Source organism: Tachyglossus aculeatus, chromosome X2 (genome assembly GCF_015852505.1).
Source record: "Tachyglossus aculeatus isolate mTacAcu1 chromosome X2, mTacAcu1.pri, whole genome shotgun sequence".
In the NCBI taxonomy this organism is placed as follows: Eukaryota; Metazoa; Chordata; class Mammalia; order Monotremata; family Tachyglossidae; genus Tachyglossus; species Tachyglossus aculeatus.
The window spans coordinates 23,982,789-24,054,877 of record NC_052100.1 but is presented as its reverse complement, the minus strand read 5'-3'; the positions used below and the strand labels follow the sequence as shown (position 1 = coordinate 24,054,877).

At 42.7% G+C, this 72,089-nt stretch overlaps 1 protein-coding gene across 2 annotated transcripts; it reads left to right on the top strand.

Annotated features, from left to right (window-relative positions):
• Positions 1-17,970: 17,970 nt before the first annotated feature.
• On the top strand, positions 17,971-48,262 carry SLC35B3 (solute carrier family 35 member B3). 2 transcript variants are annotated; one of them, XM_038771444.1, is made up of 10 exons: positions 17,971-18,075; positions 21,174-21,455; positions 24,265-24,386; positions 31,585-31,739; positions 32,253-32,360; positions 36,989-37,086; positions 42,074-42,166; positions 42,592-42,703; positions 46,420-46,489; positions 47,558-48,262. In XM_038771444.1, exons 2-10 carry the CDS (start codon positions 21,255-21,257, stop codon positions 47,706-47,708), a joined length of 1,110 nt encoding a protein of 369 aa, XP_038627372.1. In that variant the 5' UTR covers positions 17,971-18,075; positions 21,174-21,254; the 3' UTR covers positions 47,709-48,262. The 2 variants fall into 2 exon arrangements, with proteins under 2 accessions (XP_038627372.1, XP_038627371.1); XM_038771443.1 differs by lacking the exons at positions 17,971-18,075; positions 46,420-46,489 and having other exon boundaries at positions 21,183-21,455; positions 47,558-47,673.
• Positions 48,263-72,089: the final 23,827 nt, after the last annotated feature.

Sequence of the window (72,089 nt, the reverse complement as noted above, 5' to 3'; positions counted from 1 at the left end):
ATTGATTCTTAATGCTGAGAAGCAGCATGGCTCAGTGGAAAGAGCACGGGCTTGAGAGTCAGAGGTCATGGGTTCTAATCCTGACTCCACCACCTGTCAGCTGTGTGACTTTGGGCAAATCACTTAACTTCTCTGTGCCTCAGTTCCTTCATCTGTAAAAAGGGGATGAAGACTGTGAGCCCCATGTGGGACAACCTGATTACCTTGTATCCCCCCCAGCACTTAGAACAGTGCTTGGCACATAGTAAGCACTTAACAAATGCCATTATTATTATTATTATTAATGAGCTTTTCAGAGCAGTCAAATTTACTAAGCATTTTTCAGAGTCCGGATCTACTACTAGTATCAAATGTTTTTGACAGCATTACAAAAATGGTACGGAGGTCTTGCTGCCTTCTCCTGAATAGTGCAATAATAATAAGAAAAAGCCTGGTAATGGGGAAGTTGGAAAAAAAAAACAGAGGGGCAGTCCTTCAAGCTTGAAGAGATGCCACACAGGGTTTGTGCCTGGGCACACAAGCGCTGGAATACTTCAGGGAGCATTCTCTGGGTGGCAGGTTCAGTGAACGGCAACTTTCTGGAACTCCTGACAGTCTTACAAGGAGCTTAACAGCTCCAGCTTGTAGGAGAAGCCTCTAAATAGCCCCGAAACTAGTGATAGAGTATGCCACAAATAGTCATTTGGTCCCGGAGGTTCAAAAGCACGAGTTCCATCTGATGGCACTTTTTCATTCGCTGTCCTTTCGGTGCACAGAGTTTATTAACAAACCAGCTGTCGGCACCTTTCTGCACTTGGGAAACGAGTAGCCCAGCAGGAGAGGCGATCCGTACCAGGGATGAATCCTTTCATCCCAGGCTTCCATCTTCTTTAATGGAATGTGTTTCAGAGAGGTTACCCGACTTAATAGGGCCCATTCTGTACTATGGAGGTAAGTTGGCCTCTCATCTGACTCAGGCAACTCCACATCTCTCTGCAATCAAGCACGTGGTGAGAAAAGGCCACAGTTGGTTTCACGAGGCAAAGGGTGAAGAGCCTCCCCCTCTCATTCCATCATTCTTGCCCGCCAAATGCCAAGTCCCAAAAGGTACAGAGATGCTGGACCTGGCAAAGAGAGAGAGAGCACTGTTCCAAACTGAAACGAGCTTGGCGATGCCTCTGGTTTTGGCGGCATTTGAGAATGTGCCCATGTCTCCCAGCCAACGGCAATGATGCTGGTTAATGATTTGTGGAGACTCCAATCCAGAGTATCCTTAATGGGGAGCGATGCTGTTTGGGCACAGCTCTGGAGGCTCTTGGTGCTTTCATCCCTAATAGCTCTCCGGACACTTTGCGTGTCATCACCAAGAGCTCCATCCTGTGGGTAGCAAACGTCTCCCCAGAACCAGGTGTCCTGCGCCGGGCTTGCCTCCTGCAGATTACTCTGGGAGGTACAGATGGTGTCTAGCGTTCAAGCCTGGAAAGGGGCCAGCTCTGGTGTGTAACCACTCTGCTCTCCCTGTTGCCACTGCCTTGGTTGAAGCGGCAACTCTTCTGTCCTCAATTCCTCCATTTTAGCTCATCATATGAAAATGAACGGTAAGACAGGAGGATATGCCCTCCCAGCCGAGTGGCTATCTTCGTTCCACATTGCCTATCTCTCCATGGAGAATACAGCTTGCTCTTGATGTACAAAGGCTGGATTAGTCCCTCAAGTGTTATTTGTGTTTCTCTCAGGCTACTAGCCTGGCTGGCACTGCTAAATATTCCAATTGATAGGATCCCGCTGCCGCGACTTCCATACATGGCATGTTTCCATATGACTGAGGTCTAGGAAGAATACACTGATGTATTTGGTACGGGTGGGCAAAACGACCAGAAATTGACTACTAACTAACTTTATCACTCCAGATAAAGTAGACCCTTGGATTCAATTCCGAGTAAATGGATTTAAGCATCTTGATAAATCCTAACTAATCCAGAGTGTGTTGGCCGAGAAGCAGCTAGGCTTACTGGAAAGAGCATGGGCTTGGGTGTCGGAGGTCATGGGTTCTACTCCCGACTCAGCCACTTGTCAGCTGTGTATATATGTATATATGTTTGTACATATTTATTACTCTATTTATTTATTTATTTTACTTGTACATATCTATTCTATTTATTTTATTTTGTTAATATGTTTGGTTTTGTTCTCTGTCTCCCCCTTCTAGACTGTGAGCCCACTGTTGGGTAGGGACTGTCTCTATATGTTGCCAACTTGTATTTCCCAAGCGCTTAGTACAGTGCTCTGCACACAGTAAGCACTCAATAAATACGATTGATTGATTGATTGATTGATTGATTGATTGTGACTTTGGGCAAGTCACTTAACTTCTCTGGGCCTCAGTTCCCTCATCTGTAAAATGGGGATTAAGACTGTGAGCCTCACTTGGGACAACCTGATTACCTGATATCTACCCCAGTGCTTAGAACAGTGTTTGGCACATAGTAAGTGCTTAACTAATACCATTATTGCTATTATTATTATTATTATTATTAATTCAAAATATTTAGAGGAAAACAACTGGTTTAGTGGTCAATGGAGAAAAAGATTGTCCATCCTTGCCTAAATTCAAACAGCGGAGTTTGCAATTTATGGACTTGATTGTACCTTCAAAATGAACAATAATCCAGAGACTATTCCCATAGAAAGGTAGTAAATTTTTATGATACAGGATAATCAGCATGGCTACCAAAGACATAATATATGTGCTTCAAAGAAAAAAACCCACAATTACCATGAAAATAGCTGAATAACAGATTTCCTTTAGGAAAAGGGGCTTTTCTTTTTAGAGAGTTGCTTAAACAACAAAGAGACCACTGAGCCTCATTCTCTCCATGTGGAAGAGGCGGAGGGTAGGAAACAGAGTCCACTGTTCCGTTAAATTCCACTGCTGTCAGGTGCTACCCTGCAGAGCTCAGAAAGACAAAAGTGGGATCCAAATACAATAGGGAATTGAGTCAGGGTCAATTGCATCATTAAGCGCTTACTATGTGCCAAACACTGTACTAAGCTTGGTGGTGGATGCAGTGTTAGCAGATCAAACACAGTCCTGTCCTAGCTGGGGCTCACCGTCTAGGAGGGAGAGATACCAAGTATGTGATCCCCTTTTTCCAGATGAAAAAACTGAGGCACAGAGAAGTTAAGTGACTTTCCTAAGGTCACACAGCTGGTAAGATTAAAGCCCAGGTCCCCTGACTCCCAGGTCCATGCTCTTTCCACTAGGCCACACTGCTCCTCTAAAATGTTGTTTTTGTTAAGCGTTCATCATTTGCCAATTATTGAATTAAGCATTGGGGAAGATGAAATATAAGCATATTGGACACAGTCCCTGTCCAACATGGGGCTCATGGACGATTCACCCTTAACCCTTCACCCTTCACCCTTAACTGTCTTTCAACTCTCACACTGAGTCCATTGCCAAATCCTGCCAACTGTTTTTCCATATTTTCTGGATTTGTCCCCTTCTTCTCCGTCAAAATTGCCACTCCACTGAACCAGACACATGTCACATTCTGGCTGGACTGTATCAGTCACTGAATTGGTCTCCTTCTCCCCCGCCCAGTCCCTACTTCACTCTGCAGCCCAGACCATTTTTCTGAATCATTTTTCAGCATGTCTTCCCACACTTCAAACATTTTCAGTGTTTTTTCTACTCCTCTCCTTATCAAGCAGAAACTCGTGGCTGTTGTCTTTAAGTCATTCATTAATTATCCACACTCTTCACCTATTACAACCCAGCTCACAATCTTCATTCCTTCCATGCTAAGCCATCTTCTCCCAGTCCTCATCTCCTCGAAAACATCACCCAATCTTTCTGACCCCATCTTCAAAGGAAAAGTTAGTTGATTTGCTTTCGATTTCTTTGGATCCCTGTAGACTGTAAGCTCCTTGTGGGCAGGGAAAGTATCAATGGGCTCTGTTATGCTGTACTCTCCCAAGAGTTTAATTCAGTGCTCTCGAAACAGTAAGCACTGAATAAATATGCTGATTGCCTGATTGATACTTGGGCTTAGTAGAAGCAAACCATTTTCTTAAATGCCTTTGCAAATTTTCAGAATGCACCGTTATTTGCTGCACTAAGCCTTTCAATTTTGCTCATTTTGTAATAAATAGAGTATACTGCCTTCAACTGCAATAGTGATTAACCTTATTCCCAGGAGATAGAGTGAACTGAAAAATCAGCAGTGTTATGGAATTTTTGACCCTACTAATTACCTAGTTCAGCAAAGGAAATGTCTGAAGTGCAAAAAATGCTTCCAATACATGTATTTAAGCCAAGTGAAGTGGTAGGGTGATGAGGAAAGCTCAAAAAGTTTGGTTTAATTTATTCGAATAACAGAATTGTGGTGATTTAATTTCCTCTCTTCGATAAGATCTGAAAGTTCCTGGTTTTCTAGTCCCTAAATAAGAAGCAATAATCAAAACGTCTTCCCTCTGGCCATGTCTGCATGGGTAAAATGCATTTTTGAGGGAATTGTCCCATTTGGGTCCAGAAACCACTTTGGCTCAGACAAACCTTTGGTGCAGAAACTCGTGACCGTTGACTTTCAAGCACTCAGCTCTCTTCCCATCCTACTTATCTTCTCCCTCCACTCCCTCTACAATTGAACTGGCAAACTTCATTCCTCTAATGTCAATCTGCTCACTGGGCCTCCCTCTCACATCTCTTGGTCACGACATTCCTCCTGCCTGGCCAGTTGACTCGCTGTGCCCCCATCTCATCTATCTTGCTGTTGACCCCTTCCCCACATCTTCCCCTCAGCCTGGAAATCCCTCCCCCCTCCAGATACACCAAACCACCGCTCTCTCTACTGTCAAAGTATTATAGAGAAGCAGTGTGGCCTAGTGGATGGAGCATGGGCCTGGCAGTCAGAAGGTTATAGGTTCTAACCCCTGGTCTGCCACTTGTCTGCTGTGTGACCTTGGACAAGTCACTTCGCTTCTCTGAGCCTTGGTTCCCTCATCTGTAAAATGTGGATTGAGACTGTGAGCCCCTCGTGGGACGGGAACTGTATTCAACCTGATTTGCTTGTATCCACCCCAGCGCTAGGTACAGTGCCTGGCACATAGTAAGCACTTAACAAATACTGCAATTATTAATATTATTATTGTTAAGTTCACAACTCCAAGAGGCCTTCCCTGATTAAACCCTCTTTTCCCCAGCTTGCTCTTCCTTCTGCATTGTCTATGCACTTGGATTTTGACCTTCAGACATTTGATATTTGCCTCTCCACCCCACCAACCCCACAGCACTTATGTACATATCTTTAAATTATACATTATAAATTATTTATTCATATCAAAGCCTGTCTTCCCCTCTAGACTGTAAGCTCATTGTGGACAGGGAACGTGTCTGCTAATTCTGTTGCATTGTACTCTCCCAAGTGCTTAGCACAGTGCTCTCCTAGGCCCCACTGCTGGTTATGCCCACTGTTGAGGATGGGGGTCTGGAGTAGAGACAATTGCCTCACAGAGATTCCCCTTTCTACCCCTTCCTCCACCTCCTCCTTTGCAGAAAACAAACTAGCATCTTCAAACCTTAATTTCTGAGGTGTTAATGTACATATTAAATTTGATGTGTAGGTAGCATGGCCTAAAGGAAAGGGCACAGGATTGGGAGTCAAGAGACCCGAGTTTGTGTCCTAGTGGTGGGACCGCTGTGTGTCCTTGGGTAACACTCTTAACCTCCCTAGGCCTCAGTTTCTAGACTCTGTAGCACGAGAATAAGATAGATTGTGAGTCCAATGTGGAGCAGAGACCATGTCCAATTTCATAACCTCATATCCACTCCAGTGTTTAGCACGTAGTAAGTGCTTAATAAATGTCAAAATTATTATTACTGTTATAACTGTAAATTCCTAACTAAAGCCAAGATAGATTCTGCGTGATGTTTTTCCAGCCTATTGTCTCCATAAGAGGGGAGAACTAGATTTGGTTGACGAGAATTGGCCATCATAAAGCCAAGCAGATTTCTGCAGCATATCTTTGTGCAAAAACTACCTATCATTTATACGTCAATGTAATGCCAGAAAAAACAAAATCTGCTAGAGCACAACTCTCTGAAACAGTGAAAATAAGTGAAAATGTTTTCAATTGGATTTAGACTATTAAATTATCCTGATACAAATCAACAAAACATCATATAAGAATGGATGTATACAAATCTATTTTTAGTGGTTCTGAAGTCTACTGGTATCAGGCTGTACTGCAGTCATATATTTATTCTAATTTAAATGTAATAGAAAACCAAATTTCAGGCCCTGCATGTTTTATTAAAATATAATTTGCTCATCATTCCATAATAGTAGGCTTTAAATCTTGGCATCTCTAAAAACAACTTCAAGTGTAAAATACTGTACAATTAATAGCTTTCCATCATATTATATTGATTTCAAAGTCCAAAAGGAACAGCTGAGCTAAATTTTAACTAGTGAACGAGTCAAGTAGCCAAATTTGCAATAGATTCACTCACTTGCAAGAACAACTTTCTGCATTGCTCAGAAACCAAATGCTTCTCTTCAAAGAGGTCTCCAAAGATACTTGGGTTGGGAAAATTAATATTTCAATTCTAAATATTTTACAATAAAATGAAGGATGCTATCAGTCATCTCTACCCTTTCAGTTGCTCAAGTGGATTTGTGCTGAAGAAACTTCTTCATTGATTCAAATTTCGATTTGAGTAGGTTGAGACAGTTGGATTTATTTTTGGAAGGGATGAGTCAGAGTCTTTAGAAAAAATCAAGATACCATTACCCTTAAATGAAATGTTGTTTGCAAGAATTCTGCTGAAATGTAATTGTGCCATGAAATGGCTACTTTTCACCCACGTATTTTTTAGCTCCAAGCACACCAACCATTCGCATATTGGAAACTCAATAAACAGCCCTGTATTCTGCAAATAAAAAGCTGTTAACAGGCCTGAACTAGTTTGGGTCCTTAGGTTGGGAGGTACTGGGAGGCAAGTTTCACGTTCATATCTGTAGCCCACTATCTCTCTGCCCATGGAATTCTACCTTGAGAAGAGTGGCAAGAGGCAAGTGTCAGTAAAGTGAACGCCTTCTTAGAGCTTGGCATTAGAACATTTAATAATAATAATGATGGTGTTTGTTAAGCACTTACTATACGCCAAGCACTGTTTTAAGCGCTGGGAGAGATACGAGGTAATCAGGTTGTCCCACGTGGGCCTCACAGTCTTAATCCCCAATTTAAAGATGAGGTAACTGAGGCACAGAGAAGTTGAGTGACTTGCCCAAAGTCACACAGCTGATAAGTGGTGAAGCCGCGATTAGAACCATGACCCCTGACTCCCAAGCCTGGGCTCTTTCCACTAAGCCACGATTTAGAAAGCTTGGGTGTGACCCTCTGCCCTTTTGGATCTGGTTCTGACTGGAATGGGTTCAGACAGAATGAAATCTCACTGAGGGTTCCCCTGGATGTTCGCTTGAATGTGATAGCTCTCTCCAAAGAGTACCAGAATAGCTCTCCATTAGAGAAGCAGCGTAGCTCAGTGGAAAGAGCCTGGGCTTTGGAGTCAGAGGTCATGGGTTCAAATCCAGGCTCCGCCAATTGTCAGCTGTGTGACGTTGGGCAAGTCACTTAACTTCTCTGTGCCTCAGTTCCCTCATCTGTAAAATGGGGATTGACTGTGAGCCCCCTGTGCTACAACCTGATCACCTTGTAACCTCCCCAGTGCTTAGAACAGTGATTTGCACAGTGATTTGCACATAGCAAGCACTTAATAAATGACATCATTATTATTATTATTATGTGCATAGGCTCCCTTTCTGGACCTCCAGAACGTCCTTATTCTTGGCTCTCTTTTTCTTAACTTTTAGCCCTTGTGTTCGTATGTGCAGTCAGTTATTTATTCTGATCCCTTTAGTTGTAGATACTTTTATGTTTGACTCCTTCATTAGGGCATAAGCTCCTTGTGGGCAGGGATCGTGTCTATCAACTCTGTGGAACTGTACTCTCCCAAGTGCTTAGTGCAGTGCTCTGCCCACAGTGAACACTCAATAAATACCACTGATTGATTGACCAGTGTGAATCTACCTCTCTGCTCCTCTCTTTGCAGGCTCCTTTGCTAGCTCTTTTCCTGCCTTTTGTCTCTTAACTGTGGGTGTCTCCCAGGGTGGTATTTTGGCCCCTCAATCATGTTGCTATACACTGTCACAGGCCGTTCATCTACTCACATGCCTTCAGCTACTACCTCAGGGCAATGATCCCCAAATCTACCTCTCTAGCTCTAACCTCTCACTTGCCCTGGAGTCTTTTTGTTTGTTTTTTTCTTTTTTGGTGGGGGGAGAGGTTTAGGGGGTATTTGTTAAATACCAGGCACTGTACTAAGCACTGGGCTAGATACAAGCTAATCAGGTTAGACATAGCCATTGTACCAAAGTGGGCTTAAAGTCTTAATCCCCATTTTACAGATGAGGCAACTAAGGCACAGAGAAGTGACTTGCCCAAGGTCACACAGCAGACAAATGGTGGAGTCAGGATTTGAACCCGGGTGCTTTTGACTCCGTGGCCTGTGTTCTATCCCCTGGGCCATGCTGAGTCTCCAGGGCAATTCCAAGGGTTAACTCTGTCCTCCTACTTTCCTCCACACCACTCCACTCAACATATGCATTCATTCATTCATTCATTCAATCGTATTTATTGAGCACTTACTGTGTGCAGAGCACTGTACTAAGCGCTTGGGAAGTACAAGTTGGCAACATATAGAGATGGTCCCTACCCAACAGTGGGCTCACAGTCTAGAAGGGGGAGACAGAGAACAAAACAAAACATATTAATAAAATAAAATAAATAGAATAAACATGTACAAATAAAATAAATAGAGTAAAATACGTACAAACATATATGCATATATACAGGTGCTGTGGGGAGGGGAAGGAGGGGATGGGAAGGGGGAGGAGGGGGAGAGGAAGGAGGGGGCTCAGTCTGGGAAGGCCTCCTGGAGGAGGTGAACTCTCAGTAGGGCTTTGAAGGGAGGAAGAGAGCTAGCTTGGCGGATCATCATCAATCGTATTTATTGAGCGCTTACTATGTGCAGAGCACTGTACTAAGCGCTTGGGAAGTACAAATTGGCAACATATAGAGACAGTCCCTACCCAACATTGGGCTCACAGTCTGAAAGGGGGAGACAGAGAACAAAACCAAATATACTAACAAAATAAAATAAATAGAATAGGTATGTACAAGTAAAATGAATAAATAAATAAATAAATAGAGTAATAAATATGTACAAACATATATACATATATACAGGTGCTGTGGGGAAGGGAAGGAGGTAAGATGGGGGGATGGAGAGGGGGACGAGGGGGAGAGGAAGGAAGGGGCTCAGTCTGGGAAGGCCTGTGCGGATGTGCGGAGGGAGGGCATTCCGGGCCAGGGGGATGGCATGGGCCGGGGGTCGATGGCGGGACAGGCGAGAACGAGGCACAGTGAGGAGGCTAACGGCAGAGGAGCGGAGGGTGCAGGCTGGGCTGTAGAAGGAGAGCAGGGAGGTGAGGTAGGAGGGGGCGAGGTGATGGACAGCCTTGAAGCCGAGAGTGAGAAGTTTTTGCCTGATGTATGCGCGCGCACACACACACACACACACACATACACACACATGTGCAAATGCACACATGCACACATACACACGTACACATCACACATACACGCACTCCAGCTAGCTTCCCCAGATATCTGAGTCTCTCTCTCGGTGTAAATTTGTGGAGGGCAATCTGAAAACTCGCCTGCCTCTTTCCTTTGCAATGGATAGGAGTGTAAGACTTCTATGAAGAAGAAAAAATAAGGAAGACCTGGATTTCTACCCTGATTTTCCTTTTCTAAATAAACCATCCATATACCACTGGACCACGGCAATCAACAGAGCACTTCGACGAGTATTTGGGGAAGGATCGTGCCTACCTACTCTTCTGTATCATCATCAGTCAAAGGTATGTATTGGGCACTTAGTGTGTGTAGAGCACTGTAGTAAGTGTTTAGGAAAGTACAATACAACAGAGTTGGTAGAAGTGATCCCAGCTCACAAGGAGCTTACAGCCTACAATCTCCCAAGTGTTTCTTTAGAGTGGTCTGCACACAGTAAGCACTCAGTAAATACCACTGATTGATTGAGTACGACGAAAGTAAGAGAAGCCGTCCCCACCCTTGAGAAATGTATTATCTGAAGGCAAATCAGTGGCACAAATTATTTACAAACAGTGGGAGCAAGAGAAAAAAATATGGTTACAACCCGGGTCCAGCAGGTCTATGGAAAACTTAAGGATTAAAAACAGAATAAATGAGTAAATAAAGCAAGTGCATAAATCATGTGTTAAGAGTGGCTGCTGGGATGGCTGGATTGGAGGAAATTCATCAGGGAATGGGTCCTGGAAGAGGCTGTGGTCTTGCATTCCAAGCAGGAAGGTGTTAGTGCTGGGAGGTGGCTGGGAGAGGGGGATCAACCAGGAGAGCCAAAAGCAGATATGGGAAGAATGGGAGCTTTAGTGGAGTGAAGGGGGTGGTGCATGGGAGATAATGTCTGCTGTGTGACCGTGGGTAAAGTGATTCGCTTCTCTGTGCTTCAGTTACCTCATCTGTAGAAGGGGGGTTAAGATTGGGAGTCCCATATGGGACATGATCTAATAATAATAGTATGTGTCAAGCACCGTTTTAAGCTCAGGGGGAGCTACAAGATAATCAGGTTGGACACAGTCCGAGAAGCTTGTATCTATCCTTGTGCTTAGTGGAGAGCCTGACACACGGGAAACATTGAACAGGTACCGTAAAGAAAGAACCCAGAACTCAAAATGGTGCCCGATGCCCGAGGGCAGATGCTCCTGCCATGGCCGCGGTATTGGGCTCTCCTCCCTTCAAAGCCCTACTGAGAGCTCACCTCCTCCAGGAGGCCTTCCCAGACTGAGCCTCCTCCTTCCTCTCCCCATCCCCCCGCCTTACCTCCTTCCCCTCCCCACAGCACCTGCATATATGTTTGTACGTATTTATTACTCTATTTATACATATTTATTCTATTTATTTTATTTTGTTAATATGTCTTGTTTTGTTGTCTGTCTCCCCCTTCTAGACTGTGAGCCCACTGTTGGGTAGGGACCATCACTATATGTTGCCAACTTGTACTTCCCAAGCGCTTAGTACAGTGCTCTGCACACAGTAAGCACTCAATAAATGCGATTGAATGAATGAAGGAATGAATAGCCAATATGGAAGAGGGAGAGACTGTAAAGAGTCTTGAAGACAGGGGTCTGGAGTCTCTTCTGTCCGCTGCTGAGGGAAATGGGCAACCTTTGGCTCTGCAAAGAGAGAAACACCTTGAATAGTTCCTTTACAGGGATTGAGAAGCAGACACTTGGCAAATATTCCCTAATAAATGCATTTTCATTTTGGACCCGTAAGATAAATTATCCACCTGCTGTGATTTCAACTAAACCATATTCACAGACTATCTGCCATTTGCTCTTGCCATTGTGTTCAGTCTGAATATCCTGTTTCTACCCCAGCCCTTAGAACAGAGCTTGTCATTCAATAAGTACTTAAGAAACACTCTGATTATTATTATTACTTACCACTCAAGCATGAAAAGTATTTTTATTTACCAAAGGGGCCCAAATTCAGTCAGACCTGCTCTTTGGAGTCGGAAATTAATAGCTGTTTGGAGCCAGAATATAATACTTGCAGATTATATAGTATATGCTACACTGCTTTGTGCATAGTAAGTGCTCAATAAATACGATTTATTGAATGAATGAATTAATGCCTATGCCATAACTAAGAGAAGAGCCATACTAACACCAGAAAATATAGTATCTGCTGGTATAATGATAATAACATTAATGGAATTTACTAAGAGCTTACTACATGCCAAACATACGTGAAGCCTCTTATAATAATAAAATCATTGACATGGTTGAGCAGGGGAATAGCATAATTAGTTAATTCATTTTCTATGTATAATCGCAGAAATTATATTGGGAAAAAATAGGGAATTAAAAAATTTCAATATAACCCCCCTGTGGTAATTCCATATCTTTTGCAGTAATGTAATTATAATTTCTTAGGAGCTGAAGGTTCTCATGAAGCTCAATTCCTTGGCTGCTTTTTAATTTTAAACTTTAGTAAGTGTGCAGCTGGAATTGTTAGGAAACCAAACTTATTCTCTAGCTCCGATTTGCTCGTGTCTTCTCAAATGAATGCAATTTAGTTGGGGGATGAATTGAGAAGTGTCCTACAGGGGACAGTCTTGACAACAGTAATATTTGAAGCGATCATGATATATTGGAGAAATGGTCCTACAAAATCAGGATGAAATTCAGAAGTGACGAAAACCAAATAACTCAACTACAGAAAGCGGAAAGACTGGCTAGACATTTATAGTCAACCACAAGTCAAAGTGTCAGCAATTTAGTGTTCTTTAAATAGAAGGAAAAAATCCACTTGATACTGAAATGTTTTCACTGTCCTTAGGTTATGGCATTCTAGAGTACTGGGTCCAATTTTGAAAAGGGATGTGGAGAACTGGGAGGGGATCCAGAGAAGAGCAAAAGAAGCCATTAAAGTAATGGAAAATAGTTCTCATAACATTTTATAGGTCCTGGGAAAGACCACAATCAGAACAAACTAATGCTCAACACAGTGGCGATCCCAAGTTACCAAGAGACAGTACAAACAGAACAACAAGATGTGTGAGCAGCCCTTTGGCGTCAGCTCCAGGGTACAAGCTTGAATCATAAGTCTAACAGGACTTGTTAGATTAGGAAAAGGCCCCCAGCCATCACTGTAGGAGCTGGAATAAAATAGGAACCAAGCGTTAAAAAGTTCAGTGTTCTGCACAGAGTGAACCACACTTAATACGACTGACAGGAGAGTATAATGATAATAACATTAATGGAATTTACTAAGCGCTTACTACATGCCAAACATTGTTCTAAGCACAGGGGTAGGTACAGTTCCATAAAAATCAATCGTACTTGTCGAGCGCTTACTGAGGGCAGAGCACTATACTAGGCACTTGGGAAAGTATAATACAACAATAACAGACATATTCTCCGCCCACAACGAGCTTACAGTCCAGACGGAAGACAGACATCAATATAAATAAATGAAATTGTAGCTATGTACCTAAGTGCTATGGGGCTGTGAGGGGGGAAGAGCAAAGGGAGTAAGTCAGGGCAACGCAGAAGGGCGTGGGAGATGAGGAAAGGTGAGGCTTCTATCAACCAATCAGTCAGTCGAATTTATGTCACCCTGACTGTGTTTGGAGCATAATAATGATCATAATAATGGTATTTAAGTGCTTGCTATATGCAGGTCCCCAAACTAAGCACTGAGCTCATTGTGGGGAGGGAATGTGTCTGTTTATTGTTGTATTGTACCATCCCATGTGATCAGTAGGGTGCCGTGCCCACATTAAGTGCTCAATAAATATGATGGAATGAAAGATACAAGCGATTCAACACAGTCCCTCTCCCACATTGTTATGGGCAGGGAATGTGTCTATCGTTATATTGTAGTCTCCCAAGCGCTTAGTACAGCGCTTTGCACATAGTAAGTGCTCAATAAGTATGATGGAATGAATGAATGAACATGGAGCTCAGAGTCCGGATGTGGGAGAGACGTCGGTGGCAAGATAGATGAGAAAAAGATACAGTGAGAAGGTTGGCATTAGGGGGGCAAAGTGTTTGGGAAATGGAGGGATAGGGTCGGGCACCTGGGGAAGCCTGGTTGAAAATGATCTGTGGGTCAGAGTGGACCACAGGCCAGACACGCCAGACTTGTGCCAAGTGATGAAGCCTGGAAGAGGAAAGCCACTTCTGCCCAAAATATATATTAAAGCTAAGTTAAAAAGGATCGCGAGGGGAACAATTCTCCTTAGTTAATGTCTGGGATTCCTCAGTGGAATACTCTTGAACTACTCTGGCCAGAGCCAGGTCATTCCAATCACTGTGGAATAATAATAATGATGGTATTTGTTAAACGCTCGCTATGGTCATGGGTTTGAATCCTGCCTCCGCCTCTTGCCTGTTGTGTGACCTTGGGCAAGTCACTTCACTTCTCTGGGCCTCAGTGACCTCATCTGGAAAATGGGGATGGAGACTGTGAGCCCCACGTGGGGCAGGGACTGGGTCCAACCCACTTTTCTTGTAACTACCCCAGCGCTTCGTACCCTGCCCGGCACAGACGAAGCGGTTAACAAATGTCATCATCCTCATCCTTGTCCCCTGTGGGGCTCCACGTGAGAAGCAGCAGGGCTCAGTGGAAAGAGTCAGAAGTCATGAGTTCTAATCCCTCCTCTGCCACTTAGCTGTTTGGCCTTGGGCAAGTCACTTCACTTCTCCATGCCTCAGTGACCTCATCTGTAAAATGGGGATTAAGACTGTGAGCCCCCCATGGACAACCTGATCACGGGCTTTGGAGTCATTCATTCATTCATTCAACCGTATTTATTGAGCGCTTACTGTGTGCAGAGCACTGTACTAAGCGCTTGGGAAGTACAAGTTGGCAACATATAGAGACAGTCCCTACCCAACAGTGGGCTCACAGTCTAGAAGGGGGAGACAGAGAACAAAACCAAACATACTAACAAAATAAAATAAATAGAATAAACATGTACATGTAAAATAAATAAATATAGTAATAAATACGTACACGCATATATATATATATACAGGTGCTGTGGGGAGGGGAAGGAGGTAAGGCGGCGGGCGCTGTGTCAGCTGTGATTGTAATTGTAATTGTCAGCTGTGTGACTTGGGGCAAGTCACTTCACTTCTCTGTGCCTCAGGTACCTCATCTGTAAAATGGGGATTAAGACTGTGAGCCCCTTTTGGGACAACCTGATCACCTTGTAACCTCCTCAGCGCTTAGAACAGTGGTTTGCACATAGTAAGTGCTTAATAAATACCATCCTTATTATATTTACTATTCTATTTATTTTGTTAATGATGTGCATCTAGCTTGATTTCTATTTATTTTGATGACGACACCTGTCCACATGTTTTGTTTTGTTGTCTGTCTCCCCCTTCTAGACCGTGAGCCCGTTGTTGGGTAGGGACCATCTCAACATGTTGCCAACATGCACTTCCCAAGTGCTTAGTACAGTGCTCTGCACACAGTAAGCGCTCGATAAATACGATTGAATGAATAAATGAATCCATCGGTTATGAAGAGGGAGGGCGTTCCAAGGCAGAGGTGGATGCGGGCGAGAGGTCAACGGCGAGATAAAGGAGGTCAAGGTAAGTTACGCTTGGAAAAAAAATCCTTGTCGGGAGTCCCGCTTTTCTAGACGTCGAGCGGAATAATAACCGTGCTCCTAAATGGTTAATTCTGGCTGCGGCCCCTTCCTTTTTCTTCGGTTTCGGATTAAGGTTTCTGTTCTTAGGCCTCGTACTTGGAAAAATAACACCGGTGGAGGTGGGTTTGCGGGGGAGAGCGGCGAAAGGGAAGTTATCGCTTCAAAATATTCCCCCGGCCTCCGATCCCCAGTACGGATAATAATAATAATGGTGGTATTTGTTAAGCGCTTACTATGTGCCAAGCACTGTTCTAAGCACTGGGGTAGATACAAAGTAATCAGGTTGTCCCACATGGGGCTCACAGTCTTAATCTCCATTTTACAGATGAGGGAACTGAGGCACAGAGAAGTTAAGTGACTTGCCCAAGGTCACACAGCAGAGCCAGAATTTGAACCCATGACCTCTGACTCCAAAGCCTGTGCTCTTTCCACTGAGCCACTTTGCTGGATGGGAACAAACCGTTGCTTCCCTAGTCTGGGATGCGCCCAGATCCGGAGAGCCGGCCAGTGGCGCTGGGGTGGGGACCCACAGACATATGATAATGATGGCATTTGTTAAGCGCTTATTATGTGTGCAGCACTGTTCATTCATTCATTGTCATATTTGAGCGCTTACTGTGTGCAGAGCACTAAGCGCTTGGGAAGCAGCATGGCTCAGTAGAAAGAGCCCGGGCTTGGGAGTCTGAAGTCATGGGTTCAAATCCCGGCTTCACCAACTGTCAGCTGTGTGACTTTGGGCAAGTCACTTCGCTTCTCTGGGCCTTAGTTATATCATCTGTAAAATGGGGATTAAAACTGTGAGCCCCACGTGGGACAACCTGATCACCTTGTAACCTCCCCAGCGATTAGAATAGTGCTTAGAACAGCTCTTAGAACAGTGCTAAACTAAGCTAACAGTGAACAGAGTCAGAGGTCATGGGTTCAAATCCCGGCCCCACCGTTTGTCAGCTTTGTGACTTTGGGCGAGTCACAACTACTCTGTGCCTCAGTGACCTCATCTGTAAAACGGGGGTCAAGACTGTGAGCCCCCCGTGGGACAACCTGATCACCTTGTAACCTCCCCAGCGCTTAGAACAGTGCTTTACACATAGTAAGCGCTTAAAAATGTCATCATTATTATCACCTTGTAACCTCCCCAGCTCTTAGAACAGTGATTTGCACATAGTAAGTGCTTAACAAATGTGTAACCTCCACAGAGCTTGGGTAGGGACTGTCTCCCAATTTGTACTTCCCAAGCGCTTAGTACAGTGCTCTGCACACAGTAAGCGCTCAATAAATACGATTGATGATGATGATGAACAGTGCTTTGCACAAAGCGCTTAATAATAATAATAATGGCATTTGTTAAGCGCTTACTATGTGCAAAGCACTGTTCTAAGCGCTGGGGGAGATACAATGTGATCAAGTTGTCCCACGTGGGGCTCACAGTCTTAATCCCCATTTTTACAGATGAGGTAACTGAGGCTCAGAGAAGTGAAGTGACTTGCCCAAGGTCACACAGCAGACTTGTGGTGGAGCCGGGATTTGAACCCATGACCCCTGACTCCAAAGCCCGCGCTCTTTCCACTGAGCCACGCTGCTTCTCAATAATGATGAGATTTATTAAGCGCTTACTATGTGCAAAGCACTGTTCTAAGAGCTGGGGGATACGAGGTGATGAGGTTGTCCCACGTGGGGCTCACAGTCTTCATCCCCATTTTACAGATGAGGGAACTGAGGCCCAGAGAAGTGAAGTGACTTGCCCAAAGTCACACAGCTGACAAGTCGCAGAGCCGGGACTTGAACCCATGACCTCTGACTCCAAAGCCCGTGCTCTTTCCCACTGAGCCATGCTGCTTCTACAATGCCAATAAATGCCATTATTGTTATTATCACTATTATTATCTGACAGCTGAGGGAACTGAGGCCCATCATCATCAATCGTATTTCTTGAGCGCTTACTGTGTGCAGAGCACTGTACTAAGCGCTTGGGAAGTGCAAGTTGGCAACATATAGAGACAGTCCCTAGGGAAGTGTATTATTCGTACAGATTTGTTACTCTATTGTACTTGTACATATTTACTCTTCTATTTATTTTATTTTGTTAATAGGTTTTGTTTTGTTGTCTGTCTCCCCCTTCTAGACTGTGAGCCCGCGGTTGGGTAGGGACCGTCTCTAGATGTTGCCAAGTTGGGCTTCCCAAGCGCTTAGTACAGTGCTTGGCACGTAGTAAGTGCTCAATAAATATGAATGAATGAATGCTGTGGCAGTCGCGACAAGTCGCCCGGCTGGGGAGCAGGTCGGCGGGGCAGGTAGGTGCGCTCCGAGCGCATCGAGCGCCTCAGGGGCGCGAGGTGGGGGGGCGGGGATATGACGTCACACGCGGAAGCGGCGGGAAAGGGTGAGACCCCATAGGCCCCGGCTGTGCGGAGGGGGGGCGGGGATTCTCTGACGTAAGCAGAAGGAAGCGCCGCGGCGGCACCGGAGCGGACCCCATTGGCCCGGACAGTTCGGGGGGGCGGGGATCCCGTGACGTAGAAAGACGCGATTGGCCGGGGGCGGCGGAGCTGAGCGCCCATAGGCCCTGGCTTGCGGGAGGGGGCGGGGCGTTCCTCCAGTTATCAAAGCCGGTAGTGGAGGGCGGGATCTCCGCTTGGGGGACTAGTGACCGACTGATTGATTCGCCAGCTCTCCGCCGCGGACACCTCGTCTTCCCCCCGATCCCGCTGCCCTTCATCGGACGGCGAGCGATCGTCGTCATCACCATCACCGGGGTATTTGCTAAGCGCTTACCGTGTGCCAGGCACTGTACTGAACGCTGGATACGAGCTAGGCGAGGTGGACACGGTCCCTGCCCCTCCTGGGGCTCACCGTCTTCCTCCCCATTTTGCAGACGAGGGAACTGCAGGGTGGAGCAGTGGAAGTGACTTGCCCAACGTCACACATCATCATCATCATCAATCGTATTTATTGAGCGCTTTCTGTGTGCAGAGCACTGTACTAAGCGCTTGGGAAGTACAAGTTGGCAACATATAGAGACAGTCCCTACCTATCAGTGGGCTCACAGTCTAAAAGGGGGAGACAGAGAACAAAACCAAACATACTAACAAAATAAAATAAATAGAATAGATATGTACAAGTAAAATAGAGTAACAAATACGTACAAACATATATACATATATGCAGGTGCTGTGGGGAAGGGAAGGAGGTAAGATGGGGGTGGAGAGGGGGACGAGGGGGGGAGGAAGGAAGGGGCTCAGTCTGGGAAGGCCTCCTGGAGTAGGTGACCTCTCAGTAAGGCCTTAAAATAAATAGCATAGATATGTACAAGTCAAATACACAGCAGACATGTGGCAGAGTGGGGATTCGAACCCATGACCTCTGACTCCCAAACCCGGGCTCTTTCCACTGAGCCAGCGGACAAGTGGTGGAGTCGGGATTAGAACCCACGACCTTCTGACTCCCTTCTGCTGATCATCAGAAGAGTGTTTGTTCATTTGTTCATTCATTCAGTCGCATTTGGGGAGCATTTACTTTGTGCGGAGCACTGGGCTAAACTCTTGGGAGAGTACATTATGACAGTAGTCACATTCCCTGCCCATAACGAGTTTACAGCCCAGAGGGGGAGGCAGACGTTAATCGAAATAAACAGGCGCTTACTGGATGCCAAGCACGGTACTAAGCGCTGAGGAGGATAATACTAATAATGTTGGTATTTGTTAAGCGCTTACTATGTGTCAAGCACTGTTCGCAGCGCTGGTGGGGGGATACAAGGATACAAGGTAATCAGGTTGTCCCACGTGGGGCTCACAGTCTCAATCCCCATTTTCCAGATGAGGGAACTGAGGCACAGAGAAGTGAAGTGACTTGCCTAAAGTTACACAGCTGACAAGTGGCGGAGCTGGGATTAGAACCCATGACCTCTGACTCCCAAGCCCGGGCTCTTTCTACTGAGCCACGCTGCTTCGGTCCGAGCTCCTTGTGGGCAGGGAATATGTCCGTCAGTTGTCGTATTGTATTCCCCCCAGCACTTAGTGCAGCGCTTTGCACTCAGTAAACGTTCAATAAATGCGATGAGTGAATCAGAATAAACTCAGTTGCAATCCCACACAGTGCTCGCAATAATAATCATGATGATGATGGTATTTGTTAAGTGCTTACCACTGTTCTAAGCGCTGGGGTAAATACAAGGTAGGTTGTCCCACGTGGGGCTCACAGTCTTCATCCCCCTTTTACAGGTGAGGGAACTGAGGCACAGAGAAGTTAAGTGACTTGCCCAAAGTCACGCAGCTGACAAGTGACGGATCCGGGATTGGAATCACAACCTCTGACTCCCAAGCCTGGGCTCTGTCCACTTAACCACACTGCTTCTCAAGCAAGGCGGGGGAGAGAACAGGTGTCTCATTCCCATTTTACAGAGGAAAAAACTGGGGCACAGAGAAGTTTAGAGACTTGTCCAAGGCCCCTTGATTATCAATCTGATATTGATTGAGCGTTTCCTATGTGCAGGGCACTGTACTAAGCAGGTGGGAGAGTGGAGAGCAACAGAGTTGGCAGACACGTTCCCTGCCCACAGATGTGCTTACAGTCCAGGGGGGGTTTAGACTCCAGGTCTCCTGACCCAGAGTTTGAGTTAGGTTGCACTAGGGCTTACTGTTTGCTGATCAACTCTGTCACCACATCATATGCATGGAGGTGGCTTTCAGCCCAACTTCCCTGGAATGGGACGGGACTCAAGTCTGGAACCCCAGATGGAATCTGAGCCACCCCATACCCCGAGAGATGGGAAGTCCAACGTGCTTCTTGGTGTCCAAAGGGGCTTGTACTCCCATTTACCAAAATGGAAACTTTCAGTTAACTACCACTTTCGGGTTAGTAGCCATAGTATTTAGCACTTAGTGTGTCCAGCACACTAAACTAAACGCAGGAGCTGGAGAGTGACCAAGGCTCTTGGCTCAAGTTTATGTTACTCATCCCTGTCTGGGATTCTTTTAATTATTTCTTTCTTAGCAGAGCAAAATTGAAATGTATATGTGTCGTAATAATGAAAAATCAAAAGGCGGGGATGGAGACCGGAGGCTTCCATGAGGGCTGCCTCCAGTGTGGTTAGACCAGCAAACAATCCATTCTCGTTTGCCTTCAGATGCCCCTGCAGCTCAATGTGCACGTTTTACACTCACCTAGGGACACTGTCTCTGATTTCCAAGAGACAGCTTGGTCAAAGGGTGGTATTTTAAGAGCTTCTGTTCGTAGTGGATGGTTTTGTTTTTGAAATAAAACTGCAGCCTAAATGCAGCCAATCCCGTATTCTCAACCTTAAATGAATTGAGGGGGAATTATTCTATTCTGATTAAATGTGCGTTAAGTTTCGTTAGAGTATATAGATGCACCAATATGTATATTTGATTGGTCATTCGATTTTGTTTATGCCGATTTCAACCCTTGTCAGTGTTTCTGTGACTTTAGCGATTCAGCAGCTACCATTACGATTACTGCCAAAGTGTTTTTAGACAGCAGACAGACAACTCTAGATGAAGCTTCTCTCCCAAGTGCTTAGTGCAGTGCTCTGTACGTAAGAAGTGCAAATAAATGAGATCGATCGATTTGTTATCCAAACAAAAAATCAAATTGTTTTAATCAGATTTAGAAGCCCCATAGGAGCCACTTAATATGGAGGGCGATGCTTAATTCTTCAGTGAATTCTCAGAATGGGAGCATTTTATATGGGAACAAAGTCTGCACAGGGTGTTTCTGCATGACTTGCACAGGTTGTTTTTTAATGATTTGAAAAATATCTTGGGGACTCTGAAGGCCTTCACCACTGATTAACAAAGAGTTTTACTACTGTCTCTCCGTTGTTTGTCTCCTGCAGGATTTTGGTGGCCATCCGGAGAAAGGGCTCAGCGAAAGGGAAATTAACAAAGTAGATTCTGAATGCAGCGAGCTAAGAGCCATGGATCTGAAATTCAACAGCTCCAGGAAATACATTTCCATCAGCGTCCCTTCCAAGTCCCATTCTATGTCACCACACATCAAAGCCATAGATGATGTTGTAGTCCTGGGGATGAACCTCAGCAAATTTAACACGGCCACTCAGTTTTTCATATGTGTTGCAGGAGTTTTTTTGTTTTACCTAATCTATGGCTATTTACAGGTAAAAGAGATCTGAGATGTGTTTTTACCCTCTGTTTTCTAGTAGCACTCTTTCCCATGGGAAAATTTTTAGTTATTAGATTTTATATTGAAAGGATTCCATAGAGGTTGGTAGACTCCAGGTTTGAAGCAGATATGGATAACCGTGGATTTGGATCACGTGGGTAATTCTTGGTTGGCCATATTTTTGCATATCCTGCCTGCTATTCTGAGAGCTTGGGCTATCCAGAGGTAATCTTATGATAAGGAAGGATTGTGCCTTTCATGAAAGATTGCTATAGAAGAGGCCACTGTTTATTAACGATAAAACAAGTAGAAAAATGCAGTACCTCCTATTCTCCTTCATTACTTTTTTGCCAAAGGGGAAGAGGCTTGAGATGTACGAAATGATGAATCTTTGTCTTTGGTTGGAAGCGCACAACCTAGTTTGGGAGAATTCAGCCCTAAAAATCAGAAGATAAAAGGAAATAGTTGGGGCTGCCTCTAAATTGTAATATCCTAATTTTTAGCGATTCCCTGTCTTGTACAGAGAATTGAGTATGATCGATTCAGACACAAACATTTGAAAAAGTCATTAAATGATATCACAGCTAAAACTTAGGGTGTCTGAAACATGTTCAAGATATCTTTTGTTGTGAACATTTGAACAGCATAAAAAAGGGGCCGTGATTATTTTAATTAAAATTAATGGAGAAAAGTGTAAAAAGCTTACCTTAATAGCTTTATTGGATTCCTCTGGCCTCTGATGTCGCTCTCAGGATGCAAAGAAATTAAAAGTGATTTGATGAACTTACTAAGTAAATTAAAATGCATGAACTTGGTAGTTTTGTACACAAATCACTTGATCAGCTTGTTAAAACTATTGGTTTATGAAGGTAATGGCAATTATGCAAAGAAAGATGCTTACTCAGAGAATCCTAACTATAGCTTTTAGAGGAACTTTATTAGTTGCATTTCTGGTGCATTTTTCTCCTTGAAAGACCCCGGTCATTTGGTGGACTTTTGCACAAATAGAAATTAATGCCAACTTCGGGGTTAAAGTACAGTTCTTTCATAAAGCATGTAGTCAGCATGCGTTTTGGATGGAACACTGGTGAGGAATTAAGTAGGGTTTTTTTCCCACGTCACGCATCTCCCCAGCTATACCTAGCAGAAAGAACACGAGCTTGAGGGTCAGGACTTCTGTGACCTTGGGCGAGTTACTTCTTAACTCTCTCAGTTGCCTCATCTGTAAAATGGGGAAAAAAATGCCTGTTCTCCCTCCCTCTTAGATTGTGAGCCTCATGTGGAACAGGTACTATCTGAACTGATTATCTCGTATCTACCCTCGCGCGGAATACTGCGCTTGGCATATAGTAAGAGCTTAACAAATACCACAATTATTAGTATCACCGTTATTACGCGATGTTGGAGGAAGTGGTGTGGCATGCACGAGGAGCACGAGGTTCTCCTAGGGACGCCACTCGCGACGAGTCTAGAAGAACTGGCTCAGGTCATAGCGCATGGTTTCAGTGCCCTTTTTGAAGAGACCACTAGATTCCGATGGGATGTCAGACCGTCTTCCGAAGGTGCCCACCTTTTGGGGGGAAACCTGGTGCAGTTTGGAAAGAAGTGGTTGTGACCAAGGGCGTGGTGTTGTCCAAAGCAGGAATGTCCTGAATGTGAGTTTTCCCTGATGTAGCATACTCTCCCCTCCCTCCCCGCAATTAGAGTAGCACTGGCAGTATAATCGGTTTAGGTACAAGAAGTTGAAGTACGACGGCTGAATTTGCAATTCAACCTGACTTTTAATTTTATGAAAATAGCCCTGAAGAACAACTGTAGAAGGGCTAGAGTGTGTATAGCTTGGTCGAGGTATCTAGCGGTTTCACTTGATATCTGTTAAAGAACAGTGAACGGAGCTGTCATTCGAGGACAATACTTTATTCGTGGTAAATAAGGTAAATATTACAAATCTGTGAGTGTTCACTAATTGAGTTTGTCCGTACAGATTAATATGAATGAAGTCTGAGTTTATAATCTTCCATTCTAACAACATATGTTGTCTAATCAGCATATGAACAGCTGTATTTGCTTGTGTGCACCTCTTTGAACAACAGTAATCTCACCCCACTATGGCCCAGTTGTCGGCTAGGTTGACTTGGGTGTGTTTTTTCCCTTTAAGGGTTTCACCCCACCACTGATGCCCATTTCTAGATAATATCCATGGTGTTTGTTAAGCGCTTACTGTGTGCCAGGCACTCTACTAAGCACTGAGATAGATATAAGCTAATTAGATTGGACACAGCCTAAGTGCAAGGGAGAAAAGGCATTGAATCCCCATACCCCTGGTATTTCACTTGGTATTAGCTCCCTGGAAGGTGATTCTGCTGGTACCCGCAATTGTCAACCTGTGTTTCAACTGGCTGGCCTGTGCCCTCCTCAGCCGGTCTGCACTAAGTCGAAGCCTGGCGTAGTAGAAAGAGCAAGGGCTTGGGAGTCAGAAAGTCATGGGAGCTAATCCCAGCTCTGCCACTTGCCTGCCGTGTGACCTTGGGCAAGTCACTTTACTTCTCTGGGCCTCAGTTACCTCGTCTGTAAAATGGGAATTGAGACAGCGAGTCCCCTGTGGGACAGGGACTGTGTCCAATATGATTGCTCGTATCCACCCCAGAGCTTAGTACGGTGCCTGGCACATAGTAAGCGCTTAACAATTATCATTATTACTGTTTGGGGATGCTACTTTTCACATTATTTTATTTGAAAAAGAATAGCCGTTTAGTCATATCTGTGGTTGTTTCAGCTGAATAATTTAATATGTCTCTTGACAGGAACTGATATTTTCAGTGGAGGGTTTTAAGCCCTTTGGCTGGTATCTTACTTTAGTGCAGTTTGGGTTTTACTCCATATTTGGACTGATAGAACTTCAGCTTGTTCAAGACAAGAGAAGAAGGTATGGATTTTGTCTTCGTTAAGTTCAGTTATCAGTAAGACTTTGGTTTTGTTAGATTTTGTCTTTCAGGCAATTTATTTATGAAGTTCAAATTATTGATTGATCAAAACATTTTAAGAAAGACCTACCGCGACATTTCAAATACATTATTGACAAGGAGGAGCCCCTCAGTTGGACAGCAGAAGCAGTTTAACATTTAATCTAGCTTTTTTCTTTACTTGATGTCTATGGAGAGTGAGAGATGGAATATTAGCGTCAATATTCAGACTATGCTTAAATTGTCGTGCATCTGTAGTAATTGTATTTTACTGGATGCCAGTCATTAATTTCATGATTATCAGCAAATGGAATTGCATACTCACAGAATCAGTCAGGAACGTTTATTGAGCACCTGTTTGCCGAGCACTGAAATAAGTACTTGGTAGAAATACGACTTGGTATCTGCCTTCAATAACCTTCCATAGTAGTGGGGAGACGGACTAAAATAATAAATAATATAAAGGGTGAAGAGGGGAACGTGAATTTATGTCCATAAATAGAGAATGAAAGATATGCGAGTTGAAGGCAAAGGGTAAAGAGCGATCAGAGGTTAAGCGGTTAAAGATGGCAGTCAGGGAGGGAAGAAGGGTGATGGTAGTGTTTTTAGAAGATGAGAGCGTTGGGCTGAAAGGCAAAGGTTTAGCAGGTAAGCTGTGAAATAATAATGATGGCATTTATTAAGCGCTTACTATGTGCAAAGCCCTGTTCTAAGCGCTGGTGAAAGCAGGAGATGGTCTCATCTTGAAGGACAGAGGGATGGAGGTGGGAGGATGTTGGCAAAGCAGCAGGACCTAATGGCCTGGGAGCCAGAGGATCTGGGTTCTAATCCCAGCTCTGCCACTTACCTTCTGGGGGACCTTGGACAAGTCACTTAACTCCTCTGGGTCTCCGTTTCTTCAACTGTAAAAGGGAGCCTCAGTATCTGTTCTCCTTTTGCTGGTTTTGAGCAGGGGCATGTCTCCAACTCTGTTAAATTGTACTCTCCCAAATGCTTGGTGCAGTGCTCTGCACACACTAGGCGCTCAATAAATACCATTGATTGGTTCCTCCTTAGCCTGTGAGCCCCATGTAGGACAGTCACTGTGTCCATCCTGGTAATCTTACATCTACCCCAGTGCTTAGTACAGTTCTTGACACATAGTAAGCACAACAAATACTGATGATGATTATCACTGTGTTTCAATTTTGCCAAAGTTTTTAGCAGAGTCATTGGGGGCAAGAGAAGTGAAGGTAGAGGTCACTAGTGATGTCAGGAGAGAGTTAAAGGCCTTGGAGCAACAGCCGTGGAAATCAGTGAGGGAGAAGAAGTAAATGTTGTCATCTGGAGACAGTGAAGACTTACAGCAAGTAAGGCTGAATTTAGAGTGGACAAAATCCTCCCGGTCTCTAGGTTTCCTCAATAGGCCTCCGTGGACCAAGGAGAGGAAGCATCCTGTGGAAACGATCTCGGGGTTAATGGTACAGGGTCGACAGAGGGACAGGGCAACAAGGGAGTTAAGCTTAGCAGAGAAGGCCATGGTAGCAGGAATTTGTCAAGAAGGGAGGTTTTGAGTGGGTTGGGAGTGAGGGGAGTGTTGGCCAAGTGGGACTCGATGGCCTGGGATTGGTGGAGGGGGCTCCAGAGAATGGTGGCCCTGTTATGGAGAGAAGGAGGACAGTCTTTCTGGAAGAGAGGAAAAGTTAGGAGGTCATGGTGAGATATGGGGATTTTGGAGTTCGTTAGGTTAGAAGTGGTACAGTGACGAGTGAAGATGAGACCCAGCATGAGTCCAAGTTGTGGAGTGCTCGCGGTAGGGTTAAAAGCACGATCACTGTCTGCTGATAATTTATAATCCTATCAGTACTGGTGGGATTTGAATATAGTTATTTAGCATTTGTTCATCTGACATGATTTTAGTCTTTTTATTCTTGTAGATAGACAAAGAATTTTCAGAATATGACTACTGTATAACATTGTCCTCCGCAGCAGGTATAAGGCGCAGTATAGGAGATAAAAAGGATTTGATCACCTAAAATTAAGAAACTCAACCGTGATTTGTACTTGAGGAAAGTATACTGTGAATTCTTGTGTTATTATTCTGTTCCACCACTCAAGTAGTCTCTGGGGTAGCTACAATACAACCAGATCAGACATGGTCCTTGCCCCACATGGGGTTCATAGACTTAGAGTAAGGGAGGGCAGGCATTTAATCTCCATTTTCCAGATGAGGAAAACGAGGTCTATATAACGCAAGTGACTTTCCCAAGTTCTTACAGCCAGCAAGTGGGAAAGCTGAGATTAGAACTCGGGTCACCTCACTCTCAGGCCTGGGTTTTTTCTGCTGGGCCACACTTCTTCGCACCCTACCTTTATTTCTGCCCTGGTTCACATTGCTCACTATCACTGCTTAAAAAAAAAAGATATTTTTTTTTCCTCCTCAAAAATTCTCAGGTGTGTGGAGGAGTTATGCGGTGGACGCAATCATGTGACTAAGTCTGGTAGCTTATATTTGGTATCAAGCGGATCAGTACCCAGATTGTAGCTTCTGTGATAGTACTCAAGTATGACTTGTGTGAATAAAAGGTATGTTCACAATTATCTGTTCCCCAGTGGAATAACTGGTGTCTGGTAATAGAGTGAGCCAAACAGGTAGCAAAATTAAAATCAGAATTACTGCTCTGTATCATTAGGAAGAGAAAATGAAGCTAGTCTCACTTGATAATAGGGATAGATTCCTAGCTGTCAGACAGCAAGCTAAACATTCTTCATAAGAAGCAGCATGGGCCTAGGAATAGGAGGACCTGAGTTTTAATCCTGGGGGCTCTTGAGCAAGTCACTTCACTTCTCTCCGCCTCAGTTTCCTCATCTGTAAAATGGGGATTCAATATCTCTTCTCTTTCCTACTTAGATGTGAGCCCCGTGTGGGACAGAGACTATTTCTGACCTGATTATCCTGATCTACCGCAGTTCTTAGTATAGTGTTTTGACACAGATCTTAACAAATGTAAGTTATTATCATTATTATTACTGTCATTGTTAGTAATCGTAATGGTAACTTGCATTGACCTGTTCAAGCAAACATAATTGACAGATGAAAGATCTAAGGTCTAGATTTAAACTTCTGAGTGACTCAAGATGAATTTCCCAGTAGATTTCATCTGTTTAAAAGATGAATGGTGAGTGATAGGTCCTTCATGCTACCTCTGCATTAGTACCTCTGAAGTGTCAATCACAAGGGCTAGCCGCATGACCCCCTCCCCCACAAACAAACATTTTATTTCAAAACAAAGGTATTTGTTCCTGTGACTTGAGCTCAGCTGAGGGAATTTCAGAAGTTCATTGGGGATGGGAATTCATTAGCAGAGCAAATAAGATCTGAACTGTATCCTTTCAATATCAATAGTGATATTTAAGTGCTTACTATGTGCCAGGCACTGTACTAAGTGCTGGGGTGGATACAAGCCATTCGGGTTGGACACAGTCCTTGTCCCACATAGGGCTCACAGTCTTAATCCCCATTTTATAGATGAGGGAACGGAGGCACAGGGGAGTGAAGTGGCTTGTCCAAGGTCACACAGCAAGCGTTTGGCAGTCAGGATTAGTACTTAGGTCCTCTGACCCCCAGGCCGGTGCTCTTTCCATTAGGCCATGCACATAGTAAGCGCTTAACCCATACAGTTATTAACAGCAAAGAACCCATTATTTGTGGGGGTTGCCTTGCTCTAAGGAGTGGAGATACAAGCAACCCGTCTCCCCTGAGCCAGCTTCAAACCTTGGGCCACTTGAGGGGAAAAATGCGCTCCACCCTCCCAACCCTGTTCTGTTTAACACCGCCATGTAATAATAATAATAATAACTGTGGTATATGAAGCATTTACTACGTGGTTAGCACTGTACTAAGCACTGGGGAAATGCAAGGTAATTAGATGAGACATAACCTCTTTCCCAAATGGGCCTTACAGTCTAAGTGTATGCAATATTTCTTCCATAAGATATCATTGTATGGCATGCCGGGAGCATGCAAGTATGACGTAATGATGTCAGGCAAAAGCTCTTGGAAACTCTGAAAATGGGGACCTTCGATCCACCCCCATTGCTTCGGTGCTCTTGGGTTCCCCATCTCCACTTCTGATCCGCTCTGGGAACTTTTCAGTTTTAACCATTCCCATGTACCGGCCCCCTCTGGCATTGCACTTGTAAGGGCGTGCTTACCCCGGCACCCTCTGAAACTGGCCCCAAACCCCCTTTTAGGATATACCACCATCAAAACCAAGCAGTTGCTCAACTCTTAGTAAATAAGAAAGGAATTAACTGATTTTGTATAGACTGTCCCTTACTTTGCTTGAAATTCAATCTCTTCCTTAAAAAATGTTTTGCTGACAAGTGTGGCCAGATTTTCCTAATTCAACCTTCAGTTCTAGAGTTAAAATGAAAAAGTGCCTTTTTATGGAAAATATCTGACATGAAGTGATCAAATTTGCCCTAAAATTTAGTTATTCTGTGATAGAGAAATGTCATCTTCCATTTTCCTGTAATTGTGAATTCCTAGATGGAAATTTGAGTCAGGAATCCAACATAATTAGATTATGCAAATAAAAATACTGAGCTGGTCATGTTTTTAAAGAAAAAGCACAGAGATATTCAAAGTGATTTGTTTAACCTTCTGTACACCCATTAAATGGATGTTTGCTTGCTAAAATAGGTCATGGTACAGAAGAAAATTCCCTGAAAGTATCTATCCTTAGGCATACAAATTGGAAAGAAGAATGGAAGGAAGACTTGTTCAAAGTACAGAGGCCAGACCTAGCTCTGCACTGGGAGCTGAGCTAGGTTTCTAATAGCTATGTAGAAATTCATATACTCTGTGGCTTAGAAATTCATATGGAGCAAGGATGGAGTTCAGTCTGTGCTGGTTGTTAATGAAATCAATCAGTGACATTTATTGAGCACTTACTTTGGTTATTGCACTGTACTGAGCTCCTAAGAGAGTTGGTAGGTGTGGTCCCTGCTCACAAGGAGCTTACAGTCTAACTGGTGGGAGACACATGGAAATAAATTTTAGGTAGGGGAAGCAACTGAGTATAAGGCTATATTAAGTGCTGGGGGTGGGACTAAGTGCAGGGGAGAGACAGTAGGAAGGAGAAATAAGGTTAAGAGGGAATGAGAGCCTAGTCTGGGATGAGTTTCATTGGGGATTTGAAGATGGAGAGAGTGCTAGTTGGTTGGATATGAAAGGATAGAAGAGAGGAGAGCATCAGGGACAGTAAGTAGGTTGGTGAGTGAAGTATTCCAGCTGGGTCATAGCGGGAGAGGAGCCAAGGGAAATAAGGAGGCAGAGAGCTGCCTAGGTGGCTTGAATCTGATGGCGAGGAGTTCCCACTTGATGTGACAGTGGATGGAGAACCATTGGAGGTCCTTTGTGGTATGACCAGGGCAATGACCTTAGAAAGATGATTCTGCCAGCAGGGTGAAATACGGGCTGGGGGTCTCCGAGGAAGCTGACGGAGTAGTCGAGATGGACCATGACAGGTGTTTGAACCAGTGTGGTAGCAGTTCGAACAGAGAGGAAGAAGCCAGTCATTGGAGACGTCATGAGGTAGTCGACATGATTTAGGGACCGACTGCGTGGGTTGAAAGAGAGAGATGGGTCAAGGATCAAAGGAGAAAGATGAGTGTAAGTTAATGCCAGGGCTACAGATCTGAGACAAGAAGGAGTCAGAGAAGCAGTTTCCGGCCCAGGTGCGAATCGTCAGCAACCCCAGTACCACTGCTTCTAGGGTGGCCTGCCGGCCGACTGGTCCATCACGAGCTGGGAGCCATTCGTGGGCCGAGGTGTCAAAACAGTTGCTTCTGTCTTTGAGTTCCCATGTCCACATAATTCCCTCTGACAGGATAGTCACCCAGCAGAAGGTTGGCAAAATAGAGAAGCAGTGTTGCCTATGGCTAGTGCCTGGGAGTCAGAAGGACCACTTATGTACATACCTGTAATTTTTTATATTACCCCCCAGACTAAGCTCATTGTGGGCAGGGAATGTGTCTGTTTAGTGTTGTATTGTACTCTCCCAAGCATTACAGTGCTTTGCACACAGTGAGCACTCGGTAAATATGATTGAATGAATGATTGACCTGTGTTCTAGTCCTGGCTCTGCCACTTGTATTCTGTGTGACCTTGGGCAAGTCACTTCACTTTTCTGTGCCTCAGTTACCTCATCTGTAAAATGGGGATTAAGACTGTGAGCCCCATGCGGGACAGGGACTGTATCCAACCTGATTATCTTCTATCTACCCCAGCACTTACAACAGTGCCTGGCACATAGTGAGTGCTTAACAAATGCCATTTTTAAAAAAATGGTAATTGGCCTGCAAGCTGAAATAATTGGTATCCCCTTCCCCACCCAGCCCCCCAGGGGAATATCTCAAACTCGCTTATGCTCTCAAATCTGTTGGTCTATAATATTTCATTGGATATAAAATCAAACAAAATCTACCCAGAGTGAAGAGCCAAATTCATTTTTATCAATTTTTCATTAGAATTTTGGGGCAAGAATTTGGAGGGGTCTGGATATTGGAAGGTGTTGATAGGTCTGAAAGCCACCATTTTGATTCTTCTCCGCCCCAATTAGAAATTCTTCAGTCATATAAGGAGGCTGGGAATCCTACTCAAAAAGCTATAGGGACCATTATCCTCACTGACCCAATGGAGTTTATCACCTCTGTTTTTGTCCTGGAATACTCAGATCAACCAGACACCAGTGTTAGATATGTACTATTTTTACAACAGCCTTGGTGTTGGGAAGTTTCCCATTTATACATACTTTTTAAACGAATTGTGAAAGCTAAGTTGTGATTTTTTTGTACATCCTTTTATGTAATTACTAGATCATAAACGGGTTTAAAAATACAATAAGAAATCAACCCATCGATGGTATGTACTGAACAGTTAGTGTGTGCAGAGCACTGTACTAAGTGCTTGGGAGAGTACAACAGAATAGGATGATCACATTCCCTGCCCACAGGGAGCATACAGTCTAGAGGAGTTCACATTCTAGAGGAAATAATCTGGAAATTATTAAAAACCCTAAACAAAAATTCTAGGAAACTACTATTCCACTTAACTTTGTGTATGCCATCTTTATGAATTTGATTCTAATGGATTCTAATTATGATTGTGTTTTATAGAATACCAGGAAAAACCTACGTGATTATAGCTTTCCTAACTGTGGGTACTATGGGGTTATCAAATACATCTCTAGGATATCTGAATTACCCCACCCAAGTCATCTTCAAATGCTGTAAATTAATTCCTGTAATGATAGGAGGAGTTTTCATACAAGGTATAATTTATTCTTTTGAATATTCTTTGGGACTGGGTGGTATTTCCTAATAGAAATTTTTTTAGCATCTGAAAAAATGTTGATTCTTTTTTAATGTAAAGTATTCATTGTGTATATTCAAAATAATGTTCACAAACATAATGACAAAAATAATAAAAGGATGGGAGAAATCCAACAATCTATCTTGATGCCCTGGAAGAATTCATGTGGTTCCAAGGCTATCCTATTTGACCCTCCAAAATAAATTCCTGCCCTCCTGAGACTTAGCATTTTTTTTCCCTACTCACCCCATCCACATCCCAGGTTTTGGTTTTTTTTTGAATTGCAGTTTTTTGATTGGCTGACTGATAGTTAACTTGTTTCATAAAAGAAGCTTATTTTTGTAATATGTTCCCTTGACCTCCTGCTCTTGATAAATTTCCCCCTCCCATTCCTCCAACTGCTGTCCTCCAAAACTTCAGGAGAATTAAAAGTTCTAAAATTCTGATTTCTTTGCATTCTTGTTTGTCACAGGAAAACGTTATAATGTAGCCGATGTTTTGGCTGCAATGTGCATGAGTCTGGGCTTAATCTGGTTCACCCTAGCTGACAGTACAGTCGCACCGAAGTTCAATCTAACAGGTAAAGAAACTCTTAGTATTTCTTGATTCCTAAACATTTTATGGCCAAAAGAGTGAGTTTTGGATAATGGGGATCTGAAAGTGTCACACCCAGAGTAATTTATCATGTTAAAAAAATTCATAGCTTAAAACTATTGAAGTGCTCTTAAAAAGGTATAGGTTTTAATGTAATATCACGCTGCAATTGTTTTGGGAAGCCCCCTTTCATTTTAACAATAGCTTACTGTATTATTTTGTCCAGTTACTAATTGTAAAAGCCTGAATTTAATTTGTGGGGAGTTATACAGATTTGTGTATATGATTCCAGTATCAGTTACCCTTCACTCACATGACTTAATCAAAATACTTGAAATGTGCAGTTTGTCAAGGGCAAATCTATTTATATGGTTGTTTTGCCTAAGGAAGGGAAGCTGTGCTATGAGGTTAAACAGAACACGTATTCTTTGCCATCTAATATAAATATGGCAATAAAACCTGAATGTGTTTAAAGCTTTCACTGCATGAGCAGTTTTGCCTATATTGAACTATGTAGAATTTTGCAGATTAGATTTAAAGCTCATTGAAAGGAGGAAGACACAGGGGAATATTTCTGGGTATGTAGAAGGGAAAAACACAATGAAACATAGCTTGCTCAAGGATCCTGCCCTAATAATATGCTGACAACAAAAAAGTCCCTTTGGATTAGTTTTTGTGTTCATTATATATGTGCGATGTGATTTGCCGGAAATTATTGAAATGTAAAATTAAATTTGTATGATCATTGCTTTAATGCTCCCTTTACTAGTGATGTTCACGTGGCATGTTTCAGAGAGGAGCAGCATGGCCTTGAGGAAAGAGCCGGGACCTGGGAGTTAGAAGAACTGGGTTCTAATCCTGGCTCTGACACTTGCCTGCTACGTAACCTTGGGCGAGTCACTAAACCACTCTGTGCCTCCATTTCCTCATCTCTAAAATGGGGGTTCAATGCCTGTTCTCCGTCAGTCAATCGTATTTATTAAGCACTTCATTCAGTCGTATTTGTTGAGTGCTTAACTGTGTGCAGAGCACTGTACTAAGCACTTGGAAGAGAACAGTGTAACAGAGTTGGTAGGTATGTTCAGGTGCTTAGCACAGTGCTTTGTACACAATAAGCGCTTAATAAATAGGATTGAATGAATACGTACCCTGCCCGCTGCATCCTTCCTACTTAGATTGGAACTGTGTCCAACCTGATTATCTTGTATCTACTTCAGTCATCATCAGTCGTGTTTATTGAGCGCTTACTGTGTGTAGAGCACTGTACTAAGCGCTTGGGAAGTACAAATTGGCAAAATATAGAGACAGTCCCTACCCAACAGTGGGCCCAGTCCTTAGTACAATGCTTGCCACCATATTAGGCCTCAAAGAAATACTCCTATGGATTAGTAAAAAATAAAAACTGTGAAATATAATTCATGACATATGAAATGCATTTGGTGGGGGGCTTTGGAAATCCCTTTGTATCTACATCTATTATATCTTCTACATCTACATCTACATCTATTATAGCATCATATCTATTATAAAGCTTTGAATTTTTTTATGATATTAAAGAGCTTACTATTTGCCAAGCACTCTGCCTAGCGCTGAGGGAGATACAATATAACCAGGTTGGGCACCATCTGTGTCCCATATGGGACTCACAGTCTAATGGGGAGGGAGAACAGGTATTTAATTCCCATTTTATCAGTGAGGAAGCTGAGACACAGTGAAGTGACTTGGCCAAGTGACTCTGACTCCAAGATCTGTGCTCTTCCCACTATGTCGCTCTCCTCTTTACCTCAGATATAGAATAAGTAGACAGAAATGAATTTATGTCGCATGATGATTTCTTCTGGCTGGATCTCAGGGGAACAGACAAGCTGGACCTCACAACTAACAGGACGCTCTACTTACAGCCTGACTTCCTTCCCTCTGCCCAGAGAAAAAGTGGCAGAGAAGCCAGCCTGACCTCCCAGAATGCTTTAAGCAAACCTGGTGGAGTGAGTCTTTCCTTCTAATTGCCCTGTAACTTTGCTGCCTAACAAACCTAAATAAGCTCAAATTTGATGGACACCAATGAACTTAAACACATAAAAACCTTTTATAAAGTGTATTTTATCCAGTTTGATTCATATGCAGTTTGGTTAAAGCGTATCCCACACAGGCACACAAACTCCCACTTCTTGACAATGTGGAATTTTGCTTAACTAGACAGGGCTCCTATAGTTCCAAGGCCCTCTTCCTCTCTAAAGGAAGGCAAGTTTTGAGCCAAAATAATAATTATAGTAGGACACTTTTGCCATAGTGACTGATGAATATGGAGACTCCAACAAGATAAGATGAAAATCAAGTCAACACACAAATACATTCCTGCAGGGAAATAGTTTTTTTTCTCTTTTTTTGTGGTATTTGTTAAGCACCTACTCTGTGTCAAGCACTGTTCTAAGAGCTGAGAGTAGATGCAGGCTAATCAGATCTTAATCATATACCCAAACAGAGAAAGGCAGAAAAGACATATACGTTATGCTATCCATTTTAAGTATTGTTGATCCTAAAGATTTACAATATATTTTTCCTAATTTTGAAAAGTCAGAGACTTTGAAAAGCCAATCTCCCCATTTTCCATGACTCAGAGCATAGTTGCATATCACTTGAAGTTTTTCCTGAACGCAGGTTCAGGGTTGCCATAAAAGGTTGTGAGAATTCACAGAAGATGTAACCGTAACCATTTCTGCTATAAAGGTGTTTCCTTCTAGGATTGGGTTAGATTGTAATGAAAGAAGAGGGGAACAGAGTTGGCATTATGCAGTTGTGAATTGATTTTATCTCAGTTGGCCACCGATACGTATGTCATTTCTAGCAGTTGATAGATAATGATATAGGTCCCTCATTAGCATTGCTAAGGGAACTCTTTCCACTGCCCTGCTCTGATAATGGGAGATTTTCTAGCAGTTACCAAAGGAACCCCACATGAGGATTTTAATAATAATAATAATTGTGGTAGTTAAGCACTTGCTATGTGGCAGGCACTATGCTAAGCTCTGGGATAAATGCAAGATAATTTGGTTGGACACAGTCCCTGTCCTACATAGAGCTCACAGTCTTAATCCCCATTTTGCAGGTGAGGGAACTGAGGCACAGAGAGATGAAGTGACTTGCTCAGGGTCACACAGCAGATGAGTGGCGGAGCCGGGATTGGAACCCAGGCCCTTCCAACTCCCAGGCCCATGCTTTTTTCATTAGGCCATGCTGCTTCCTAAAGATCCCAGGTCATGACAGGTCTTGATGATGTTGACAGTGGTATTTGTTAAGTGCTTACTATGTGCCAAGCACTGTTCTAAGTGCTGGGGTAGATACAAGGTAATCAGGTTGTCCCACATGGGACTCATATCTTAATACCCATTTTACAGATGCGGTAACTGAGGCACAGAGAAGTTAAGTGACTTGCCCAAGGTCACACAGCAGACAAGCGGCGGAGCCGGGATTAGAACCCACAGCCTCTGACTCCCAAGCCCATGCTTTTTCCACTAAGCCACGCTGCTTCTCCTTTATTAAAGCATCTACCTGGCCTCATACACCCCTTCTATGCAAGCTTATATGCTTAGAGAAGCAGCATATCACTTAATCAGTGGTATCAATCAGCATATTGAGTATCATTCAATCAATTGTACTAAGTGCTTGGGAGAGAACAGTACAACAGACTTGGCAGATAAGTTCCCTGCCCACAATGAGCTTACAGTCTAGAGGGGTATGTGTATGTCAGGGATGGCAATTTATCAATATCCAGTATCAATTCTAATACCCTTTGGTGCTACTCTCAGAGCTGCCGGGAGAGAACTTTACTCTTACTCAGTTTGTCTTTTTTTTAATGTTCTGTGACTATTATATATGCAGTTCACTCAGATATATGTATGTAAATATATATTTGCAACTCAGATAAATATTAATTGCACATTTATAACACTTGATGAGCATTGGAAAGCATTTACTAAGCACTTGGGAAAGTAGGTTCTGAGCCCCCCAAAGGGACACAAACCATCTCTAATGCCCACCTGTGAATTCTCTCCCAGTGCTTAGTACAGTGACTTGCTCACAGTAAGCATTTAATAAATTACTATTTCAGAAGCAAGATACTCATTCTCTGCCCTCCCTCTGGATGCTTACAAGATATTAGTAATGTAGTGATTCTTGGCTTAATTTCAGTGTAATTAGAAAAGGGTTTCATGGGTTTTACAGAATAAGGAGTATTCTTGCCAATTGGAAGGAAGTCTTCCTGCACCATAAAATTGAAGGACCGATACTGAAACTTGGAAAAAAATATGTAGGAGAGGGCAAATGTGCTTATGTTGTTCAATGTATTGGAAAATGTTACTATTGGCAAAATTATTTCTGTTTGAATTTCTGATTTTCTTATATATTAAGCATAATGGATGTGGCCGAGAGGCTGTTCATAGTAAAATGGATAACTAAGGAACAGACTGCAGTCTATATTAACGTTCTTGGCAAATTAGGAACTAGGTGTGATTTTTAAATTTGATTTTAGCTTTCAGATGTGTTTATGTAAAACTTTGAATTGCCATAGTCTTTGGTGTATAAATAAGAATTGTTTTTCTTTTATTTTCCTTGAAGGTGTGGTCTTAATCTCCCTTGCCCTCTGTGCAGATGCAGTTATAGGAAATGTTCAAGAAAAAGCTATGAAATTGCACAATGGGTCCAATTCAGAAATGGTAAATACTAGCTCTTTCTCTATTATTGTCTCTTCATATTTGAGGAGCCCATAACTCATTTTTCCCTGGAAAAACCACTCTTGTAGAAATGAGTCCTAATGTTATATATAATCACAATTGGGAAGAGCATGAGACTGGAAGTCAAGAAATCTGGGCTTGAATTCTAGCTCTGTGTTTTCCACTTCACCTCTATGTTTCTCAGTTTCCTCATCTGTAAAATAAAGATAAGATCCCCGATTTCCCTGCTTCTTAGATTAGGAACCCCTGCCTAGGATAGGAACTGTGACTGATCCGTTGATTTTTTTTTTTTCTCCTGCAGCACTTTGCCCAGTGCCTAGCACCTAGTAAGAATTCAATAAATACTATAATTATTGTTAAAGAACTCTTAAACAGAATTCTGTGAATATGAATGGACCTGTCAAACCATTCCTTTATTCTACAATGAAGAAAAGCAGCATGGCCTAAAGGGTAGAGCTTGGCCTCGGAGTCAGAAGGACTAGGGTTCTAATGCCGGCTCCGCCAATTGTATGCAATGGGACCTTGGGCAAGTCACTTGACTCTTCTGTGCCTCAGTTACCGTATCTATAATATGGGAACAAACACTATGAGCCCCATGTGAGACATGGACTGTATCCAACCTTGTATCAAATCCAGGGCTTAGAACAATGCCTGGTACATAGTAAGCACCTAACAAATACCATCAAAAAACAAAATTCCTGTTAGTGAGACTTTCTGTCAGTGAAGCCTGTCATTTCTGAATTTGACAGCCATTTTATATATTGAGTATCTGAGGGAGGTTGAAGACTGGAAATCAAAGCATAAACCTGAATTAAGCATTGAAAACAGTCAAAGAGTGGGAAAATGACCTGTGAATCATCCTCTATCAAAAAGAAATCTTGAGTTTTTTGTGGCTCCTAGGTATTTCAGATATTTTTATCTCATCTTCTGCAGAAGTCTAAGAAAAACATTCCTCATTTTATCTAAAACTTCAAGAACAAAAATCTGATAAACTGTCCACTTATGTTGTATATTTTTTAATCTTCTAAAATTAGATAGGTGTCTCTTCTGAATGATCAGGGAAAGTCAGAAGACAACTTAAAAATATTTGCCCACACCATGCTTCTTTCTGGTAACATTTGCTGCCTCCAGAAGAAAACACTGTGAAAGTAAATGTTCTCAAAAGTATTTGTGGTGTGCACTGGACTGAATAATATTACTACATAAGATCTAGTCTCCCATGGTACCGAATGTGATGTGAAAGTGCTCAGTGCACCAAACAATGCAAATTAGAAAGTTATAATGACTTTTCTTTTTGCTAAAACCTGATACATTTTAACACAAATATCAACAGAAGCATAACCATTAAAACTTTACCTAACCTGAGTTTAGAAGTTTATTCTTAGTACAGAACTGAGCTGGACGATTAACCACATTAAAAATTACTTTAGAAAATAATCAGAGCTTGTAAAATTGAGTGCTTTATAATAATGATCAATGTGGGATTTCAAAATCTGAACGAAGCCCAGAAGCTCTTCACAGCCTTTCTGGTGAGGGATTAAAAAAAAAAAAATCTCTCAGCCTCCAAATATCTAGAGAGAGAAAGGAGAGATCCATTTACTGTCTTGTTAGCACATTTAGGGAGAAGGAAGGTACAGATTACCACAGAGTTGAGCAGACACTAGCGATTCCATCGAAAGGAGTAGGAGGAAGAAGAGGAAACGATTCCAAGTAAATAGTGGGTTCAGCAGAAACTTGAATACGCTTCGACACCTCTCAAAATAATGACCAAAACTATTACCGTGACTCAAAAGTATGAAACGTGAAGAATGAGATTGTAACGATAGATTTAATCACATAAATCAGTTCATTGCTGTTTTGGAACTGCCCCTATCCAATTCCTATTTGTGGACAAAGTGAATTAACCTTATTTGTAAATGATAAATGCACTAACTTAGAATCCATTTGTTGACTCATTTTGAGGATTATCAATGGTCCATTCGATTGACTCATTAGCTTGTTGTTTGGCTGGGCTGAATCAGTAAAATCTTGCATCTGCACAGCTTCCTGCATTGAGAACTTCACTTAACTCTTACATTTGCCTAGGCATATTTAAAGAACCCTGTAAGACTTCTCTAGATATTCATCGTCATCACTGATAGTGTGGCAAGTGGCAGAGCTGGGACTAGATCCCAGGTCCTCTGACTCCTAGGCCCTAATGCTCATCGGGGGAAAGGGAAAAAGTGAGACTCCCTTAGAAGAGAGCAGCGGAAACACGGGGCTGTCTAGCTCAGTGTAGATTTTTGTGATACCAAAGAGAGGTGCCATATATACTACATGTATGTGTGTGTGTGCGTCTGTATACATATACACATATGTATGTGTGATACACACACACCCACACTATATAGCACCCCTCCTTGCTATCCAAAAAATCTGGTGCTCTGCCACTTGCCTGCTGTATGACCTTAGAAAAGCCACTGAGCTTCTCTGTGCCCCAGTTTCTTCATCTGTAAAATGGGAATTCAGTGCCCATTCATTGCCAGTGTTTTTCTCCTTCCTACTGGAGCTGAGAAGCCCCTGTGGGGCAAGGACTATATCCGACCTAATCATCTTTTAGCTTCCGCATCATTTAGTATGATGCTTGGCACAGAGTAGGTGCTTGTCAAATTCCACAATTATGTCTTCCCAGCCACCACTACAGCATTTGCACACACTCAGCTACCTGTAGCAAGGAAAAATTGTGGTGTTTAAGTGCTTACTCTGTGCCAAGCACTGTACTAATCAATTGTATTTCTTGAGTGCTTACGGTGGCCAGAGTGAGCACTTGGGAGAGTATAATATAACACGGTCAATAGACACATTTCCTGCCCATTGACAGCCTACTATGTATAGTGCTCTTCATTAGTCATCTGGGAGAAAACAGTGCAATTGACCTGGCTTCATGAAGCTTTCAATCTAGCAGGGGAGATGGGCACTTAAATTGCAGATAGAAGGAAGTAGTGTAAGATGCACATAAGAGCTATAAGAGTTGTGAGGACTTAAGTGACATTTGGGCTTATAAAATAGGGAAAGTTGAAATTAATCCTGGAAAGCCTCCAGGAGAAGTTGTGATTTCAGAGATGGGACGAGCATGGTCTCTCTGCCTTGAAGTGGAAGGGATTCCCCCACAAGGTAGGGAGGCGTAAGCGAAAGGATTGGCGGCAAGAAAGATAAGAAAGAAGCAGAGTGAGTATGGATAGCTTGAAAGCAGAGTGCAAGCTGAGTTGTGGGAGAAGAGAGTGGATAAGTAAGCAGGAGAGTGAATTGAGTGCTTTGGAGCAGATGGTCAGGAGTTTCTGGTTGAGGTGGAGAGGAGAGCAGATGCAAGGAAGCTGGTTGAGTAGTCCAGCCAGGATGTTACAAGTACCTGGTTCAGGATATGGCCATTTGGATGTAGAGGAAGAGGTGGAGCCTGGAGATGTGGAGGAAGAACCAAAAGGACTTGGTGACAGGCTGAGAATATGGGGATGAGAGGGAGTAGCGTTGCCTAGTGAAGAGAGCACAGTTCTAGGACTCACACAGTTCTAGGACTAGCACAGTTCTGCTGTGAGATCTCTGTGCCTCTGTTTCCTCACCTGAAAATGGGGATTATAACTTACCCCTTCCTATACAGACTTTGAGCCCCATGTGGGATAGGGATTGTGTGTGATCTGATTATTTTGTATCTACCCCAACACTTAGAAAAGTGAGTACTTGGCACATAGTAAGGGCTGAACAGATACCATAATTACTCATTATTGCCATTAGGGAGGAGACAAGGGGAGGCATGGAGGAGGGGCATGTTGTCGACTGATAGAATCAATCAATCGTATTGAGTGCTTACTGTGTGCAGAGCACTGTACTAAGCGCTTGGGAAGTACAAGTTGGCAACATATAGAGACAGTCCCTACCCAACAGTGGGCTCACAGTCTAGAAAGGGGAGACAGAGAACAAAACCAAACATATTAACAAAATAGAATAGATATGTACAAGTAAAATAGAGTAATAAATATGTACAAACATATATACAGGTATATATATGTAAGCCACTAAGCCATGCTGCTAGTCAATCTGCTCCGATTTGGATGCTTCTGTTTCTTGCTGACCTTTCCAACCTGGGCATCACCTCCTCCTCTTTTCCCTGTCTCTTATCCTCCTTCCCTCCCTCTTCCCACTGGCCTCCTTCTCTCTGGTCCCTTCAAGCCTGAGCGGATAGAAAGTGGACGGAGCATGGGCCTGTCTGCTGCGTGACCTTGAGCGAGTCACTTCACTCGAAAGCACTATAGATCTCAAATTTCCATTTTCTACCCTTTAAGTACTTAAATCAGGCTGGGTTTTGCCCACTTTCATTCCATTTTCCTGTGCTTTTTAAGCTATTGTTTGGATTGTCCAAATGTGTCTCAGTTCATATACCTGATTCATGTAAATGGATTATATTAATGATGTAAATATTCATTCATTCAATCGTATTTATTGAGCACTTACTGTGTGCAAAGCACTCTACTAAGCACTTGGGAAGTACAGGTTGGCAACATATAGAGATGGTCCCCAACAGCAGGCTCACAGTCTAAAAGGGGGAGACAGACATTAAAACAAAACATATAAACAAAATTAAAATAAATAGAATAGTAAATATGTACAAGTCAAATAAATAGAGTAATAAATCTGTACAAACATATATACAGGTGCTGTGGGGATCGGAAGGAGGTAGGGCCGGGGGGGAATGGGGAAATATTGAAATTGACTGCTTATGACATACAGTATCAGGTTACAGTCAATTAGCATCACCCTTCATTTTCAGTAAGGTAAATCACAGAGCATCGCTGCCCTTTCGAGTTGTTTTGTGCTACAGACTTAATTGAATAAATTAACTGAGTCACCTCTTTTAATTTTCTACTTTGGGCTTGATTGTTAGGACTTGTATCACCAGGTAATCTTTTTTTATTCCTTTCCACTTTATCCATTCCAGGTTTTATATTCCTATTCAATAGGTTTTGTGTACATTTTATTGGGATTGACATGCACTACTGGATTAAGCCCTGCAGTCACATTTTGTTCCGAGGTAAACACTGGTTAATCACTTTTTTAACAAACATCTGCCATTAAAAAATCTTCTGTGGACTCAATGTCTTCCTGACGGTCAAAACTATTTATTTCGGCTGGCAAATCCTTTAAACATAACCTTAATGAAACCCATTCAGTAGATCAGAAATTCAGATTGCATAAGTTTTATTCTAATTTGTTTTGCCCTTGCTACATCCAGTAGGTTAATTTCAAAAAAAAAAATAACAGTGCCAAAGTTGTGGATTTTTAATTTCATTACTTTTTCTCTTATTTAATCAAAATTAAATAAGAATCTTTGCATGAATGCATTGTTGAACAGCTTATTATTGCTCAAGCAGTTGATTAAAATCTGTAGTTTTATTTCATTTTGTAATACCTCAGGGTTTGTTTTGCATTTTCCTAACAGGTTTTTTCTTGTTGCAGCATCCAGTTCAGACCTATGGTTACGCATTCTTTTTTTCCCTCACTGGGTATTTTGGAATCTCCTTTGTTCTGGCCTTGATTAAAATCTTTGGTGCGCTCCTGGCTGTGACGGGTAGGACTAAATTTATATTTTTAAATTCTAATGTAAAGTCAGCCCAACAGTATGATTTATTGACCACCTACTGTATGCAGAACACTGTCCTCAGTGCTTGGGAGAGTACGGTGGAGATCAGAGACACGACCCTGTCCTCAAAGTATTTAGCATCTCCCATAGGCATAATATAATTCACAGATTGGAAAGAAGAGTAAATAAGTCGATATGATTGCTAAAATGAGTTGGATGATTGTGCCAAGGTGGTATTTGATAGGATTTAGTAAAGGGAAGAAAAAAAAAATGAACTGGGGAAAAAAACCTTGATGGAGGTGGAATTTCTGAAGGACTTTGAAGATAAGGGTTAATTGTGAATGGGCCTGATTGAGGAGGGAGTTCCAGGCATGGGGAAGAGCGTAACCAAGGGACCAGAGGCAGAAAAGTTGAGAATGAGATATAGTGGGAAGGTGAATTGGGAGGAATGAAGAGTGTGAGCTGGAGTCTAGTGAGAGAAGTGAGTGGATGTAAAAGGGAGAGAATTGACGGAGTGCCTAAAAAACCAACGGTCAAGAATTTCGGCTTGATATAGAGAGGAATGGGTAGCCACTGGAGATTTAGAAAGATGATCTGGCTAGCAGGGTGATTGCAGACTGGAAAGGGGAGAAGCTGGAGATGAGGGAGACCAGCAAGGAGGCTGAAACAGTAGTGAGTCTAGCCAGGAGATTATGAGCACCTGGACCAGGGTAGTGACCATTGGGATGGGGAAAGATGGGTGGACCCTGGAAATATGAGGAAAAACCAGCAGAATTTTGCAACAAACTAAATTTGGGAGTTGAAAGAGAGCAAAGAGTCAAAGGAAGCCGCGTGGCCTAGTGGAAGGAGCGCAGCCTGGAGTCCGAGGACCTAGGCTCTAGTATCGGCTCTGCCAATTGCTTGCCATGTGACCTGGGGCAAGTCACTTGACTTTTGTGTTTCCTCAGCTGGAAAATGGGGCTACAATACCTGTTTTCTCTCCTACTCAATCTCTGAGCCCGATGCAGGACAGGGACTGTGTCTGACCTAGTTGATCTGTGCCTACTGCAGTGCTTAAACAGTGACCCATAAAAGCACTTAATGAATACCATGAAAAAATAACCAGTGTTGATGCTTTGGAGAGAGGGAGGTTGGTAGCGGGGTCAGCTGTGATGAGAAAGTTTGGTGTAGAGTGGATTTGGGATGGATGATGAGCTTATGGTTAGCCGTATCAATCTTAAAGTGCTGGCAGAGGGACACCTTTGTCGAAAGGTCCTGAAGGCAAGACCACCCGCGAGGTAGCAAAGGATATGAGAGGTCAGGACTAGGGAAATAGCTATGGGAATCCCCCACCTACAAGTGGGAACCGAAGCAGTGGGAACTGATGAATCCCTCAAGAGAGTGAGTGTGAATGATCCAGGGAGTATCATAGAATAACCACAATGAAACCTTTTCCCCAGCTCTGGGGTTTTGCTGGTCCTACCCCACCAGCATACCATAATTATTATTATTACCTCCCGGTCTAGTCTCCGTGGCCATTCTGATCCCCCACGCTTCTCCCCAATCCATCCATGCTTCTCCTTAAATGGATGAGGAATGAGACCTGGAAGCCATGGTTACAGCTGAAGGGGCAGGAATCCATGAGGGACAGGATTGTTGGCGAAGGGATAGTTTTCACAGCTTGAAGTGAAAATCTTTCCTAATTAACCTTAGGTCCTTATCCTTTCAACGCCTCTTCAGTTGGCTGACTACTTAAAAATGCACTTATATGGTTTTGTTTAAACATGTGTTAGCCACAAAAAGGCCTATTCAGTAAGGATAAATTAAATAAAGAATGGTGCTTCATTTGTATTGTAGCTGGGGTGCTCATTTGCCTTTAGTAGAATATACAGTAAGCAGTAAATTCAGTAAGATTTTGAACAATATGGATGAAAATAACTATGATTTTTGCCTGAAAGTGGTTGAAAGTTTGATTTGAGTTTAATAAGTCTGTTTGAGCTTGTTAAACTCTGACTTGAACAAACTCAAACCCAAGTTTGAGTTTGTTTCAGTCTTCTAGGCTGTAATTTCCTTGTGGGCAGGGAATGTGTCTACCAATTCTGTTGTAGTATACTCTTCAAAGTGCTTAGTCCAGTGATCTGCACATAGTAAGCACTCAAATACAGTCGATTAAGAAAACCTTAGAAGACAGCATGACCCTAGTAGACTAAAGCACCGGTCCAAGAGCCAGAGAACCTGGGTTTGCATCCCGTCTCTGTCACTTGCCTGCCATGTGACCTTGGGCAAGTCACTTAACTTCTGTGCCTCAGTTTCCTAAACCGCAAAATGGGGTTTCAATACCTGTTCTCTCTCCTACTTACACTATGAGCCCCATGTGGGACAGGGACAGTATTTCAGCCTAATTAACTTGTATTTACCCCAGCACTTAGAACAGTGCCTGGCACACAGTAAGGATTTAATGAGTACCACAAAAGGGAAAAAAAAGTACTGGCTGCAGTAACAACTCATTTCCAGGTTTCTTTCACTTGACCTTGAATTTCCTTCTTAATAGTGGGAAAAGTATTCAAATATTGTATTGAGCTGTAAAGCAGCGTCATATCATCTGTTACTTTTCCTTCCCTTCATTCCTTATTGGTTATGAGGAAGATGAAAGAGTTTAATGAAAATTCCATTTCTATTATCAGAATGAAGAGTTGTCTAGCTTAATTAGAAAAAAGAACAAAACACGTTTGATTTGAGAAAATGGTTGCATAAATATTTTAATTAATAACTGATTTGGAAAAAGAGCTGAAATAATACTAATTAGAAAAACCAAAGTCATTTAACTGTTTTTTAAATTATTCATCGGTAAACTCCATTTTCTAATTAAAACTCAATATGCTTTTTGATTTTGCTTACATTTTTATGTAATGGAAAAACATTTTATAGGCCTAAACGTCAGGAAATATTTTTAAAAATAGTCCCTTAAATTTAGTCAATTTCAGGCTAAGAAAATGTGAAAGATGCTTGTTGTTTTAAACATTTTTATAAGGAACATTGATCTTAGACACCTTAGGGGACACTATTTTTCCCAAAATGAGCAATTTCCAGTTCTGTGTACTCAAGTCTAGAAAATACTCAGTTCTTATTTCCAAGGTTCTTGCGGTATTTGACTTTAACTGTAAAGTGTGTATCGTTCAGGATAAAGCAGTGTTTTGCACAGTAATGTGGAATTTTGTGAGTTGTATTTAACAAGAGTTTAATATGGTTGAAGTCTGTCATCCTTGTGCTTTTTGGACCAGAATTCTTAGTCTTCATTTTCCTTTCAAGTTCAGTAAGGTCAGCATTTAAATACTGCTTTGGTATCTTGAACATTCCATAGTCCATTTTCTCCTTCAGCTGCTATAAAGTGTCATTTTTAAGCCATCACATGAGGTAAAATGGCATATATTGTCTGCCTAGTTGTTGTTAAGGTGCTAATCTTGTGAATATTCCTACATCCTTTTTAGTCTTTAAATTTATTTACATCATTTTGTGATAATGTTTCTTACTATGAACGTTCAGCTAATGCGGAAATACAACAGTAACCTCTGGTAAAATTACCATTAAATGAAGGAGACCTAAGTTTTATGACTTGGTTTATGATTGATGATTAATCTAAAGCCTTCACTCTCATGAGGAGGCTTTACACTTTAAACCAAAAGTGTCAAACCTTATTAAACTGGACATTTTATTTTCTTCTACAGTAACAACAGGGAGAAAAGCAATGACGATTGTCCTTTCTTTTGTATTCTTTGCTAAACCATTCACATTTCAGTAAGTAAATTGTCCTCGTGTTGTTTTGATGTTTATGATTCTAAATTATTGTGTTGAGAGTTTAATTTTAAACAGAGCCAACACTAATGTGTAGGTTTTGTGAGAAAGTGCATTTTTATAAATATATGTTTTCTGCTGTCATTCAGCGCAAAGTTGCAGGGGTTTTTTGACATTTATGGATATGTCTACAATTCTTCATTTACATTCAGAGTTCACTTGGAATGTAATTTTAGCTTCATTTGCATTATGTAAATATACTCCTTAACTGGGTAGATATTTTGGACTTGCTAGGTAAAGAGGCAAGTGTCCTGTTGTCCAATACAAGGGTATGATTGAATTTGGTAACATTCTAAAGACCCCAGGGTTGGATAAGTTTTTATTCAACTAAAGACAAATGTTCGTCCTCGCATTTTGGAACCTATTTGAAGTGGAAGATTCACATTCTAGAGAATCATTTCATAGCAATAATGTTATCCAAAGCCTGAGAGATTCACAGGACTCTCCCTTGCCCCCAGTAATTCCATTTTGGGTTTCTAGAAGCCTCCTTTCCCTCATTCATTTTCACACTTCTTCCTCTCCTGTGCAAAAGAGAAAACCGGCTGTGTTCTTTCAAGAAACTACCTACCTACCAGTCAGGTTGCCTGAGTCTAAGGAGATCTAGGACCTTTGAACCCACTTTCTGGCCCTACTTGATTCATTCATTCAGTCAGTCATATTTATTAAGTGCTTACTGTATGCAGTACACTGTTCTGAATGCTTGGGAAAATACAATACAACCAGTAAGAATGACAGTCCCTTCCCACAACGAGTTCTGTGAGGTTTAAACCATTACACCCTGAGAATGGACCGAGGTGAGAGCTTAAAAAGTGGAACATGGCTAATTGTTCAGATGGATGAACACTAGCCTAAAACACTATGTGAATTAAACTGTCATACTAACATGAATGTGGTAGTTTAAGGAAACTTTAATCTTTAATTTATAAATTGAGACCTGGGTAGTAACAGATTCAATTTAAAGCAAATTATTGCCTTGATGGTGATTTTGTTTTGTTTTGTTTTCTCTCTCAGGTATGTATGGTCTGGCTTATTAGTTGTCCTGGGTATATTTCTCAATGTTTACAGCAAAAATATGGATAAAATGAAGTTACCATCACTCTGTGATCTTTTAAACAAGGCAACAGAAGACAGAAAGACAAGGACGTTATCACAGACGGTTTAGGCATTGGTTCACCCCATGTCTGGAACGGAGTGTTTTGGTGGTATTTTCTTGGAACAGATATCAATGATTTCAGTTTCCAAAGGGAACAAAATAAAAACCAAAGGACTGGAAGGCCCACTGCCCATTTGTAAAGAACTAAACATGAACTGTTTTATATGAAGTGAGCCTTCTCTTCAGAACACTTGACCAGAACATTTGACTTTGGGGGCATTCAGCAGAGCAGTTGTGTAGCACTTAGCAAGAATCCAATATCAAGAAAATGAAGGAGTACTTTCTGGCAGTTTGTTGAGAATTGTCATGTGAAATCCAACCTGGTTCAAGTTCATTTGACTACTGTATTTTTATTACATTAGTGATGCTACTCGTTTGGAGTTAATGGAGGGTTGTTTTTTTGTCTTGGGTGTTTGGGTTGAGTAATTTCAAGTGATGTTGTATTAACAATGATTCTGATTTCTTAAATTTATCGTTTTAAATCTGGGGAGAATAGTACTATGGGAATAGTAGCATTCTTCATTTTAAATAAAAAGTCTTTGATTTTTTTTGTCTTAGTTTAATTGTGTATTTGATTAAATTGGCCATCTGGTTACGGTAATAAGGGCCCCCAAGAAGTTTTGTTTTTCTTCCCTGCAGAATAGTTATAATCTCTGAATGTACAGATACATATTTTAATGGAAATTTGGAATAAGAAATGTTTAAGAATCAGTCAATCTGTGGTATTTACTTTAGTGCTTACTGTGTGCAGAGCACTGTACTCAGCACTTGGGAGAGTACAATACAACGACATTAGTACACATGTTCTCTGCCCACAGGAGCTTACAGTCTAGAAGGGAGAGACAGACATTAATATAAACTCTCCAGATCAATCATTCTTATGCAATAATAATAATAATGATAGTAATGGTGGTATTTGTCAGGCACTGTACTAAGCACTGGGGTAGATACAAGCAGATGAGGTTGGACGCAGTCACTATTTCACTATTCCACATGAGGCTCACAACAGCCTCAATCCTTATTTTACAGCTGAGGTAACTGGGGCACGGAGAAGTGAAGTGACTTTAAACCCATGGATCGCTTTCTCTGTGGCCAATGGGCTGCTGGGGCCAATCTCCATTTCTTGTCCCAGGAGACATTAGCTAAGACATCGATTGGCATTCGCTCCACAAAGTGACCTCAGTTACCCAAAGTGTCAAAGTGTCAGTGAGCAAACCCACTGTTGAGAGGGTGTAAACTGCACCTATATTGTGTATTCGCCTACACTACCCAAAATTCTATGGCAAGCCGTGTGGCATAGTAGAAAGACCATTGGCATAAGAATCGGGGACCTGGGTTCTAATCCTGACTCTGCCATTCGTCTACTGTGGGACTTTAAGCGAGCACTTAACTCCTCTGTGCCTCAGGGTCCCCCTCTGTAAAATGGGAATTCAGTGTCTCTTCTCCTTCCCTCTTAAAAGACTATCATTTTGGACACAATCACTGTCCCACATGTAGCATTGTGTCCAAAGTGATAGTCTTGTGTCTATCCCAGTGGTTATTACAGTGCTTGGCACACATTAAGCACTTAACAAGCACCAGAAATATATTAGTACTAGTAATAATAATAATAACAATAATAATGATGGTATTTGTTAAGCACTTACTATGTGCCAAGCACTGTTCTAAGCACTGGGGTAGATACAAGGTAATCAGATTGTCCCATGTGGAGCTCACAGTCTTAATCCCCATCTTAGTACCTCACCTTCGGTCAATTCTCCCGATGTTATGTGGCCTCGACACTGGACAATTTTCCCTCCATGTGTGCGTGAGCTGTCAAGCAGGAGAAAGTGAGTTTCCCAGCCAGAATGGATACTTTTAAGAAAATATAAATAATCCAACCAACCATGCTGCTTTGAAGGGCAACAATCTAATTGTTGTGATGTTTTTTCCATTATTTTTCCGAGTTTGGAGTTAAGCCAACTTTCTAGCGTCATTTAATAAAGACATTGTTTTGGCTGTCTTTCAGTCCTCATTCATTTCACCAGTTCTCCTTTAATCCCAAAAGTGAAAGATACAGTCATCCTAAAATCATGTCAATCAATTCTCTGTCATCAAGGCCTGGAAATCGGAATGTTTTTCCTATTCCATTTTGGCTTGCAATCCTAATCAGTAGTATTTGAGTGCTTACTGTGTGTGGATCACTGTTCTAAACATTTGGGAAAGTATAAGATTGATTGATTGATTGATTGATCCCACAAGGAGCTGACAGTCTAAGGAGGGAGACACATTAAAATAGATTATGGATAGGGGAAATAGTAGAGTATAAGGCTATTTACCTAAGTGCTGTGCGGCTGGGGTGAGTATCAAAGCGCTCTTAGCTTGGAGTTGCTTGTCCCATCTGGGCTTCACAAACCTCATTGTCAAAATGGAAGAGCAGTTTTATGGGAGCAGAGAGATCGGCACAATGAAAGTTGTTTGTTTTTTTTTAAATCCTAGAAGGTGTGTGTGAAGGATTTAACATTCATTACTTTCCTATAAATGTGTTATAAAAAAAAAAATTCAACCGAGATAAACCCATCCTTTACCAACAGTCATGGTCTGTTGTTTTAATTTCATGGCATGTAGTTAGAATGCTTTTATTCCATGGTGTAGTGACATTATGAAGGGAATATTCACTTCAGTGAATTACTGCTGCTTCAAAGTGAGTTCTGTATTACAAGGGGTTAGAAAAGCTTCAAAGCCTGGAAACACGTATTATAGAAGGTCTTTTTCAAAGCTTTAGCCAAAAAATGTGTATCATTAATCTAAATAGGAACTTTTGTAGTTTTGCATCAGTTCAAAACATACAATAGGATTTAGATTGATGAAAACCACTCAAGCATCATGACAGTTTGAAATAAATAATAGCCTAGAGTTCTAACCTGAATTAAGCTAACGGTCTTAAACTTACCGTCAATTGATTCTTTCCATGGTTTGCCTTAAAAGCATAAGCTTCTGCTTCTGTTTCCACTTTGATCCTGAAGCCTCAGATTTTCTTGAGGGAAAATTAGGATTGTAATTCTCAAACGAGGACACCATAGGTAGCTCCTCGTGATCTGTATCAATATTAATAAATAATGTTTATTGAACACCTACTGGGTACTGAACTATGTGCTTGGGTCAGTTTAATAGAAATAAAAGACAGTCCCTGCCCTCCAGGCTCTAACAGTCTAATGGGGAATACATGTAGCAACACATTTTTTTACAGTTAGTAGAAGGAGGAGGAGGAAGGTGGCATGATCTATCAGTCCAGTCTTGCTTGGATTACCTGATTCTTCATCCGGATAGTCTGAATAGAGAAGAAGCATGGTGTACTGGCTACTGCAGGGGCATGGGGGTCAGAAGGTCATGGGGTTCTCGTCCCAGCTCCGCCATTTGTCTACGTGGGCAAGTCATTTCACTTCTCTGAGCCTTAGTTCCCTAATCTGTAAAATGGGGATTGAGACTGAACCCCATGTGGGACAGGGACTGTGTCCAACCCAATTTGCTCGTATCCACCCCAACACTTAGGTACAGTGCTTGACACATAGTAAGAACTTAAATACCAAAATTATTATTATTGCTATTACAACTAAACCATTCCAACACAGTTCCTGCCCCGAAGGGTCTCGCAACTCAGCAGAGCCAAAGAGAGATGCATAAAAACACAAGAATGAGCTGTAAGCAATAGAAGCTGTCTAAAGTACAGAATTTAGAATTATCGAACACGACAAAGAAAAACAGTTGAGAATTATGGTATTTAAGTGCTTGCTTACTATGGGCCAAGCACTGCACTAAGCGCTGGGGTAGATACAAGATAATCAGGTCAGTGGCACAGTCCCTATCCCACATGGGGCTGCTGGTCCAAGTAGGAGGGAGAACAGCATGGCATAATGGATAGAGCACGGGCCTGGGACTCAGAAAGTCATGGGTTCTAATTCCGGCTCTGTCACTTGTCTGCTGCGTGGCCTTGGACAAGTCGCATCACTTCTCTGTGCCTCAGTTACCTCATCTGTACAATGGGGATTCTCCAGCATCTTGCCGCTGCAGTTGATAGTCCTGATTATCAGATCAGCCTTTCTGACATTCTCCCAGTTGTCGAGCTGCAAGGGACAGGGCTCGACTTCCTCGGGGGCCGGGACAGGCTGGGATGGCTGATTCAGGGTAGGGGAGGAAAGAAGGCACTTCAGTTGCCAGAGAGCCCTAATTGGTCCCACAGCTGGTGATGATGAGGCGTCTCTCTGGGCCCGGCCACTTGCTCTGTTAGTGACTCTGGTCCTCTAGCATTTCTTCTTCCCTTATTAGCATTACTCAGGTGTCACACTGCCTTGGTTTACCACTATGAACTTCCATAGGTTATACTCAATCTGAAGAATCAATTATCTTGTATCTACCCCAGTGCTTAGTGCAGTGCTTGGCCCATAGTAAGTAAGCGTTTAAATACCATCATAATTCTCAACTGTTTTCCTTTGTCCTGTTGTTAGATCATTCTAAATTTTGTACATTAGACAGCTTCTATTGCTCACAGATCATTCCTGTGTTTCTATGCATCTCTGCTGAGTTGTGAGCCCCCTTGGGGCAGGAACTGTGTTGGAATGGTTTATTTGTAATGATAATAATAATTAGAAGAATCAAGAGTAGGCTCTTTAGGGTGATATTACAACAGTATATAAAGCCAGGAGGAAGGATGGATGTCATGGAAGATAATAATAAAAATGGTATTTGTTAAGCGCTTACTGTGTGCCAAGCACTGTTCTAAGCACTGGGGGGAATACAAGTTGATCAGGTTGTCCCTCGTGGGGCTCACAATCTTAATCCCCATTTTACAGATGAGGTAACTGAGGCACAGAGAAGTGAAGTGACTTGCCCAAAGTCACACAGCTGACAATTGGCAAAGCCAAGATTTGAACCCATGACCTCTGACTCCAAAGCCCAGGCTCTTTCCACGGAGCCACACTGCTTCTCCGATGACCATTATATGACCATGACCATTACATACCATGACCATTACAATTCCCCAAACATCTAGTCACTGACTGAAAAAATAACTCTAGACTTGGTGGACTATTAGACCCCATCTCTTATGTCGGGTCCTCACCCTCGGCTTCAAGGCTCTCCATCACCTCGCCCCCCGCCTACCTCACCTCCCATCTGTCCTTCTACAGCCCAGCCCGCACCATCTGCTCCTCTGCCGCTAATCTCCTCACCATGCCTCGTTCTCACCTGTCCCGCCGTCGACCCCCGGCCCATGTCATCCCCCTGGCCTGGAGTGCCCTCCCTCCCCACGTCCACCAAGCTAGCTCTCTTCCTCCCTTCAAAGCCCTACTGAGAGCTCACCTCCTCCAGGAGGCCTTCCCAGACTGAGCCCCCTCCTTCCTCTCCTCCTCCTCCCCCTCTCTATCCCCCCCGCCTTACCTCCTTCCCTTCCCCACAGCACCTGTATATATGTATATATGTTTGTATGTATTTATTACTCTATTTTACTTGTACATATTTATTCTATTTATTTTATTCTGTTAATATGCTTTGTTCTCTGTCTCCCCCTTCTAGACTGTGAGCCCACTGTTGGGTAGGGACCATCTCTATATGTTGCCAACTTGTACTTCCCAAGCGCTTAGTACAGTGCTCTGCACACAGTAAGCGCTCAATAAGTATGATTGAATGAATGAATGAATGGTTCTTATGTCCCAGGAGTTTAAAAGGCTGCCTCCGTACACAACACTCCCAACCTCTTTGTACAGTCCTCTGCACATGGTAAGTGCTCCATAAATATCACTGATTGTTTAAAAGCAGCTTAGCCTGGCTGAAAGAGCAGAGGCCCGGAAGTTGGAGAATGTGGGTTCCAATCCTGGCTCTGCCACTTGCCTGTCTGTTGTATGACTTTGGATAGGTCACTTAACTTCCCTGTGCCTGCCTTTGTTTTCTCATTTATAAAGGGGGGATTAAATACCTGTTCTCCCTCCTACTTAAGCTGTGAGCTCCAGGTTGAACAGGGACTATGCCTGACCTATTTTGTGTCTACTCCATGGCTGGTACCCAGTGAGTTCTTAGATAACACAATTTTTATTATTATTGCCGTTGTCAAAATAAGGGTTTAAGTATTCATTCATTCATTCAATCATATTTATTAAGCACTTATTGTGTGCAGAGCACTGTACTAAGCACTTGGAATGTACAAGTCAGCAACATATAGAGATGGTCCCAACCCAACAACTGGCTCACAGTCTAGAAAGTATGACAAGTTCTGAGGGGATTCAAGAGACACAAGTCACTTCTCACCAGTCCCATGTTAAATGTTAGTTAGGACTGGTTTCCCTCTTTAAAGGAGCAAATGACCACTTCGGAGAACCTCCTCATTGTACCTCGTTCTTGCCTCTCCTGCCGTCGACCCCAGGCACAAGTCCTTCCCCTGGCCTGGAATGCCCTCCCTCCGCACATCTGCCAAACTAACTCTCTTCCTCCCTTCAAAGCCCTACTGAGAGTTCACCTCCTTCATGAGGCCTTCCCAGACTGAGCCCCCTTTTTCCTCTCCTCTTCCCCATCCCCCTCTCTGCCCTACCCCCCTTCCCCTCCCCACAGCCCTTGTATATATTTGTACAGATTTATTACTCTATTTATTTTACTTGTACATGTTTACTACTCCATTTAGTTTGTTAAAGATGTGCATATATGTGTAATTCTATTTATTCTGACAGTTTTGACACCTGTCTACATGTTTTGTTTTGTTGTCTGTCTCCCCCTTCTAGACTGTGAACCCGTTGTTGGGTAGGGACCGTCTCTATATGTTGCCAACTTGTATTTCCCAAGTGCTTAATACAGTGTTCTGCACACAGTAAGCACTCAGTAAAGAAATACGATTGAATAGTGTCAAATCTAAAGCTTCTTAGACCCACCCTCGGGAACATCCTTTACTGGAAATTGCCTTCATCCAACCTTTAAATTCTTCTCTCCCCTTCTCCAACTGGTTTCCTCTGCTTTTTCAGAATCACACTTTCTTTAAAGAAGTCCAGCTCTTATTTCTACTTGCAACAAGAATGGCTCAGTAACACACAAGAGCTATTCACTCGACACTTCCTTCTTAAGAGAAGAGGCAGAAGAAAATAAGTAATGTCCCTGTTAGAATCCTCAATTTCTTATATGGGAATGTGAGCAAGTTTAGCAGGCTGGAGTGTGCATCACAACCATTGCCTTTCGGCTAATGACAATAGCAACTGATTATTTAATGGGTTGTAATTTGCTTCTATATAGAAAAGAACCTCCTTCTAAAGACAGAATATTTGACATTGAGGAAGAATGTATTCAGGCATTAGATACTTTTTTCATTATGTGTTGCATTAAGTGTTTTCCATTTACAAGATAGATCTGAAACACTAGTCTTATCATTCTTTGGTTTGCAATTTAAGTATAAAATCCTGCCAGTCTTGCAACCATTAAAATAAAACAGTCTTGAAAATTAAGCACTAATTCCCCCCAAAATGGCCATTACTGGCTTTTTTTCCCCCTAATTACCATTGTAATGAAGTGGCCAGTATTATGGTAGGAAGTGATTTCAAAGGCAGCTATCTTTTATTATGAATTATACTTTATTTTTCCCCGTAATGTGAGTCATGCTTAGTATTACTCAATCAGTTCGCAAACTTCATCTTTCTAAGGACTAAAGCAATTTCAGATTAGCAAATCAAAGTGGTAAATCTACAGTGAGGGTGTTTCGAGTCATCAGGCATTCAGCTAAAATGAGAATAAAGGCTTGAAATTATTGTTTTATTTTACTGCAGGAACATTTTGGCCCCAAAGCACGGTTCTAAGCACTGGGGTAGATACAAGTTAATCAGGTTGGACACAGTCCCTTGTCCCCCATGGGACTCACACTCTTAATCCCCATTTTACAGATGAGGTGACCCAAGGAAGTAAAATGACTTGCCCAAGGTCATACAGCAGACACATGGTGGAACCTGGATTAGAACCTAGGTCCTTCTGACTCCCAGGCCCGTGGTCTATCCACTAAGCATTCTTTGTATGGGAGGAGCTATATTGGACGACAATACTTTGTTTCCTTTTCTATAAGTAGGTCTTGAATTTCTAAATCGTCCTCGTTCATCCAATAGTTAGTAGGCAAGGTGGTAAATTTTAGCACTTAAGTGTGAATTTTGTGAACCGTCCAATAATAGAATCGTTCCTTAAGGTCAGGGAAGGCATCTACTGATTCTATCGGTGTCGATTCATTCATCGTCATATTTATTGAGTGCTTGCCGATCTGATGGGCTACTGAAGAAGCCTTCTGCTCCTGGGATCCAGTCAGAGCCGATCAGTAGGATGGACGGGTGACCTTCTCCTGCCTGGACTCGAGTGACGTCCCTGCTGGTCAGTGATTCAGTGTGAGACTGAGAACTGTTCAAAAGTGTTTATGATCGATGGGCAGCTAAGAGGTAAATGTGTACATTTCAATTTGCACCTGAGGTACCCAACAGGAGTGGGAAGGGCCAACAGGTTCATCAGAAAATAATATCAACTGTTGTCATTTTAGCCCCCACAATTCTATGCTCTGTAATGGAGACAAAAATAACAAAAACCTTCCTTTGGCCACCACCCATGTCCCTCATATTAATACAATCTCGATTCAGCAGGATTGGCAACCGCTGTATTATTTCCTCAGCCGGAGTAATAAATAATGGTACATGTCTACAGCTCATCACAACAGCAAATAGGGTGGTATAGAACACATCGTCCTCTCAAAATTGCCACAGCAGGGAATACTGGCAGCCCATTCATTACCATCAAATTACTATTTCAGGAAAAAAGCTTTTTGTCCTTGGATGTCAGGAGGCTGCAAAGAAAAAAAAATGGATTTTTTAGCCTCCCTTTTACTGAAGGCTCTGGAAAGTCATTAAGTCTTCCCTTTAGAAGCTACATATGTATTGAAGGCACAGATTACTTTTTTCCTACTTTATCCTTTAAAAAAAGGAAATGTGACTTTCTACTGTGACAGAAAACTCATCTGTGGAATGCTCTTCTTCAGAGAGCACGGGCTTGGGAGTCAGAGGTTGTGGGTTCTAAACCTGGCTCCGCCACTTATCAGCTGTATGACTTTGGGCAAGTCACTTCACTTCTCTGTGCCTCAGTTACCTCATCTGGAAAAAGGGGGTTAAGACTGTGAGCCCCACATGGGACAACCTGATCACCTTGTATCTCCGCCAGTGCTTAAAACAGTGCTTGGCACATAGTAAGTGCTTAACAAATACCATCATTATTATTAGTAGTATTCAGCCTTACATGACATAAGACAATAATGATGACAGTGATAATGATGACGGTATTTATTAAAGGCATACTCTGTGCCAAGCACTGGGCAAAGTGCTGGGGTCGAGTCAGTCAGATTAGACGCAACCCTTATCCCTCGAGGAGTTCACAGTCTAGGACGGAGGACTGGTATTTTATCCCTATTTTACAGATGAGAAAACAAAGACATAGAGAGGTGACGTGACCTGCCCAAGGTCATACAGCCAGCCAGTGACAGAGCTGGGAATGGGCCCCAGGTTTTCTGACTGCTAAGCCCATGCTCCTCCCATTGGGTCACACTGCCTCTTCATTGGTAGCTAAATATAGTGGGACTGAAATGTAATTATAGACCCTGAACTACCAATCAGTTTTTGCTGCTGTCTCAGCTTTCTCCATCCTCATTTAGTAAAGACTAACAGAAAAAAGAACTGAACAGAAGCAAACCGGATTAAAGTTCGCGAGCAGAAGCGATTTCCTGTCACTGTGAATTATGATGTCGAGTTGCAAAGGAAAGTTGTAGAATCTCCTTCTTTAGAGATCTTTTAAAAACAGATGGTGTCTAATCTCCTAGGCAGATTGGGGTGTACCAATCAGCCAAAATCAATGTAAAATATTTACTGTTTACTCTGTACAAAGCACTGCACTATGAAGTTGGGAAAGTAGAAGACATCAGAGTCGGTAAATGTGATTCCCTGCCCCCAAGGGGCTTTAAATCTGGCAGATAACAGAAATGAAAATTCATTTCAGTTGGGGGAAAAAGGAATAGAGTATAAAAAGGTATGCATAAGGGCTATGGAGAGGGGTGAGTGAGTCCTATTTAGGTGGCTTGAAAGTGCCAAACTGGCAGTTGGAGGATATACAGTGGGGGAAATCAGAAACTAATCAGCCCAGGTCTCTTGGAGGAGTTAGGATTTCAAAAGGGTTTTGAAGAAAGCAGTGGTCATTTGAATGCCTCTTCCTCTCCTCCAAGTCCGTTCTTGACCCTCTACAACCCGACTTCCACCCCCTCCACTCCGCTAAGACCATGGTCTTCCAGGCCACCGATGACCGCTTTCTCTCCATAGCTAATGAAGTTTGTTCTATCCTAATCCTCCTAGACTTCACAACTGCCTTCGTCACCGTAGAGCTTCCCCTACTTCTGGTAATGCTATCTAACCTAGCCTTCTTCTGACATAGTCCTCTCCCTGTTCTCAGCCTCTTCCAATGGCTGTTTCCCTGCCTCTCACTTCCTAATTGCAGGCGTTCTTCAAGCCTCTTCTTCTGGGTCCTCTCCTCTTCATCTTCACTCACCCCCTTCTCAGTCTACAGGCTTCACTTCCCTATGCCTCAGTTACCTCATCTGTAAATTGGGGACTGAGACTGCGAGCCCCACGTGGGACAGGGACTGTGTCCAACCTGATTACCTTTTATCTACCCTAGCGCTTAGAACAGTGCTTGGCACATAGTAAGTGCTTAACAAATGCAATTATTATTATGTGGCTATGAGGGCAGCTGCAGTGGGGCTACAGGTGGGGCTGGAGTTGAATTCAAAAACAAAACAGGTTCTCAGAAAGATGGAAAAAAGCAACTTTTTATTTTTAGGCTTCCTTTCCTGGTAAATATGCACATTTTTAATTCATCATCCATGGGGAAATGTTTCAGTAGCCTGTTTTTCTTCATTTAATCTTTAGAGCGCTCTTATTACTCTGATGTGGAAGTGAGAGGTTTTTTTCTCTGATTAAAATCTACTTGACTTACCAAGTGGCATCTCTCAATTGCTACAGCATACATGTTGGGCAGAAATAGATTACTGAAAAGCAAATTAAATGATCTCATATATGGCCTTTAAAACCCAATTAATGTAGATTTTAAATACTTCCTACTTACGCAGTGTTTAGAACTACAAAGCACTCTGCCAACATTAATTATCCTGAAAAAAAATGTTCATCATCTTCCCTCTCTCCCTGTGTATCTATTCCAGGGTAGCATGAATTCCACAGCACCATGTATTCGAGGGCAGCATTTATTCCAAGACTGCAGGTATTCTATGGCAGCATATATTTCAGGGTTGCGTGTATTCCAGAAACACAGGTATTCCAAAGTAGTATGCATTACAGGGCAGCATTTATTCTGAGGTTGCAGGTATTCCAAGGTAGCATGTATTCCAGGGCATTTTATATATATATTCTAAGGTTACTAATGCATACTGTGCACAAATATCTGCATTTATATGCACAAATGCTTACTAATCCAATTGGTTGACAGTGTTTTCAGGTATCCTCAGAAGCACCCAGCTGGTTTTGCCATTTGGTGCTTGGCAAACGTGATCTATTTTTGCAATTACCCTCTATCCAAGAGCCTGGGGCCCCAGCTGTAAAAGGTGAACTTTCCCAACCCAAATCCAACATTTTCCATTTCCTTTGGCTTTGCGTCAGAGTCTCTGCACTTATTACCATATAGGCTCCTAATATGCAGTCAGTAATTATTAAGCGCTTAGTACAGTGCTGTGCACACAGAAAGTGCTCAATAAATGTCATTGTTTGAATGACTGATTAGCAATGATGGTATTGATGATTAGTGCTTATTTGATGGGATGATTACAATGAGAAGATTGTTTTAAAGGGCTCTGTGATCTTTGGAAAAATAGGAAGTAGACAGCACAGTTATTATATGGGTGTACACCTGGCATGAGGGTCTTAGCCCAAGAGTGGTCACAGAATTAGCAATTCAAAGGCTTGAGACATTATACGGCACAAAACTGTCTTCCCTCTAGAAGAAGAAAGGCCCATCAGAATAATAATGCCTTGTACAATTGAAGGCCACTACCTTTGGGAGTTCTCTTTATCATAATAGAACCAATGGCGTTATTGTTATTATTGTTATTATTATTATTATTGGCCAAATAAAGTCCTGAGCCAAGAAAAGCAATAAGGCCAGTGATGTGCTTTAAATACATTTTATTGCTCAGAACACTGGTCTCCTATTATATGCTCAACTCTTTAATATGCATGAAACAGCATTCTCTTATGCAACAGATGATTAAAGAAATATATTAAAGAAGCATTCATTGTGAATGAAAACGGAGAGGTAAGAAAATTTCCTAGCCTCCGAGCGATTAGAGGCAGTGGAGTGAGTCTCAGAAAAGGTCATTTCCCCTGGGGAATGGCTGAGGAGATTGCTTTCGTCTAGTTTGAGGGTATTGGAGCTGGTTGGGTCTGAAACATTGGCCTCATGAGAGGCTGAAATAGTCTTGACTAGGTTGAAATACATTAGCAGTGAGATAAATGCCCTTAGTACAGAGCACTGCCACCTCTGGTGGGGACATCAAATCAATACAAAGGGGATGAAGACCCTGCTGTTTTTCCCTAAATCGGGACTATTTTGATTCCACAGTATTCCCTCCTTCTTTCTACACAGACCATCACCAGCTTGATTAAGTATGATCAGAAAGCCAATTGAGTAAGATCGGGAAGCATCAGGGCCTAGTGGCAAGAGCACAGGCCTTGGCATGGCTCAGTGGAAAGAGCCCGGGCTTTGGAGTCAGGTCATCGGTTCAAATCCCGGGTCCGCCACTTGTCAGCTGTGTGACTTTGGGCAACTCACTTCACTTCTCTGAGCCTCAGTTCCCTCATCTGTAAAATGGGGATTAAGACTGTGAGCCCCACGTGGGACAACCTGATCACCTTGTAAACTCCCCAGCGCTTAGAACAGTGTTTCTTTTAGACTGTGAGCCCACTGTTGGGTAGGGACTGTCTCTATATGTTGCCAACTTGTACTTCCCAAGCGCTTAGTACAGTGCTCTGCACACAGTAAGTGCTCAATAAATATGATTGATTGATTGATTGGAGTCAGAGGACCGGGGTTCTGATCCTGGCTCTGCCACACATCTGCTGGGTGACCTTGGGAAAACCACTTAACTCCTCTGTGGCACAGTTTCCTCATCTGTAAAATGGGGATTCAGTGTATGTTCTCCCTCCTACTTGGACTATGAGCCCCATGTGGGACAGGGACTGTGTCTGGCCTGATGATCTTGTGTAGTGCTTTGCATAAGTACCATTATAATTATAATTAGATAATAATAATAATTGTTGTATTTATTAAGCACTTACTCTGTCAGGTAAGGTACTACGCGCTGGGGCAGGTACAAGCAAATCAGGTTGGACAAAGTCCCTGTCCCACCAGGGGCTCACAGTCTTGATCCCCATTTTTCTGATGAGGTAACTGAGGCACAGAAGTGAAGTGACTTGCCCAAGGCCAAAAGCAGACAAGTGGTGGAGGCAGGATTAGAACCCACAACCTTCGGCCTCCTAGGCCCCTGCTCTATCAACTATGCCATGCTGCTTTCTGTACATCATTCTGCTTCTCTCCACTCTGGCTTCTTCAAGTATTAACGTCACAATAGTCCATGAGCACCTGCCACATGATAGCACCACCAGATCCCTTAAGCAGAGAGGAAACAGACCGGAACTCTACAGAGCCATCCTGACGATATCTAGTGGAACTCGCATAGCAAACCGACTGAAGACGGTTGTTAGATCTTGCCATTGAGCAGAGAAGATCCTGTCTGCAGGAACTAATCAGAGACTGTGTCTCCTGAACGTGCTCTAAATCGACTCCTTCAGCTCAGCGGGAGATGATCAGATAGAGGCAGGGATGCCTACAGTCCAGTCAAACGTAGCTTAGGTGATTCACATCTGTATGTGTGGCTCAGTGGAAAGACCTTGGGCTTAGGAGCCAGAGGTCGCGGGTTCTAATCCCGGCTCTGCCACTTGTCTGCTGTGTGACGTTGGGCAAGTCACTTAACTTCTCTGTGCCTCAGTTCCCTCATCTGTAAAATGGGGATTAAGACTGTTAGCCTCTCATGGGACAACTTAATCACCTTATATCCCCCCCACCCCAGTGCTCTGCAACACAGTAAGCGCTTAACAAATACAATCATTATTATTATTACACAAGTAATGATCTCATTCATTCATATTTATTGAGCACTTACTGTGCACAGAGCACTGTACTAAACGCTTGGGAAAGTACCTCTCCCCCTCTTCCCCCTCCCCATCCCCCCCCGCCTTACCTCCTTCCCCTCCCCACAGCACCTGTATATATGTTAGAGAAGCAGCATGGCTCAGTGGAAAGAGCATGGGCTTTGGAGTCAGGGGTCCTGGGTTCAAATTCTGGCTCTGCCAATTGTCAGCTGTGTGACTTTGGGCCAGTCACTTAACTTCTCTGTGCCTCAGTTCCCTCATCTGTAAAATGGGGATGAAGACTGTAGCCCCTCGTGGGACAACCTGATCTCCCTGTAACAGTGCTTTGCACATAGTAAGTGCTTAATAAATGTCATTATTATTATTATTATTATTATTATTATTATTATTTTATTACTGTGAGAACTGGAGAAGGAAGAGTTTGGAGACAGAAAGATCAGCAAGGAACTAGCTGCAGTAGGCAAGCTAGGTAAGATAAGACAAACATCCAGACGAGCATTGTGGTCTTTTAGATGGGGAGGATCTCTCATCCTATCCCAACTGGATTACTGCATCAGCCTCCTCTCTGATCTCCCATCCTCCTGTCTCTCCCCACTTCAGTCTATAGTTCACGCTGCTGCCCGTATCATCTTTGTGCAGAAACGCTCTGGGCCTGTTACTCCCCTCCTCAAAAATCTCCAGTGGCAGCCTGTCAACCTATGCATCAAGCAAAAACTCCTTACTCTCAGCTTCAAGGCTGTCCATCACCTCGCCCCCTCCTACCTCACCTCCCTTCTCTCCTTCTACAGCCCAGCCCGCACCCTTCGCTCCTCTGCCGCTAACCTCCTCACTGTGCCTCATTCTCGCCTGTCCCGCCATCGACCCCCGGCCCATGTCCTCACCCTGGCCTGGAATGCCCCCTCTCCGCACATCCGCCAAGCTAGCTCTCTTCCTTCAAAGCCCTACTAAGAACTCACCTCCTCCAGGAGGCCTTCCCAGACTGAACCCCCTTTTTCCTCTCCTCCTCCCCATCCCCCCTGCCCTACTTTCTTCCCCTCACCAAAGCACGTGTACATTCATTCATTCAATTGTATTTATTGAGCGCTTACTGTGTGCAGAGCACTGTACTAAGCACTTGGGAAGTACAAGTTGGCAACATATAGAGACGGTCCCTACCCAACAGTGGGCTCACAGTCTAGAAGGGGGAGACAGAGAACAAAACAGAACATATGAACAAAATAAAATAAATAGAATAAATATGTACAAATAAAATTAATGAATAAATAGAGTAATAAATACGTACAAACATATATACATATATACAGGTGCTGTGGGGTAGGGAAGGAGGTAAGGCGGTGGGTATGGGGAGGGGGAGGAAGGGGCTCAGTCTGGGAAGACCTCCTGGAGGAGATGAGCTCTCAGTAGGGCCTTGAAGGGAGGAAGACAGCTTGGCGGATGTGGGGAGGGAGGGCATTCCAGGCCAGGGGGATGACGTGGGCCGGGGGTCGACGGCGGGACAGGTGAGAACGAGGCACGATGAGGAGATTAGCGGCAGAGGAGCAGAGGGTGTGGGCTGGGCTGTAGAAGGAGAGAAGGGAGGTGAGGTAGGAGGGGGCGAGGTGATGGAGAGCCCTGAAGCCGAGGGTGAGGAGTTTGTACCTGATGCGTAGGTTGACTGGTAGCCACTGGAGATTTTTGAGGAGGGGAGTAACATGCCCAGAGCATTTCTGGACAAAGACAATCCGGGCAGCGACGTGAAGTATGGATTGAAGTGGGGAGGGACAGGAGGATGGAAGAGCGGAGAGGAGGCTGATACAGTAATCCAGACAGGATAGGATGAGAGCTTGAACGAGCAGGGAAGCGGTTTGAATGGAGAGGAAAGGGCGGTTCTATATATGTTTGTACAGATTTATTACTCGATTTATTTTACTTGTACATATTTACTATTCTATTTATTTTGTTACTGATGTGCATTTAGCTTTAATTCTATTTGTTCTGACAACTTGAAACCTGTCCACATGTTTCATTTTGTTATCTGTCTCCCCCTTCTAGACTGTGAGCCCGTTGTTGGGTAGGGACAGTCTCTTTTGCCAACTTGTACTTCCCAAGCACTTAGTACAGTGCTCTGCACATAGTAAGCACTCAATAAATACGATTGAATGAATGAATGCATGAGGAAAAGATGGATGGCATTTCTTCATATTGCAAACTCCCCCTCTAGATTTTAATCAACGGTGACATCTTGTTCACACCCTCCCTCCTGCCTGGAATTTCCTCTCCCTTCACTGATGCCCCGACCTTAAAAGCTTTTCTGAAATCACAACTTCTCTAGGTGGCCTTCCCCGATTAATTTCTCCTTTCCCAACCCATTTTCCCACTATTGCCAATCCCGCACTTCAGCCTCCCCTCTTCCCTTAGTACTTACATCTATGTCTTTAAACTCTGTTCTTTCTCTCCATGTGTAATTTCTTTCAGTTTCTCTCTCCCCCGATAGATAGTAAGCTCCTTGTGGGCAGTGGATTGTCTCTGTTTACTGCCCTTGAGGAAGATAGGGATTTGCCTTAGTTTAGTGTCCTTGTACACAGTTTCCACTCAATAAATACCATTGATTGATTCGTTGATTGACTGGTGACGTGCCATCCACCAAGATCATCCTAATAATAATTGTGATATTTAAGCATTTACTATGTGCCAAGCACTGTGTGAAATGCTACAGTGGATACAGGATAATCAGGTCCCAAATGGGGCTCACAGTCTAAGTAGGAGGGAGAACAGGTATTGAATCCCCATTTTGCAGATGAGGGAACATAAGCACAGAGAAATTAAATAACTTGCCCAAGGTCACCCAGCAGGTATGTGGTGGAGCCAGGATTAAAAACCTATGTCCTCTGACTCCCAGGCCTGCCCTTCTCTTTCCACTAAGCTGTGCTGCTTCCGTAACTTAGAGGAGGGCTCCTAATGAACTGGAAATACATTTTGGCACCACATTTTAAGACTACTCTCTCTAAGTTTGAACTTGTGCTTATGTAAGCCCAGTGTGGGCAGGCAATGTGACTATTGTTGTATTGCATTCTCCCAAGCGCTTAATACATGTTCTGCACACAATAAGTGCTCGAAAAATACAATTGAATGAATGAATAAGGTCTTGAAAGCCAGGAATCATGCATTTTATTATACTTGTTATATGCTCCAAGTACCTACTACAATGCTCTGCACATTCTAGGTGTTTGATAAATACTCACTGTGATCAATCAATCAATGCTATTTATTGAGCTCTTACTATGTGCGAAGTACTGTATTAAGCGCTTGGTCGAGAATACAGTGCAAAAGCGTTGGCGGCTATCAATCAATCAATCAATTGTATTTATTGAGCGCTTACTATGTGCAGAGCACTGTACTAAGCGCTTGGGAAGTACAAATTGGCATCACATAGAGACAGTCCCTACCCAACAGTGGGCTCACAGTCTAAAAGGGGGAGACAGAGAACAGAACCAAACATACCAACAAAATAAAATAAGTAGGATAGAAATGTACAAGTAAAATAAATAAATAAATAAATAAATAAATAGAGTAATAAATATGTACAACCATATATACATATATACAGGTGCTTTGGGGAAGGGAAGGAGGTAAGACGGGGAGATGGAGAGGGGGACGAGGGGGAGAGGAAAGAAGGGGCTCAGTCTGGGAAGGCCTCCTGGAGGAGGTGAGCTCTCAGCAGGGCCTTGAAGGGAGGAAGAGAGCTAGCTTGGCGGATGGGCAGAGGGAGGGCATTCCAGGCCCGGGGGATGACGTGGGCCGGGGGTCGATGGCGGGACAGGCGAGAGCGAGGTACAGTGAGGAGATTAGTGGTGGAGGAGCGGAGGGTGCGGGCTGGGCAGTAGAAGGAGAGAAGGGAGGTGAGGTAGGAGGGGGCGAGGTGATGGAGAGCCTTGAAGCCCAGGGTGAGGAGTTTCTGCCTGATGCGCAGATTGATTGGTAGCCATTGGAGGTTTTTGAGGAGGGGAGTAATATGTCCAGAGCGTTTCTGGACAAAGATAATCCGGGCAGCAGCATGAAGTATGGATTGAAGTGGAGAGAGACACGAGGATGGGAGATCAGAGAGAAGGCTAGTGCAGTAGTCCAGCCGGGATAGGATGAGAGCTTGAATTAGCAGGGTAGCGGTTTGGATGGAGAGGAAAGGGCGGATCTTGGCAATGTTGCGGAGCTGAGACCGGCAGGTTTTGGTGACGGCTTGGATGTGAGGGGTGAATGAGAGAGCGGAATCGAGGATGACACCAAGGTTGCGGGCTTGTGAGACGGGAAGGATGGTAGTGCCGTCAACAGAGATGGGAAAGTCAGGGAGAGGACAAGGTCTGGGAGGGAAGACAAGGAGCTCAGGCTACATTTCCTGCCCACAGCAGTAACTATGTTGAGCAACTATTATAGTTCTCTCCACACAGAAAGCACTCAACAAATTCCACTGATTGATTGATAAGTCATGATGAGCTGACTTATTCGGAGCCTTAAATTTGACCAACGAAGTTGCAGTCGCTGACTTCCAGGGTACCGAAGGATGTCTCAGCCAGCCGACTGGGCCAGCTCCGACAAGTTAGTGGTGGGGACAAATTGCTTTCATTCAAGGATGAAAGTTTTTCGATCTTCACATTTTGAACTAATACTGAAAATATGTTATTTTCAAGCAGCATTCTTCTTTCCAACACAGAATATTCCTGTGGTTCTTCTATTTTATTCCATGTTTTGAAAAGGAAATACATAGTCTCACAGTCTCTTCATGGTCATTAGAAATTAGACCTTCAACATATGAAACAGCGTTGCCCCCAAGATACAATTACTGTAGGAAGTGATAAAAGTTTCTATCAGGAAATGGCTAACATTCCAACCAAATTAGGACGGGCCCGTATTCAAGTGTAAAGAGAAGTAGCATGGCGTAGTGGATAGAGCACAGGCCTGGGAGTCAGAAGGTCACGGGTTCTAATCTCAGCTCTGTCACTTGTCTGCTGTGTTACCCTGGACAAGTCATTTCACTTCTCTGTGCCTCAGTCCCCTCATCTGTAAAATGGGGATTGAGAGTGGGAGCCCCGTGTGGGACAGGGACCGGATTTGCTTGCATCCCCCCCCCGCCCCAGCATTGAGTATAGTGCCTAGCACATAGTAAGCACTTAACAAATACCACAATTATTATTATTATTATTATTATTATTATTATTACTATTATTATTAATCCAAGAGAGGGAACATCAGGCTTTCACCATCAAGCAGACATGATCACTAAGGAGCCTGTCCACCTTGCGAAAATGGCCAGCCTCAAAATGTTTAAATAAGAGAAACACGGTACTAGTTAAGGGCTTGCCATGTGCCAAGCCCTGTTCTAAGCACTGGGTTAGATGCAAGATAAGCAGGTCTAGCCCAGTCCCTGCCCCACAAGCTAAATAAGAGGGAGAATGGATGTTTAATTCCTATTTTACCAGTGAGGAAACTGAGGCACAGAGAAGTGAAATGACTTAACCAAGGTCATACAGTAGGCAAGTGGCAGAGGTGGGATTAGAACCCAGGAGCTTCTGAATCCCAGGCCCGTGCTCTATCCACTTAGCAACACTACACCTCTACTGCCACCCACTTTAAAGCTATGAATTGGTTCTGCATTTGGCTTCTGTTATCCAAAAAGCTAAACAGTCCATCAGACAGCAGACTCCATATACAGACTCCATATATTCATTCCCTCTAGTATAAGTAAAAGTTAAGTAGTTGTCAAGAACACATTATAATTAATAATCATAAACCACATCCACTTCCTAAATAATCATTCCTTTGCTACGTCAACTGGCTCTACTAGAAATTAATTTCTTTGTTGGTTTCCCTGCTAAGGGTAAAGAAGTTAAACAGAAATGAGAAAATAGCAAGTGCTGAGCATAAAAGTAATTCTGGAATTTGTTAAACACTACATAAGCAAGACCTGTGGTAGATACACTATGAACAGATTAGATGCAGGCTTTGTCCTATACAGGACACGCATTGTAAGGGCAAGTGAGAGCAGGTATTTAATCCCCATTTTACAGATGAGGAAATTGAGGCAAAGATAAATTAAGTGACTCACCCAAGGTCACCCAGCAGGCAAGTGGCTAAGATGGAGAAGCAGCATGGTTCAGTGGAAAGAGCCCGGGCTTTGGAGTCAGAGGTCATGGGTTCAAGTCTCAGCTCCGGCAATTGTCAGCTGTGTGACTTTGGGCAAGTCACTTAACTTCTCTGTGCCAGTTACCTCACCTGTAAAATGGGGATTAAGACTTGAGCCCCCCATGGGACAACCTGATCACCTTGTAACCTCTCCAGCGCTTAAAACAGTGCTTTGCACATAGTAAGCACTTAATAAATGCCATTATTATTATTATTATTATTATGGGATTAGAACCCAGGTCTCCTGACTCCAACTCCTGTTCTCTGTCCACTGTGCCAGGCAGCTTCAACTAGTGATTGCCTTTGGGCAGGAATCCTGTCTACCAACTCTACTGTACTCTCTCAAGAGCTTAGTACAGTGCTCTGCACACAGTAAGTGCTCAATAAATACCACTGATTGATAAGACAGTGTAAAATGCCTTGATTTCTCTAAATATAAGCATAAACTTGCAAGAAAACCAAAGTTCAATTTAAATTAAAACGTGTCATTCAGTGTAGCTTCTTCTTCCAAAGAGAGGTGAGAAAAATATGATCAGTATGGTATATGGAAAATAGTCACCGTATTCACATCATATTTGGGTAATATCCTTTAAGACTGTGAGCTCGTTGTGGGCTGGGAATGTATCTAGTGTTGTACTGTACTGTCCCAAGAACTTAGTTTGCTCAATAAATGCAACTGAATAAATGAATGAATAAATGAACGAAAATACACTTGCTTTAGGGGTTTTTTAATTTTTTTAAATCAATCCATGATATTTATTGTGCAGAGCACTATACTAAGTGCCTAGTACTATAAGTTTTTAAAGAAGATAAGCACCCCCAAATACTAGATGGGGTTTCATGAGAATGAAAAATCGCACTTCCTTCCAGGTGGGAGCCAATGGTAACACTAAGCCATCATCATAGGTTTACTGGGTAGAGCCTCTCAGCAGCTTCACAGAGCACAGGGCAACATGATGAATTGAGTCTTGCCCAAATAACCAAAAGGTTTATTACGTTGTTACAGTAGCCCGCCTTCATTTGGCTGTCTAATCAGGCAGAATGACTAGGCAGAGGTTGGCTTCAGCTTTATAACTGAGCCTTGCTTGCAACTTGACAAGCGAGGAGTTCCAGCGTCAGGGCCCTGTTGGGTGTCTGTTAAGAGGCAGCACTATGGTATCTGTGTTTTTGTAGTAAAGTTCTGTCACCTATTGTGGTCAGTTTCCCTGTCAGTTGTGTGCAAGCCAGTGAGCGCGCACACACACACACCAAAAGAAAGAGCATCATACACTTCATTCATGTCAGAACTCAACAGCTTGAGGAGCACAAATATTCTGCAGTCACTCATGAAAAGAAATTTTTAATAATAAATATCTAACAATTAATGGGCTGGTAGCTGCAATTGTCTTCAGGGCATAATATCTAATTTCCTTGCAATGTTTCATATCCTTACTTTTCACGCTGCAACAGTCTATCATTAAAACCAAATGCAGGTTTCTATCACTTTTATTTATTTTTCAAATCAACTTATAAATCAGTGCCAGGCCTTGTTACAGATGAGTTCCAATAAATTATCGGCTGTGGACAAATTCTGAATGTTAAACATGCTTTCTCTCTCTCTCTCTCTCTCTCTCTCTCTATTTATATGTATATATATATATATATATATTTATATACCCCCCCCCAACCTCCCCCTCCATGATTCGTGCTACCCTCTAGGCTCTGGAATAGGATGGACAGGATATTTTTATTCCAAGAGTAGAAGAGCTCCCCTTGTCCTTAATTACATGCCATTTGAATAATGTAAAAAGATATTAACTTTTCAGAAAAGATAGTGATTTTACAGCAGAGGCAAAAAGATTTACCTTTCTGAACTTGTGCTGAAAGAACTTTGATTTCATTTTACATTCTCTCAGTAGACTGAGAAGAAATTCTTGAGTCTAATTTTAACCCAAAGACACTCATCTTAAGCCACTTGGATACTGTTTCCAAAGTATCTTAGCACTGTGTCTGAAGCAGCACATGATATTTGTTACTTTTTCTTCTTAATAATAATCATAAGAATGATAATTTTCATATTTATTAAGCATTTACTATGTATCAAATACTTTGCCGTAAATACAAGATCATCAGACCAGACGCAATCCCTTTCTCACCCCAGGGCACGTTGTCAAAGGGGGGAGCAGAACAGAAATGTTATTCCTATTTTACAGATGAGAAAACCAAGGCACCAAGTTGGAGGGGGTGAAGGAGAGAAGAGCTGTCTCTACGCATTGATTGGATTAGGAATAAGGCAATCTGGAAGGGGAGGCTGAAGGGGAAAAATGCAGCTCTGTGATGTGTTGTCGACAAAATAAACAGGCGACATGGCTGACGTTATTTTCTAATTATGAGGCTGCTTTGTAAACTGGAAACTCTAACATGGAAGAGGTAAATCAGAGCAATTTAATTAATAAAATGGTTTAGACACTTAAACCCATATGGCCCCCTCCTGGGGGCACAGAATCGATAATAGAAGCTTGCAGGCACCATTTAGAAATGTTATGCAATCAGTTGCGGATCTTGTAGTCAATGACTGGGACAAACTGTTTTAACCCTTTCTTTTCCCTCATCCAAATGGAGAACATTCTCTTTGAGCTGACTCTTGTCTCTTAATCAATCAATCATATTTATCGAGCTCTTACTGTGTGCAGAGCACTGTACTAAGCACTTGGGAGAGTACTGTATATATCAAGAATTTATTTATACTAAAGTCTGCCTCCCCCTCTAGACTGTAAACTTGTTGTGAAAAGGAAATGTGTCTGTTTATTGTTATATTGTACTCCCCCAAGTGCTTAGTACAGTGCTTTGCCCACAGTAAGTGCTCAGTAAAGACGATTGAATAGATAAATGAATACAACAGAGTTGGTAGACATGTTCCCTGCCCAAAATGAGCTTACAGTCTTAAGATAAACTCTTTGGATCACTGTGCTCTAAAGGGCCTGGAGTTTCTTCAGGAGTTGGCAGGACTCAAAGTACAGGTTATGGAATGAATTCCAGCCCAGCCATTTGGCAGGTGGTTTGTCAGATGTTAACTATCAAGCAGCATGTCCTCATGAAAAGGGCACAGGCCAGGGAGCCAGGAGACCTGGATTCTAATACTGACTCCGTCACTAGTCAGCTGTGGGACTTTGGACAAGTCACTTAACTTCTCTGTGCCTCAGTTTCCTCATCTGTGTCATGGGGGTTAAATCCTACTCCCTCTCGCTTAAACTGTGAGCTCCTTGTACCTACCTCAGAGCCTAGAATTAAGTAAGCACTTAACAAATATCACAATTATTATTAAGCTATTAGGGAACATGTCTGTTTACTGTTGTATTGTTCTCTCCCAAAGCACAATGTGCTCTGCACAGAGAAAGCACTCAATAAGTATGAATGAATGAATGAATGAATGAACTCGGAAAGCAGGTGAGGAGGCCTGGAGGCCTAGTGGAAAGACAGGAGTCCCAGTGCTTTGCTCACAGTTACAGTAGTCAATGAACTTTGCTACTATTTCACTCACTGTCTAATGAAGCGTCACCATACGGAAGGATTTTTTCTCCATATGTACGGAGGGATAAATACACCCTAGAAGCTCAGTGTCTATTGGTTTCTGGAATCGTCCATAAAGGCCAGGGCAGATCTCTCCATTCCTGAACCATAAGGGGGAGAAACTTAAGCGGTTCTAGCTCCTTACTTCAAACGTCTCATGGTTTTCCCTAGGGGTTTGGTTAATAAATGTTCTAGCAGAATTGTTAGTTCAGGGCTCTGCAGGCAGAAAGCACCCAATATATACTCTTGATTGATTAGTTCTAAGAAAGCAGAATTCCTATCACCAGCTGTGAAGTGTATTCTGGTTTATTTCCACTGTGCTAAGAAACTCTCATTAGTGTACAATATGCCAAACATGACAGTCAAACATTCAGAAAAGATGAGCAACGTCATTGAGATAAATGCAGTTGTCATTGGTGCCAAAATGCATTCCAAGATACCCTCATAATAA

Coding starts and splice junctions, on each gene's coding strand:
- SLC35B3 (XM_038771444.1), top strand. CDS start 21,255: ATGGATCTGAAATTCAACAGCTCCAGGAAATACATTTCCATCAGCGTC. Junction 21,456..24,264: donor TAATCTATGGCTATTTACAG/GTAAAAGAGATC, acceptor GTCTCTTGACAG/GAACTGATATTTTCAGTGGA. Junction 24,387..31,584: donor GTTCAAGACAAGAGAAGAAG/GTATGGATTTTG, acceptor TGTGTTTTATAG/AATACCAGGAAAAACCTACG.